This window comes from Brienomyrus brachyistius, chromosome 2 (assembly GCF_023856365.1).
Source record: "Brienomyrus brachyistius isolate T26 chromosome 2, BBRACH_0.4, whole genome shotgun sequence".
NCBI classification, from domain to species: domain Eukaryota; kingdom Metazoa; phylum Chordata; class Actinopteri; order Osteoglossiformes; family Mormyridae; genus Brienomyrus; species Brienomyrus brachyistius.
Genome location: NC_064534.1, coordinates 2,281,652 through 2,353,548, shown reverse-complemented (window position 1 = coordinate 2,353,548; position 71,897 = coordinate 2,281,652). Strand labels below are relative to the sequence as shown.

The 71,897-nt window shown below is 48.7% G+C and overlaps 2 protein-coding genes across 7 annotated transcripts; both read right to left on the bottom strand.

The window, feature by feature from the left end:
• Window positions 1–12,711: 12,711 nt before the first annotated feature.
• gapvd1 (GTPase activating protein and VPS9 domains 1) lies at window positions 12,712–50,629 on the bottom strand. 6 transcript variants are annotated; one of them, XM_049001116.1, is made up of 29 exons: window positions 50,421–50,629; window positions 42,772–42,989; window positions 37,999–38,266; window positions 36,057–36,632; window positions 35,701–35,787; window positions 34,556–34,690; window positions 34,024–34,216; window positions 32,591–32,671; window positions 31,638–31,792; window positions 31,224–31,353; window positions 30,916–31,041; window positions 29,586–29,759; window positions 27,725–27,862; window positions 26,873–27,007; window positions 26,627–26,746; window positions 26,385–26,462; window positions 25,434–25,774; window positions 25,215–25,302; window positions 22,075–22,107; window positions 20,700–20,771; window positions 20,490–20,618; window positions 20,178–20,310; window positions 19,936–20,048; window positions 19,341–19,500; window positions 18,709–18,896; window positions 17,082–17,295; window positions 16,750–16,822; window positions 15,496–15,693; window positions 12,712–14,556 (listed from the first exon to the last, which is right to left on the bottom strand). In XM_049001116.1, the coding sequence occupies exons 2-29, from the start codon at window positions 42,954–42,956 to the stop codon at window positions 14,416–14,418; spliced, it is 4,464 nt and encodes a 1,487-aa protein (XP_048857073.1). In that variant the 5' UTR covers window positions 42,957–42,989; window positions 50,421–50,629; the 3' UTR covers window positions 12,712–14,415. The 6 variants fall into 6 exon arrangements, with proteins under 6 accessions (XP_048857073.1, XP_048857074.1, XP_048857075.1 ...); XM_049001117.1 differs by having other exon boundaries at window positions 42,772–42,986; XM_049001118.1 differs by having other exon boundaries at window positions 50,462–50,629.
• Window positions 50,630–55,042: 4,413 nt separating this feature from the next.
• On the bottom strand, window positions 55,043–69,497 carry LOC125724310 (apical junction component 1 homolog). The gene is made up of 2 exons (XM_049001123.1): window positions 69,300–69,497; window positions 55,043–60,441 (listed from the first exon to the last, which is right to left on the bottom strand). Exon 2 carries the CDS (start codon window positions 60,385–60,387, stop codon window positions 57,115–57,117), a length of 3,273 nt encoding a protein of 1,090 aa, XP_048857080.1. The 5' UTR covers window positions 60,388–60,441; window positions 69,300–69,497; the 3' UTR covers window positions 55,043–57,114.
• Window positions 69,498–71,897: the final 2,400 nt, after the last annotated feature.

The window sequence follows — 71,897 nt, the reverse complement described above, 5'->3', positions numbered from 1 at the left end:
CCCTGGCCGGACCTTTTACACTAAGTACTGGTATTGATAGCACAAAAAAATAAGAGGAGTGAACAGACTATTAGGCCTGTTGGAGGCATTGGTAACACAGTTCTGCTGTCACAGTTATCATGATATCGGGGGAGGTCTTACGTTACAACCTCCCCCGAGTAAGCTCCCCCTTCCCCTGTATGGCCAGCTCTTCACACAGCTGCCTGGGATCGGCTCCATGACCGTGGCTTCATGCCAGCTAGCCTCTGGGAGAGCCGAGATTGAGTCCTGGGTCTCCCTCCCATTGCAGGCGGGGGCTGAAGCCACAGACGGAAAACAAGGCATGGGCCACATCGCCATGGCGCCATGCTGGAAATGGAATGTGGGCCACATCAATATGGTGCCACGGGGAAAAGAGTGTGGGTCACATCACCACAGGCACGTGGGAATTGTGGTGTGGGTCACATCACCATGGCACCACATTAGAAACTAAATGTGGGCCACATTGCTATGGTGCTTCATGGGAAATGGAATATCGGCCACGTTGCCATCTCCATGGTGCCATATTGGGTCACACTGCCACAGCCACATCGCCATAGCACCTTGTAGGAAACGGAGCGCGGGCCACATCGCCACAGCCACATAGGAAACGGAGTGCGGGCCACATCGCCACAGCCACATAGGAAATAGAGCGCGGGCCACATCGCCACAGCCACATAGGAAAAGGAGCGCGGGCCACATCGCCACAGCCAGATAGGAAAAGGAGCGCGGGCCACATCGCCACAGCCACATAGGAAAAGGAGTGCGGGCCACATCGCCACAGCCACATAGGAAAAGGAGTGCGGGCCACATCGCCACAGCCACATAGGAAAAGGAGTGCGGGCCACATCGCCACAGCCAGATAGGAAAAGGAGCGCGGGCCACATCGCCACAGCCAGATAGGAAATGGAGCGCGGGCCACATCGCCACAGCCACATAGGAAAAGGAGCGCGGGCCACATCGCCACAGCCACATAGGAAAAGGAGCGCGGGCCACATCGCCACAGCCACATAGGAAAAGGAGCGCGGGCCACATCGCCACAGCCAGATAGGAAAAGGAGCGCGGGCCACATCGCCACAGCCAGATAGGAAATGGAGCGCGGGCCACATCGCCACAGCCACATAGGAAAAGGAGCGCGGGCCACATCGCCACAGCCACATAGGAAAAGGAGCGCGGGCCACATCGCCACAGCCACATAGGAAAAGGAGCGCGGGCCACATCGCCACAGCCAGATAGGAAATGGAGCGCGGGCCACATCGCCACAGCCAGATAGGAAATGGAGTGTGGGCCACATCGCCACGACCAGGTGGGAGACGGAGCACGGACCACATCGCCATAGCACCAGGGAAGAGATGGAGTGCAGGACTTTCATGTCAGCATGTGGCCAGCACGTGCCGATCACGCATCTCCAGCGCATGCACTCATAAGGTGCCTCAGACGTAGCATGATGGCAATAATTAGGAACGTGGTAAATATCAAGCCAACCGGCTGCATTAATCAGAGGCTGCAGCAAATGCAGCTTGATGCTCCTCAGCTCATGCAGTTGTCCGAGGAAGCGGGACAGACCCGACACTATGGGCAGCCTTCAGAATCATGGTCGGAACAAATAAAGAGCCATCTAGAGGAACAGCAATTCATACTCAGAAGTAAGGACTTCACACATTTTATCATCTGGTATATATGTTCAATAAAATATTACAATTTTAACCGTCATTACTTTGAGCTGTCCCATGTTTTGCTGTGTGCCCTGGTCTGCCGGTATGGCAAAAAATAAAATCCAGAAAAAAATTTGTTAGCAAATACACGGTTGATATGTAAAGCAAGCGCGTCAGAGCAGCCAATGGAAGAGCAAAGCCCCGGAAATGCAGGCCGCTAATCAGCCAATCGTTACTCAGCATGTGGGTGGAGCCATCTGATTACAAAGGAACCACTCTTCTGCCTGACCAAATCACAGATGGACCCAAGTGGATGGGGCGGAGACTCCCCTGTGCACCGCCGAGTACGTCCATACACAAAGGTTCAGAAGGGTTATTGTCATTTGTACGAGTAGAATGAAAGGCCTGTGTACCTCCCTCTGGACTTATACAGAAATAACCCTCTTGACCCCAGCGTGATTCCAAAACACAACCTTTTTATCTGGAATCAAACATACTACCATTGCACCACAAGGTCGCATTGATCTTATTAAGTAAACGCTTTAAGCAAAAGCAAAGTGACGTACAAGTGAGGCAAACAGCACACTACTCAACTACGTATGAGTGTAGCTAGCTACTGCAGCACCAGAAACTAAGAATAAGTAGTGAGACTGCTGGTAAGGGGAAGGTTGTTAGTTCAAGCCTCAGAAAGAGTGTTGCTGTCACACCTTTGAAAATAGCTCTTCATCTGAAATGCTTATGCATAATATCCGGCTAAATCAGTCATTAAAAATTGTCTCTTGATGAAAGCATCAGCTAAAAATTGGTCTATATCTGCAGATTAGTATTCCGGTGACATGATCCCATTAGAGGAACACTTTATTTTACTTTTTATGTCTCTCCTGTAAGAGTGAAATGGTACAGACTGTGGGATTTGGAAATGGTTTGCTCATACTGCAGATGACATAGCCATTTTCTCCTTTGGTTTTAATCTTCTAGGAATTTGACCGTGGAACTGGTTTGATCAGGTGTAACAAGGCCGTGCTGAATTCTGGGCCAACTCTCTGGACCAAGGCATGAACTGCACTTCCGGGCCTTGAACTGCTCCCCTGCGATGAACCCCACACAACTGTGCTCTCCTGTGATGAACCCCACACAACTGTGCTCTTTCCTGTGATGAACCCCACACCACTGTGCTCTCTCCTGCGATGAACCCCACACCACTGTGCTCTCCTGCGATAAACCCCACACCACTGTGCTCTCCTGCGATGAGCCCCACACCACTGTGCTCTCCTGCGATGAACCCCACACCACTGTGCTCTCCTGTGATGAACCCCACACCACTGTGCTCTCCTGTGATGAACCCCACACAACTGTGCTCTCTCCTGCGATGAGCCCCATACCACTGTGCTCTCCTGTGATGAACCCCACACCACTGTGCTCTCCTGTGATGAACCCCACACAACTGTGCTCTTTCCTGTGATGAGCCCCACACCACTGTGCTCTCCTGTGATGAACCCCACACAACTGTGCTCTTTCCTGTGATGAGCCCCACACCACTGTGCTCTCCTGTGATGAACCCCACACCACTGTGCTCTCCTGCGATAAACCCCACACCACTGTGCTCTCCTGCGATGAGCCCCACACCACTGTGCTCTCCTGCGATGAACCCCACACCACTGTGCTCTCCTGTGATGAACCCCACACCACTGTGCTCTCCTGCGATGAGCCCCACACCACTGTGCTCTCCTGCGATGAACCCCACACCACTGTGCTCTCCTGCGATGAACCCCACACCACTGTGCTCTCCTGCGATGAGCCCCACACCACTGTGCTCTCCTGCGATGAACCCCACACCACTGTGCTCTCCTGCGATGAGCCCCACACCACTGTGCTCTCCTGCGATGAGCCCCACACCACTGTGCTCTCCTGCGATGAACCCCACACCACTGTGCTCTCTCCTGTGATGAACCCCACACCACTGTGCTCTCTCCTGCGATGAGCCCCACATCACTGTGCTCTCTCCTGCGATGAGCCCCACACCACTGTGCTCTCCTGCGATGAACCCCACACCACTGTGCTCTCTCCTGCGATGAGCCCCACACCACTGTGCTCTCTCCTGCGATGAGCCCCACACCACTGTGCTCTCCTGCGATGAACCCCACACCACTGTGCTCTCCTGTGATGAACCCCACACAACTGTGCTCTCTCCTGCGATGAACCCCACACAACTGTGCTCTCCTGCGATGAACCCCACACCACTGTGCTCTCCTGTGATGAACCCCACACAACTGTGCTCTCTCCTGCGATGAACCCCACACCACTGTGCTCTCCTGCGATGAACTCCACACCACTGTGCTCTCCTGTGATGAACCCCACACCACTGTGCCCTCTCCTGCGATGAGCCCCATACCACTGTGCTCTCCTGCGATGAACCCCATACCACTGTGCTCTCTCCTGCGATGAGCCCCACACCACTGTGCTCTCTCCTGCGATGAGCCCCACACCATTGTGCTCCCCTGCGATGAACCCCACACCATTGTGCTCCCCTGCAATGAACCCCACACCATTGTGCTCTCCTGTGACGCTTCCCTCCCCCCATATACCTGTGTACTCCCTGTTGTTGATGCTGAGGCTTTCCCGTAACAACAGCACCACAGAAACAGTGTCACAGGGGAGCTGTGTTTCATTATTAAACACGTCTTATCACCTCTGGCAAAAAGAATTTAAAAAACTCTTCACACCTCTGTCCTAATTCTCTCGTCTCCCCCAGACTCTGGGCATTTTTATTTTGATTGTAATATGTGTCTTTGACGTTTCTTCATTTCCCTTGCTCTTTAATTGCTTTTGTTTGATTTTATAGACGCCAGGGAAGCAGCTTTTCCAGTTGTTTCTCCTGTTATTAAAGATCGTCTGAGTCCAGGGCTGCCTAGTACAGGCAGAAATGGACCAGTAACAGCCGTCCTGCCGGGGACGAAAGGGGAGGGGGAGGAATGTCTGTATCACATCAAGTAAATGCGAATCTTCTCCACAGTCTCAGAACTGCTCCCTCCCCACCAGTCAGCTGCCAATCACGACCCATCCACTTCCTCAAAATCACACTCCTGAGACGTTTTACAGCTCCGTCGCTCCTGGAGGATTCCGCAGCCTGCAATATTGCGAAACAACCGCAATTATAAAGGCACGATTTGCTCTACACGGCGCTGGGAAATAGTTTAAATGTGCTTCTGTTTTACGGGGAGAGGGCTGGTGTTTAAGTCGTTCGAGTACTATGCTGAAGCATATTTTGTATAATTTACCGGCGCTTGCTCAGCAGTCGTGTTTTATGGCTGGGATCGATCCGGCGGCTGAATCAACGCACGTTAGAAGACTTACAAGAGACTGCGTCAGATACCAAAGGTGTTACGAGGGTATTTTTCCCCGTGAACGCGCGTCCCTGGGACGGTGCGCGACGCCGACGGAGAGGCGCGTCACTTAGCGGCGCGGCGGCGTGCACCTTTCATTACCGCCGTTGGATTATGTGGCGCAGATTGATGGATTCACTTGTTGCCGACCTAAAAACATTAAGCTGCTCTTCGCGTCAGCCTGGTTCTGGAGCAGATTCGACGTCTGATGTCATGGACTTTGCCTGCTGAGTCGTTCTTTGTCTTTGCCAGCCGATAATTAATTGATAAAATATCTTTGATTATTTATGTGCCCCCCTCGCGACCCAGAAGGATAAGCGGTTTGGAAAATGGATGGATATTTATTTGCCTTTCATAAAAGTACAATTGTTGCATATGAAGGATAAATAAGCATAGTCTTCAAGCCTACATGATGCAGATCTGAAAGACTGGCGGAGTAGGAGGCCTGCTGTTACTCTCGCACGCCTGTATCACGCAAATATCTCTTGCATTTTTACCAGAACAATCTCAAATAATTAACCAGAAGCCAAACCAGACAGAGTTAAAAAGGTTACCGTTATGTTGTTGTGTGTTATATAGCAAGCTGTTCGTCACTTGAAAACCTCGTTAGTGTCACTGTCTCCGTAAAAATAAAAATTACCTTTTTACATTTCATGTAAGTTATAATTTCTTATGATCAAGAGCTGTTTAATATGTAAACTTAAGGGGACATTTTACAAAGGTTGTGAAATTTAATGTAGTATTAACCTTATTCAGAGACCTGCGAGGTTATAAAACGGAATGAAAACAAACCCAGAATTACACACGAAACACACCTAATAAACCAGACAATAGCCATTCAGCTGTTAAATAAATTACTATGAATACGAGAAACCACATTTAGCAGTATATTTGGATTACAGTCTATACATTATCCGACTCACTTGTACTACTGAAAATTGCACTTATACCGTGTATCAGCAGAGTTTTGCTCCTAAAAGCGGAATAAGTGTCGGTGAAATCATAAGGAAAGAAATGGTATGACAATACCGGTAAAGTTTAAGCTTTAAAAAACGCCGCTCCCGGGATGTTGACAGAAGGCGTATTACAATAAAGCTAACATTTTCGAGAAGTTACTCATGCCAGTGAAACGGCCACTGGAGTCGTTTAAACAGGTAGTGATGGATGAAGTGCAGTGATCGGGGTTTTGTTGTACCGTAATAAATGGGTAAGAATGCGGTTAAAAAGGCGCCCTTATATGCACCGCCCTAAAGTTTATTTAACTGCATTCTGTTCGTCCAAAGCACAAAAACTTAGTCGCCTCAAAAATGAAAACGAATAACAATCTGTAAAAGAAAAACACATTAAAGGCGTGCCATTTATTTTATTCCTCAACTTATATTTATATGTTCTTTTGGTTAAAACCATAACATGCAATTATTCTGCAACCGTGTAGATTTGACTAGAGTGAGGGTTCACTGCTAATTTTACGTTCTAATTATTATTTTTCAGTATAAAGTCAAAGTTCCTTCGGATCATAATTACGCCGAGATGTCTCATTTTAAATGTTGATTTGCTTTCACCGCGCTGTACCTAGCTGCCCTTTGTCTTGTTGGAGACGGCGGGGAACGTTCCTCCCGAATGCTGCGACTGCCACCTGCAGGCCACCGACGGCAGCTATTCCTGCATCGGACGCCATTGGCAGAACTCGTGCCGTTTGTGTAATTAGGCCGCTTTTCTGCAGCTGCCCTAAGACGTGCCTCCGTGTGCGCGCAAAGCTCGTGGCTGATGACAAACGTCGATTTAAGCTTATCTAAACATCCAAGCAACAGAATAATCAAAGTCTGAAGCCTACATGTAAAACAGTCACATCCTGGTGTCATGATGAGCTGTACATATGTGTTCGGTACAAATGTTTCATTCATAAAAAAGACTCTTTCTCTTGTACCCAAAGTTCAGTAAGGTTAGTACTACAACTGCATCGCCTCCGGCTGTCCATATCTAACAATGAAGGCTTCCCCGCTCTGCACACGGTCCAGATAAAGAACTGAGCCATACTTTACTGGAGCTTTGGGGATTTGACTTTCCAAGCCAAACACTGATATGTACGGCCTAATGAAAAGGCATCGGTCTGTCGCTGTGGATATGCGGTGTGAAGTCTGGCTGGGTGGTACTTGTCGTCCCAGAACCAAACCCAAGGTCACTGAAGCTCTTAAGCTCTCTGTCCTCTGGGAGAATAGAAATGTGTAATGGTGCTGGAAAGCAATCAGCCCAGGGCCTTCTGGGGGCTATCCACTGGGGGCTATCCACTGGGAGCTACGGCATCAGGTGCAACATCACTGCTAACTGTCACTTCTGGTAGCGTGCCTGTTATTTACACATCCATGGTTGTTAAGCAAAAATATTCCTTCTGAGTGACGTGGTTTGTATTTTGGTTCGAGCACTTCGGCTCCATGTCGGGCTGAAGGTTGCTACGGTTCAACTCGATCTGAAGTGTGTGAAACTAAATGCATCCCCTTCTAAGCCCAAGAATCACTTATCGGCATCCCTGATCATATTTGGAGCTAAACACACAAACTCCATGGTGGTGAGGTTACCTTCCGGACAAGTTACTGTAAGCAGTGTTTAAGGGCAGATGGATCACAGGGCGAAGACCCAGGTAGTTCACGGGGTTAGAAATATGTAAGGGTCTGGGATCACACGTAAATGACTACATATAAAAAATAAAGGCACTGGGCAGAGAAAATGTGTGAAATAAACACTCGCTTGTTGGCTAGATAAGAGCGTCATACAGGCATCTACATCATGGCAGGTTTAGCGTTGCTAAGAGAATTTAGCTGAATGTGGTTTTTCGGTTTGACAAACCGGCAATGAAACAGACTCATGTGATTCACATTCACACATTTAAGCCTCATGACCCCTAAATAGTTTGAGTCGTTTTTCCCTTTTCTCAAAATGGAAGCTCCTGCGCATCCCCCCCCCCCCCCATTCCAAAAAAAGCCCCCTTCTCCAGTTTGAATTACTTGTCATTTTGCACACAAGACCATAGCGTAGATGCCTCATTAGAGGAAATGTGTCACCACACTGCAGCCGCTGATATCGGCACGAGATCTGGGTAAGAAGCGGTTCTCCAGAGAAGAGTGTGGAGAATCCGGAGACGTCGAGGTTCCCGTCCTCGGGTCGCTGCCTCTTTTAAAAAAACAAATCAAAAACTTTTTTCTTTATTTTTGGGAGTGATGCAAAAAATGGACTCTAATAAATTGATTAAGAGTTCCAAGGCGATTTCTCCTAAATTCCTATAAATTAGAGACATGTTAATGTCGGCCTTCTTCTTCCTTTACACACTGCGTGTTACCTATGAGCAGAGCGTTAGTACAATAGTTTATTTCACAGCGATGGCCTCCACATTTTAAAGAGTTTGACTCAAAGATTTTGGGAGGGGTTGTGCGGGGTGGGGCCGCTGTGTATGCAGGTTTTTGGGGTAACCTGTAGGTCAGCTGTTCAAACCCAGGTGTGAGGACTCTTCAGCCAAACACTCCTCTAATTAGTAATGTGAGGCAGTTGCAGTGAAAACCTGCAGACACAATGGCTGTTTCTGGGTAAGATTGTTCCCCCTTGATTTAGGAATTCAGTGGTTCATTTTTGTCATAATGTTCCCCGAGGACTCACTTTTAGAATTCAACTGATCAGTCAAATTAATACCATTTTTTAAATAATCCCAACTGTGGCCTAACATCTTTAAGTTATTTCATGCTTTATAAAGACATTATACAAAATTCTGTTAAGATATTAGCAACAATAGACATTTTTTCTGCCATTCCCCCTTTGGAATTCATAATGAAAAACACCTTGCAGTTGTCATTTAAGATTTAATAAGAAAGGTAAAACAATAGAATAATCACTGGACACACACCACACACACACTGTTCGTTACCAAATCTATTTCTGCATACTTAATTGGGTTGCTTGTTAGCGCCTTTACCGAGGAAAATCGGTTAATGTGAGTTAGTGTAACAAATTTTGGCAACGTCCACAAACGGCAGTCTATGGCAAATGATGCAGTTATCTTACCGAAGTAGAGATTCAACGAGGGGAGCCATGATAGTGATAAGCAAATTATTATAGTATTCAGGATCTGTGCTGAAGAAACGGTATAGCTTTGTAAGACATGCCCATTATACCGTAGTGGGGTTTTTACATGTTTTGTGAATTAAAAAAGTAAACATATGAATTATGTTCAAAGGATGTATATTTTACGCTACATTTGCGCTGTCCATGCAAAACATGAAATACTTATTAAATAAGTTTTAATATTTTATACAAATGGGGAATGCGGGACTGTTTACCATAGGAAGCAGAACATGTTGAGAGCATAACCCCTCTGCCCACGTTATCCACAAAGGGGAGCGCGGACGCCGCACTCTGTTCCTAAATTTTAACTGCTCGTCGTTTCCTTCTTTTTTGGATTTAAGGTTTTATAACAGTAAATGATCTGGGTCCCTGTTTAGAAATCGCGTCCTTATATTAATCAAAACAGGTCTGCATGCTGCAATTTGTCACAGTTTTGACAGGCAGTAAACTAAGATGAAATACACGCATTGCACGTCATTTACATTGCATGCTCGTTACTGATCGACGCATCCTACTTCTGGGCCGCAGCATCGGTGTGAGTGACACGCCACGTTAATTCATGTTACATTTATTTTATTTTTTAACTTAGTTTAGAATATTAATTATAAGTTAAACCGCGCCGCCTTTGTTTGCGACAAGCGTGAATTGACGTGGCAATAACGAAATAAGAGTGACGAGAAAAATATAATTTATTTGGGGGGTGGAGGGGAGCCTCCCCACCTCGGAGACAGTGGGCGCGCGGTGCACACCAGTGTGACGTCATGTGAGCGCTGTGCTGGACTTATTATCTGTGATTTCAGCGCCATCTGGGCAGCCCCCCAGGCTGTTTATATCCTCATTCAACAATCTGACATCAATGTGGAAGCCAGTCGCCCCCCGTCAGGCCCTGGCAGCTCCTGTGCCTGACCCTCCACGCAGCACGTCCAGCAAGACGGTATTTACACATGGAAGTACTTATTGCTAAGTACGAAAAGCCCGGCGAACGTCTGCTGACGGGCTGCTAAGCGAAGCGTGAGGAGTCATGGAGCATCCGGATGGGGAGCAGCATACCGGGGAGGGCTCAGGGCGCGAACGTACAGCACGGCGTTTGTCGGCGTTACTCCCATGAGGGCTGCTGATCATTTACCGGCGAGTACAATAAGTGGCCTCAGTCGCTCCCGGTAAATTCGCTAGTTTGCATAAAAGAATGAGATTTACAATAAAATAAGAACTTCTTTCAGCAATCTCTTTATAAGCCGGTACTCACGGGGAGTGCGAACACACGCGCAAGTTGCTGGAACAAATCTAAATGCAAATTAAGCCGCGGTAACGATTCCCACGCAAAGCCGGTACCCCACCGCGTGTGCATTTAGACGGCAGCTCACAGTTAAAGGATGGAGGTGCGGCCTGATATTAGACGGGAAATAACTCCGATTACAAATCAGCCGTTTGCACCCGTTTCCTGCAGTAATTAAACATCGCGTGTGGGCCATCTGTCTAAGGGACGGTCCGAGCGCGCGCATAACCTGTGCGCATGCGCAAACGTGACATGGCGGCCGGAACTCCTGCTGGGCGACGTACACCTCACTGAATCCCCGTCTGGCTGAGGTGCTTCTCCCCTGCTAGAATGCGGAGATAACTGCTGAGGTGCGCCATGGCCGACACATCAAGTTTAAAAATCCTTGTGTGTCGCAAGTATCGACCTAAGCGAAGGCAGCCCACCCACCCAGCAGTCTGTATTCATTATCGGTTGCGTGCTGCAGCTTCCAGGTGGGATTGATGATTGAAACAAACACTTCATATGATTTTACATGGATACCACTTCACTTTCAAAGTTGAATTGTCTAATTCGTTGCTTTTTCCTCTTCGCAGCACAAAAACAGTATCTCACTTATCTTTATATACGCTGCCACCCCCAAACTTCTCATGACTGGGGTCCATTTGACCTTTCTGCAGGACTTAGTCTGATACTGCCCAAAGGCTTTGCCGTGCTTCCTCTGTCTAGAGCATAAATCCCGAGTTACAATGAATAAATGCCTTTCCTCTGCTCCGCCCCCCACCCCACCTGACAAGCAATAGCCGATTGGATGTGGCCTGTGCCTGTCGCAGGATGGTGTGCAGCAGTCCAATCAGGTGTCACCTCAGGTCTAAACAGACACTTGCTGATGACACACAGGAGCTCTGGTCTCCTCCGCATTCCCCCCATCTCTTAATGAGAAGCAGGAGCTCTGTCCACAAACTGCATTTTTATTTTCTGCCCATTTCCCACGGTAACGCAGTTAGTGAATTATTAATGGATGACTTATAAACACATCTGTGCTACGCCAATATTCGGGGTGGGGGGGGAGGGTCAAAAGTAAATGCACTAAAATGCGATGAATCGCAAAAGTGTCAGAAAATGGAAATGCAGCAGATCCTTTGAATCTTTTGAATTTATTATAATGCAGTAATCAGTCTGGACAGGATGCATCCCCCCAGTGTGCGCCAGACAGAGAGCTTGGTCCATCTTGAAGCATTTCAAAATGGACCAACTAGTGGGAAAGTGACACCCTAACATTCAGCATCCTGGATAAACCTGGCAGGTTTTCACCTCACTATACGGTTCTGCTGGTCCCATTAAAACAGACCCCCCCCCCTCACCAAAACAGTTAAATCAAGGATGTTAAACGTTTCAAAAGCTTGATAGGGGACTAACAACAATAGGTAATATATATATATAGCGCCTTTCACAAACCCAAGGTGACTTCACAGGATGGATAAACACTAAACAGCATTTCTCAAATTAAACTCGGAATGTATTTGAATGTATAAATTGTTAGTGTTTTATTAGACATCCAGTATATATACAGAGGCCCACAGGCCAGGTCACACCATTCCTTTCTTAGGAAATGAAAGCAGACCGAGCTAAAACCAGAGTGCAGATCGAAGTGGACCTACTGTTCAGTCAAACCCAGAAACACAGACCTTTGCAGTTCGCATTGTGGCGTGTGATGACATCATCTTGCCACCTAAATTACAATATTACTGTCGATGTAACTACATTTTATTCTATGTTTATTCCTATATCTAAGCACCTATTCATAAAGTAACCCTAGAAATGCGGCTGGAATTCGTGTAGACAGACCCAAGGAGACGCGTCTCTGAGAGAAGCGCAGACCTGAGAAATACTCTGCATCACCGGGGACTCGGACTCCACGTCACCTTGCACATCTCAAAATCTCAGCTCTGGGGTCTCCGGAAAGCAGCAAAATAATCCCACGTCTTCACAGTAAAAATATTGGAAGCGGAGGCTTCGCTGGCCACAGCTGACGGGACTGAGAAAGGTGTGCAGGTGTGACCCCGAGCACATGAGAGTGCCGAGAACGGCAGGATAACTCCGAGCGTCCCCTGCACACACGCATGCATGCACGTTGGAGAGAAAGAAATCTCTTTTCTTAAAGGAACTGGCAGCTGAGTAGAAAGTTTTGTTCCATCTCGCTTTTATAAAGAAAAACAATAATGATAAAAGTCCTTTAAATAACCAGTGGAGGCCTGAAGTCACCACTTAAGTCAAAAGTCAGTGGATATTAGAGTTTTTGTTATATTTTAATACAATGGAGAAAAGCATTTATAGAACACAATCAGGGACATACAATACTTAGCCATTAGCAAAAGTGCACATAAACAGAACATTCCTCTATCTGCAGCCAGAACCAGGCCAGAACCCATCGCTGGACCGGGGACCCTGTGACACCTGCCATCATCAAGCACTTTCCTCTGACTGCAGGGAAGATGAGAACGTTTTTAGGAAAGTCGCTTCCCCCCAAAAAAGCCCAACAACATACATGAGTTAACAGTCCCTCTCTGACACCTGCAAGGAGGTGGAGCTTTAATCAGATCAGTGTCTGCATGCCTAGATATTTACATCCCGCATCAGCGCACGCCGTTATGGGGGCTCTCCGCGTTGGCCAGACAGAGGGGGAGGGAGAGAGAGAGAGAGAGAGAAACAGACAGAGAGGGACAGACAGAGAGAGAGACAGCCTTACACGACACGCATTGACCCATTTGTTTGAGACGAGACTCGACCGCAATGAGAGGAACAAACCCAGCGGCCGGACTTCAGCTGACCTTAAAGCGAATTCTTCTTACATTTATTAAAATGATCATCCTCATGTTTCCCCAAAAGAATTCCACCATCTAACTGCACACTTAAAACTGGAGTTGTAACACTGAAAGACAGAGTGTTTGTTACAAAAGAAAAATGGAGGCTAGTTTGCCAAAAACAGTGGGGGGCTGGGAGGCTTAAATGACCCAGGGGGATTCAAAGTGGGAGGGGTGTCTTTGGTGGCAAGGTAAACAGAAGGGTGTGGTGAGGGGGGGGGGTTGTTGACCGAGGTCCTTCAATCCAGTTGGTAAACCCCCTCCTGCTCGGTGGGGCAGTGAGCTGCTCCGTGTCCTATAACTGGCACACGCATCCCAAGGCACTGGGCACTGCTTCTAGGGTGTGAAGTGAGGGGGGGGGAGGGGAGGATCATGACACCTGACCAATCAGGGAGCTTTGGAAAATCTGGAACCTGCGAGATGTGATTGTCCCTCATAATTCACAGGATCTGGTCTCATCCTAAACCACGGCAAACCATCCCTTGTCCTCTCCATCCCGCCATCGATCTCAAGACCAGGCAGGATAAACTGGTGGAAACAGCGTCAAGCAGAGAGCCACCCAGCAAGCCAGCTGCAAGTCAGCAATACAAACAGTATGAGGTGAGCTTAACCAGTTTGCGTATTCCTAAGGCGCGACTCGCAGGAAACTGTCCAGGAATGCCGAAATAAACCCTTCAGGTAAAAGCCGGGGACACCTGGAATCTACCTGCTGGGTCCGGTAGGTCTATGACGGGCCGGAGCAGCACCCACCCCTGCAGGTACGCCCCCATGCCAGCGCACGCCCAAGAGCACACTGTCACTCTGGTCCCTTTTCCACCTGTCTGATCGGTGTCTATGTATCATTATTTCTAAGTGTTTAAATATATATAAAATTCTGAAAAGCAGAGACCCGCTGGTCAGTGTCAGAGAAATGGGCAATTAAAAAAAAAGACAGGAATTCAGTTTCTGGTTGAGAAGCCGTTTTGGTGTTTCCAGGTGATCCAAGCCTCGGCAGGCTCGGGGCGGGTCAGGTCTGCTGTCCTCTATGCTCTATGTACAGCTATACAGAGGGAGGGGGCAGGCAGGGGGACAGTCACGGAGGGAGGGGGCAGGCAGGGGGACAGTCACGGAGCTGCCCCAGCCACCCCGCCTCACTTGCGGTCGTCGATGGTCTTGATGAACTCCACAGCGGCCGTGAACTGCATCCACCAGTAGCTCTCCTCCCCACTGAGCCGGCTGGCGTAGAAGTTACTGATGTACTGGATGGTGGAGAGCAGGCAGGGTGGGTTGGCCTGGGTGGGGGGGGGGGGGGGGGGACGGACAGTGTCACACTAGGGTCACAAGGTGCAGGAATGCTAACCATTAGTTATCATTCATAAAAACGCACTCATTCATCTCACAGAGTAAAATATAACTAAGTAATGCTGTATGCACAACATCAAGCTGGGCAACTGGTTTAAAGGTACAACAGTTGGATGCAGCTAGGAACTGAACCAGCAACCTTCTGTGTGGTTCCCCGCCTTGCTACCTACTACTCTTGCTAATTGGCTCCCTGGTAGAAACAGGGTGTAGCAGGCAGGAGGCGTCAGAGTCGGTCATGAGCGGCAGGTGCCTGCAAGGAGGGCGCCGCCCTGCTGGACTCCCTTCTGCCTCCGCCTTTGATGAGCTTTCCTGGTGACTAGAGGCCGGAGGGAATCCGGATGTGGCTGGCAGAGGGTCGGTCCGTGTCCCGAGCGCACTCATGTAAGCCCCACCTTCCAGCTCACTCAGACCATGTTTACCAACACATTAGCCCGACATTAGTGTTCTTATTAGGGGTCTTAATGAGGCCATTATGTAAATATCTATGGAAAGGCAGCCCCCGCCCCCCGCTGGTACACGCCAAGGCGTTCGCTAATCTCCGTCCCATTCCGTTCCGATGGCGTGAGCAGGAACCCAAACGCTTAGAAGTCATTCTGCCTCTAATGGCAGCGAGCTCAGCTTGCGGATGCAGGAACTCTCAATCACACTGCTATACTGCCAGATAAACACCATTAGGGAGCCAGTATTAGCCAAGGAAAAGCAAACGTACATTTTATTATCTGTGGTAGATGTCATGCTGATGCCTATTATGGGCTGGAAGCCCAAGGCTCTGCGTACGTCAGACACAGTCAGCCTATCGGTGTGCGTGAGTTCCATCTGAGGAGGGAGGTGTCCCCACAAGTGTGCACGTATACGCCCGCCCCCCCCACCTTGATCAGGACAAAGACGAGCACGGGGACAAAGTCGTCGGCACCGGGCACGGCGTCCTCGTTGGCCAGGCTCAGTAGGTTCATGATGGTGGAGCACATGCGTAGGATGCACTGCACCTTGTCGCGCGGCGTCTTGTAGGCGCTGATAGTGCGGATCTCGGCCTGTGCCGAGGGCCACGGCGCCTCCTTCAGGTACACCTGTGGTAGGGGGACACAGGGCAGATGGTGTGCCGGTACATCTGGCAAAGGCACTTGCTTCTGATGTGAACAACTAGCCTCGGATTTGGATTTCAACAAAGCAACAAAGGAAAACCCACGACTATCTAAACCAACTGTACCTCTCCTACACAGAATGAAATAAAACGGGGAAGAAGGCAATACAGTACCAGAATGTCACAGGTTCTACTCCCCCCCTATTGTCAGGCGAGGCCCTTAACCCCACTTGCTTAGGAAAAAGCGTGCCGTTTGCAGGTGACCCGCAGCCCTGTTAAGAAGCCCCTACCTACCCTGAAGTGCCTCAGCATCCCTCTACTGGGGATGAACCCGAAACCAGCACAAAAATGGAGCCTGTGAGGTTCCCTGGCTTCTGGCTTGTTTATTAATTACCAGTGATGTGCCCTACTATTAATCAGACTCACATTTAATGAACTTGTGCACATAAGTAGTAAAAAAAAAAAAAAAGAAAACCTTCAGCAGCTATGATAAATCGCAGTCATCTACTTGTACACAAGCTCTGATTGCTTCACAGATCCGATATCCAGAATTAAAATCTGTCAAATTCAAAAGCGCCTGAGAATAGAGGTTCTCTTTCCGCAGCGGTGGGTCAGAGCGCTTCAAGGCCATCCCACTCCACCAATGAGCTGCGAGAGCACGAGATTACAGGGACCCGCCCTCTGACCCAGCACACTCAGCTATTGCCTGCCGTAAATCTCCAAATACAAGGCGTGTGTATTTTTCATGTCCCAGCTGAGCATTTGTTACTGCCGGTAATGGTCTGTGATTTGTAATGGTCATTATGGGGAGCCACCCAGAGACGGAGAGACACTGGGCGACTGTCACAAATTTTCAAGGGTTTAACTACATCCTTGAGGTTTCAATGCCATTCTGACTGAAAACACAGAGACACTCCTTGCAGTCAGAAAAAACTACAAGCAAAATTCCTTCTATTATGGAGCAAGAAAATAGACACAGAACTCAAAGGCAAGTGGACCCTTAGAGCAGGAAGTGGGCGGGACAGAGAGATGGAAGCGTTACCTCTGGTATCTGCAGAGCCTTGTGATTGGCTGTCACGACTTTGGAGAGCCTCTGGATGTGTTCCTGCAAGAGTCTGAAAGAGAAGCGTTGTCAGCATCAGCCTGCATGCATCAGTCACGTACTTTGCCTTAGCGTTACTGATTTATAGCCGAAATGCTGAGGCGAGGGGGGAAGCGGGCTCAATACATCCTTTAACCGGCAGGTCGATACGACCTTTGCGGACATGGCCCTCGGGCGCCGGCTAATCGGACCGCAAATAATCATCGACTCCGTAACGAGAAACAGCCCCCCCCCCCTCCATCACATAGGCCATGCGGCTGGCTCCTGCTCACTGGTCTCTCAGGATGTCCCCGTCCTGGTTGGGGTAGAAGGCCAGCTTGAATATGCGGTTCATGACGCTGCGCTCAATGGCCATCTGCGCGTCCTGCAGCTGCTCCTCACTGGCGAATTGCCAGATGGCGTCGTGGGCCATCGCGCCGTACAGGTATCGCAGGAAGTCCTCCACTGCTGCAGTCTTGTCATCGGCCGCAGTGCAGGCCTGGAACGCTGAGGAGGGGCAGAAAGCCACATACACTGATTGGCCAGGGGACACAAGCTGACTACATGGGACCCGATGGCCTCACACACGGGGACACATGCGTACGACACGGAACCTGCCGGCAATAAATATGAAGTATATACAGTACACCAAATAGAGCGAGGAAAGCCGAGGCTCATTTAGCAGAGCGAGGAAAGCCGAGGCTCATTTAGCAGAGCGAGGAAAGCCGAGGCTCATATAGCAGAGCGAGGAAAGCCGAGGCTCATTTAGCAGAGAGGAAAGCCGAGGCTCATTTAGCAGAGCGAGGAAAGCCGAGGCTCATTTAGCAGAGCGAGGAAAGCCGAGGCTCATTTAGCAGAGCGAGGAAAGCCGAGGCTCATTTAGCAGAGCGAGGAAAGCCGAGGCTCATTTAGCAGAGCGAGGAAAGCCGAGGCTCATTTAGCAGAGCGAGGAAAGCCGAGGCTCATTTAGCAGAGCGAGGAAAGCCGAGGCTCATTTAGCAGAGCGAGGAAAGCCGAGGCTCATTTAGCAGAGCGAGGAAAGCCGAGGCTCATATAGCAGAGCGAGGAAAGCCGAGGCTCATATAGCAGAGCGAGGAAAGCCGAGGCTCATATAGCAGAGCGAGGAAAGCCGAGGCTCATTTAGCAGAGCGAGGAAAGCCGAGGCTCATTTAGCAGAGCGAGGAAAGCCGAGGCTCATTTAGCAGAGCGAGGAAAGCCGAGGCTCATTTAGCAGAGCGAGGAAAGCCGAGGCTCATTTAGCAGTGCGAGGAAAGCCGAGGCTCATTTAGCAGAGCGAGGAAAGCCGAGGCTCATATAGCAGAGCGAGGAAAGCCGAGGCTCATATAGCAGAGCGAGGAAAGCCGAGGCTCATTTAGCAGAGCGAGGAAAGCCGAGGCTCATTTAGCAGAGCGAGGAAAGCCGAGGCTCATATAGCAGAGCGAGGAAAGCCGAGGCTCATTTAGCAGTGCAAGGAAAGCCGAGGCTCATTTAGCAGAGAGGAAAGCTGAGGCTCAGATGACAGGGCCAGCCAGTGTCCCGGAAGCAGTTGGGGTTAGGCGCCTTGATACTCTAGTTACTCTGCTGGCCACAGGAGTTGAACCCATGACCTTCCGAGCACAGGAACATATCATTACAATTGTATGAGCTGTGTATGAGCTGTGTGGAAGTGACAAATGGACGTGTGTAAGGAATTACCCTACTAGTATTACCACAGAGTAAGTGTAAATTACTAGGAGCTTTGGCTTGATACGTGGCCCTACCCGCACCCTTTGTTTCCCACATTCACTATAATATAAGGGCACAGAGAATAAGGAGCCTCCCAGATCACTGAGAGCAGGAGACGGGGGCACCCTGGAAGGCATGCCACCAAACCGGTTAGGAAAACAAGCCACCGCCCTGAGTCCCGGCACACGGACGTACCTCGGATGAAGTCGAGCATCTTGGCCTCCATACGCTCGAGGAGCAGCCGCACACACACAGTGGTGAAGTAGCGGTTGGCCACTTCCTTGTCCCGCAGTACCCGCTGTAACAGCCGCTCCAGATGAGCCTGTGACGTCTGCAAGCCCTGCCGGCAGCGTGTCAGGTAGGCGATGTAAGGTGCCCGCTTCCTGCATGCGTGGGGGCCAGGGTATCAGGGTTAGGATCTGTGGTGGCGCCCTCTACAGGAAGATTTCATTAGTCTGAAAGTTAACTTGACCAGTAATTAACCCACACCGCAGCATGTCGGCCATATTTGTATGTTTTACTCAAATGGCTAAACAATGGGAGTAGCAGGAATCAGGAGAAACACTGAGCACCTTCAAGACTGACACTTCCAATCAGAACAAGTCACAGGCTAACTGGAGCAGGACACTTGTGGAGTCTCCAGAAGCCTATTTAATATGGAATAGCTTTAGTAAACCAGTCAAATTAGTTTTAGCTAAGACAGTCCAACTGCAGGACACAAGGGAATTGAACTGGGAGGTACTGGTGGGAAGGTCAGCTCCACGAACACAAATAAGGCCCCTCCCAATATAAACGAGGCCCCACCCCCTCACGTGCTCCGCTTTCACCTGTAGTCGTCGGCAATGGCGGCCAGCAGCTTGCGGCAGGTGCGTGTGTCCAATCGGCTGACGCAGCGTGTGGTCTCCTGGATCTGGGCCATCTGGTTCTTATCCTGCAGGTTGATGGCTTCTGCCAGCTGGACCTTCAGGAAGCAGACGATCTCATTGTCTGGGGGGAGACAGGAAGCGGCGGTCAGAGGTGGGGGTGGGGTCTCCGTATCCTACTAGAGAGAGGTCTTGCAATTATGCCCGTCTGTCATTGGAGAGCACATGCCATCCACGGACACGCGACAGGACAATATTCCTCCTGATGTACGCGCATTAAAGGAGACATCCGGACAGGATAGGCGAGGCTTCCTGTGCTCTGCATACCAAAAATTGAATTTAGCATCACCAGCTGTAATAGGATAATGCATTAAGTCCAGTTGTTTCATGTCTGCCACTTTCAGAGCTGACTAACACTGGATTAACCCTGAAGGACTGCCTGCCATGCCACCAGCTTCTGTCCTCACGGGCAGCAACGATCCTGGTTCCTCAACTCCCTGGCTACCCGGCTCCTCATCCAAGACAGGTGGATGGCCCATGTTGGGGACCCTGCTCCTACCTTCGGGGTCAGTGTGGTCGGGTAGGCCGTTGCGCGTACTGGCCGGGGACATCATAGGGAAGACGACGGAGTCGGCGGAGCACAGGGCCAGGCGGAGCTTCTTCTTGGCATCACTGTGTGGGGGGTGGAGCGTGTGAAACAAGGACGGATGTTGTCAGGTGGCATGAGCTGTGGGGGGGGGGGGCACAGAGGGCAAGATCAGGGCAGGGGGTGGAGTGAGACCGGGGTGACCCCCCACATACCTGAAGGAGAACTTGGAGTCCTGCGGCTGGGCCGTCTGGCTGGCCGAATCTGGCAGGTCGTCCGCAGAGACATTCTGGAGGGCCTCCTCCCTGGGGGAGCCGTGAATGCTCTCACCATCCCCCCCACAGGGCTCTGACACAGAGACACATACACAGACACACCCAAAGACACACACATACAGACAGAAAGACGGTCATAGACACACAATGAGACTTATATATTTCAGACTAAACAGATGTCCCTCTTTCCTCACCCAAGGCCCCGAGATGCCATGTGAGGCTTCACTAGGGGCCAAAGGGGCCGCTGCTCACCTTGCCCGTCATAAGTGGCCCCGGCGGACGCCATGCTATCACCTGGGCTGCTGCGCTTAATGTTGCGGTACTTGTCCAAGATGTCCTCGGCCTCCTGGGCCTGGCGGCTGTGCCGAGGCAGCGGGTCATCTGCAGGAGTGGAGGGACAGGCCGTGAGCCAGGGACCTGCATCAGCGTCCCACGAGGAAGGAGGCCGAGGTTGGGACTGACCTTGTGGGGCACGCTCGGGACCCAGCTCTTCCTTCTCGTGCTTGTCCTTCTTCCGGAAAGCAGCGATAGGCGCTGGGGGCAGGCAGAGTGGGGAGGCAAGGTCAGAGGGCAGCCAATCGGAGCCCAGCGTGCTAAGCTACAGCAAGGTGAACAGAACGAGGCGGCAGAGCAATGGACATGGCACTGCGGTCCTACATGAGCAGCCATGTTCACGGGCAAGAGTGAAGCAGCCGAATCTATCGTGACACTGGGAGCACTCCTGGCACACCGGTGACGTGAAAGGGTGTCCCAAGATTTCAGAGGTTCATCTGGGGAAACCGGGAGCAGGGCTTGTGAGGCAGAGAAAGCCCCTCCCAAAACAGAACCATGAATGAGTTCCATGAATGAGGTTCTATTTCCCCATCCATTTATGAGAAAGGAGGACACACTGCTGGGAGGAGCCGGCCCTTATAGAAGGCTGTGTCACACTGGCGGCCTCTACGCCAGCTGAGGACCTGGCCCTTACTGGAGGCCGTGTCACACTGGCGGCCTCAACGCCAGCTGAGGATCTGGCCCTTACTGGAGGCCGTGTCACACTGGCGGCCTCTACGCCAGCCGAGGATCTGGCCCTTACTGGAGGCCGTGTCACACTGGAGGCCTCTACGCCAGCCGAGGATCTGGCCCTTACTGGAGGCCGTGTCACACTGGCGGCCTCAACGCCAGCTGAGGATCTGGCCCTTACTGGAGGCCGTGTCACACTGGCGGCCTCTACGCCAGCCGAGGATCTGGCCCTTACTGGAGGCCGTGTCACACTGGAGGCCTCTACGCCAGCCGAGGAGCCGGCCCTTACTGGAGGCCATGTCACACTAGCGGCCTCTACGCCAGCTGAGGATCTGGCCCTTACTGGAGGCCGTGTCACACTGGCGGCCTCTACGCCAGCCGAGGATCTGGCCCTTACTGGAGGCCATGTCACACTGGCGGCCTCTACGCCAGCTGAGGATCTGGCCCTTACTGGAGGCCGTGTCACACTGGCGGCCTCTACGCCAGCCGAGGACCTGGCTCTAACTGGAGGCTGTGTCATGCTGGCGGCCACTACAATTCAGGGTAGGTACTTCATTTACAACAACACAGCCCTTCTGCAGCCTTTGAGTTTCCTGCATCCTTCAAGCTACACCTACTTGCCATCTCACATGTCCGAGGGAAATATTCCACAGCGAATGCTGTTTTTCTCTCAGCCTCAGAGTGGCCAATCCCACCGAGGCCACCCAACATGTGAAGCAAATTAAACCAATGAGGAGAAAGCCCACTGATGAGTGAGGGAAACATGAGGTGAGGCCATGAAAGGGCGGCAGTGAGGCAAAGGTATCCCCGGGCTTCCCCAGGGGGGGGACGTTACCTGCGACTTCGCTTTCCGCAGTCCAATAGAGCACTGCGTGGGAACAGGACAGACAGTGTTGGGCTGGGAGGGACACTCCGCACTGTAGAGAGCATAGCCGGCACTGCGCGCAGGGGAGCGGCTGCTGCCCGCTACTCTGTCTCCATTCATGCTCTGGAGGGACCCAGACTGGCCAGGCATAACACCGCTTAGCTGCTCTCCTGTACACAGTAGCCTACTAAGGTTGTAACAAACCATGCTCAAAATTCAAGCACAAATAATCGCGCTCCCAAAATTAATCGCAGAGTTTGCCAACCTAATGATTAAGATGGTGTTCATTTATTTAATCTGCCTATTCGTTATTTTGGTTTTTCACAAGACATTTTAAACATCGTCTACTTTCCTATGCCAAATATGTAATGTATAAAACCAAAAGTGAACAATATGTTTGTCTGCAAGTTCCCCTTTTACTTAAAATTGAGTATTGAAGTAAGATACTATAAGAAATTAACTATTAAATAAAATTATATTTTAAACAGATTAATTCTATTTTTGGCGAGTTTTATTTAAATGTAAACTTAGATACTATCAAGCAGTTCAATCTGCATTTCTATATGAAATGTTTGTGAACCCTGTTGCTGTGTTCAGTAACTAGACGGAAACACATAATTTGGATGCCTGATGTTTATACTTTTGTTCCACAGATATTTACCAGCACTATTTTTCAGTAGCTATTATTATAACAAGTTCCCTTGTTGCACAGCTCATGTATTGTACAGCTAACTAGTTTTATGTATTCAGAATATCGCCCTCAATAGCTCAAAAACTCTAAGTAACTCTTTAAAAGGCAATTCTACCATCAAACAAATGTAACGATATGGAACGTAATTATTTGAACGTTATCCAAATCTGAAACAAATTAAATGAAGACTAATAACATTATCCGGAACTTCTTGTGTTTCAGGCTTAAGCCTACTTGATCAACTGTACGTAGATAATATGCAGGTGATGCACAACTGTTGTAAACCATGGGGTCTAAGAATAGCATTTCCAAGATGCTCTGTTAAGTCCAAAGTTTGGGAATATTTTGGGTTTTCTACAAAAGAGGAGTCCCACATTGGTAGTAACACTTGCCATACAACGATTAAATAGAGTAGAGGAACCACAAACTTTAGACTTAAACTCAAGAACTTTAATTATGTGCTGGGTTAGGGTTTGTCTCTGGCTCTAAGGGTGCTTTTCCACCATACCAAGTACCATACTATCAGTACTTTCTATTGACTTCTGGTCAAGTACCAGTACCAAAGGTTACAGTACCTAAAGTACCAAGCCAGCTGGGGAACTATTTTGGTACTTTGGTACTCTGGGATGGGACTTGCAAAAGCTTTGCTTGTCGATTGGTTATGCAAACAGCATTCTGGGCGCCCTGACGTTTTCTTCACAAGAACTGAACCTCTCTCCTTGAAGTTCTTGATCTTCTGATAAATGGTTGTTTTAGGTGTAGTCTTACTAGCAGCAATATCCTTGCCTGTGAAGCCCTTTTTATGCAAAGCATTGATGACTGCATGTGTTTCCTTGCAGGTAACCATGGTTAACAGAGGAAGAACAATGATTTCAAATACCACCCTCCTTTTAAAAGATCCAGTCTGTTATTCTAACTCAGCACGACAGAGTGATCTCCAGCCAACACTCTCACCTGTGTTACCGAGAGAATTACTGAAATGTCAGAAGGTCATTTTGTGGCAGGGCTGAAATGTAGTGGAAAGGATTTTTTGGATTTTCACGGCAAAAAAGAGGGACTTTGCAGTTAATTGCAATTCATCCGATCACTCTTCATAACATTCTGGAGCATATGCAAATTGCCATAATAAAATCTGAGGCAGCAGACTTAATATTTGTCATTCTCAAAACTTTTGACTGTACAGTGGTGGGTATGGTCCAGCTATTCCGCTAACCACTAATTACCAAAGCTAACCTATTTAACAGATTTGTGTTTTGATTACTTTGATAACTCTTAGTGGACCAATTAGCTTCAGCTAAATGTAATTCTGCTAACTGTAAGTCCACATTCATTTCTTTGCAGGTAAAGTAAATAAAGTTTAATGGCCAGAAACATTTGTAAATACTAAAATCAAGCATATTTGTTCCAGTCTGTTGTGAACATGTCCTCAACAGTCGATCTGGAATGCTGTTGGTTGACTGTGTAAGCAAGATGTGATTGGTCGATAACTTGTCATATTTAAATGTATGTGAACAAAGATGAAGTCCATTTAAACTGGGATATTCTGAACTAAGTGGAGAACTGGGGCCTGTATCACAAAGCTGGATTTCTTCCTTTGTGATTATTTCCCTTTATTTTCCGGGTTCTGATTGACATAACCATGGACCAATACAGAGCTGAGACCCTCCTTCCTAGTTCTGGGTAAATGGCGCCATGTTTGTAGTCCCCAAGCGGCTTCATTGAGGGCAAAAAGTCAACATGGGTCAGTCGCAGAATAGCACTCCTCTGACAAAATTGCATATCTTGCAAATGGAATATCATCGAAAAATGTATTCCAAAGACACTACAGAATCCAATGAGTCCTAAATATCCCCAGGTAATCACTCCAGCACTGCAGAACTAAATTGCTAAACAGGTTAGAATTTCAGCTCTCTGTGTTTTAAGAGTTTCAGAGCCAAAAAAAAACTGAAACTCAATTCATATAATAAGCTAGTGGTCATCGAAGCTAACTTTTCAGGTAGTTGTGCCCCCCACTGTTCAGTCCAACAAAATACTATTGCCTTTTTTTTTTAAATTCAGAACAAAATTCTTCACGTTGTGATGTCGTTTACCACCAGTATCCGTTTTTAAACCAGTGGAAAACCAGCACCTTGAAGTACTGTACTTTTGGTACTTTCTTGAAGTATTTAAAGTACGGTACCTGATGTAGTGGAAAAGCGCCCTAAGGAGGGACAGCATAGACTCCTAACCCTGGGCCAGTGAGTGAGTGACCTTGTGTTACGGTTCAGATCTGGCTCCTGCCCTGCTATCACGCTCAGTCCATCACCTACAGAGCACATGAGTTCTGTACAGCAATAAAACCTGTGACAAGCACTGTCACTCTACACCACGGCATGTCGGCACTCCCAGTTGTTGGCTGATCCCCCCACACCACCCTTACCTTTTGGAATGGCTGACACAAAGCGCTTTTTCCACCATGGTCGGTTCCTGTCTGACTTCTCGTCATCACTGTCTTTCCTCTCCTCCACCTGTAAGGGGTGACGTACGTGGGGTGAGGTGAGAGCTGTTAGCACAACGTCCCTTGTAAACACCAGTATGCAGCACACAGTGGTTCCAAACTAAGGGACTGTGTGCAGGGCAGTGATTGGCTGAGGCATACCTCTCCTTTCAGAGAGTCCTTGCTGGGAGAGGACGAGGGTCCTAGGGCGAAGCCAGCGGGCCCCAGCTCACGATCCTCAGGCACAGCCCGCCGGTTGAGACCCGGGTCGCTAGTGGGCCGGCGGCCAGTGCAGACGATGTCTGAGCTGCGGCTGCGAACCAGCCGGTCTGGGTACGAGTGCCGCTGGTCCTGCTGAGCCAGGCTGTGTGGGCAAAAGGGGGCACCAGTGTGGCGTGGCTCCTGACCTGGGATGCACGCCTCTGGAATGGGGGGGTCCGGCGGGGGGTGGGATGGGCGGGTGTGGTGCACCTTGGGCCGCACGATGGTGCCCGTGCAGGAGCCTGCGGGTATCAGTGGGCATCAGTGGGTTTTGGACACGATCCCCATCCTACCACCGTCAGCGCTGTGTGAGACTTAACCCTGGGGTTACAGGAGTCCTGGGGGCAGGGCTGCATCCTCTGTGAGCACATGCCTGAACCCAGCATCCTGCTCTTCAGGGACACAGGCGGCTCCCATAACAAAATCTGCCCCCTTTCGACTCATTTTCATTATAAATTTGAATAAAAGCACAAATAACAATGCAGTAATGGTGTCATAAATATTTCTCTCCCCTTGCGCACGTTTCTGCAGCAAGCATGTACACATGCACACACAGACAGACAGACAGACGCAGATACACACAGAGACACACATAGTGAGCAGAGCCCCGAGCAGCAGAGCTGTACCCTGGGGTGAAGGCAGGCCACCTGTTCACTGCCGGGAGCCGGGGGGACAGCCAGCGAGCCTGGGGTGAGGTCTCTCAGCCTGTCACCCCCTCGCTGGCACCCAGCCCCCGTTACTCACACCCACGCGGGACAAACAGTGCATTCGGCACATTTAGGGTTGTGTGTGTGTGTGTAAGAGCGTGGTTCTCGACTGAAATGCGCACTTGGCCCCAGTGCCGGAAATTACCTTCCCCGGAGGCGAGGGGGTCGAACATAGCAAGGAGGGACTCAGCCTGCAAAGGCGGGGACGTCAGATGGTGCGCCCCTGGCAGCACGGGGAGGAGAGCAGGCAGGTTAGCGGCCCGGTGACGCCCTTGTCCCTCCCCCCAGTAAATCTGTAAACTTGCCCACTTTGGCTCTTCGCTGGTAAAGCATGACGGAAGCCAGCCAGACACAGGATACCCTGACCGGCTCTGACCCTCCCCTTACCGTGAGCCGACTCCTCCCCATCCGGGCTCGTCACTGAGTCCTTGCCCCCGAAGTCGGAGCTGCACTCGGAGCGCAGGTCCTCCATCTTGTTGGGGATGTCCTCGGATGTGGCACTTATGCCTACCACGATAAAAGAAACCAGGAATAGTAGTGGAAAAGAGAAGCTGTCGAAGTCGGCCTCGCTCACAGATGGGACTGTGGGGGTTATGGAAGGAGGGGCATTCTCAGGGTTGGGGGAGGATGTACCTGAGACCACGCTGAGCCCCGGCGTGCTGGGCCGGGAGCTCACCTCCCTGACCTCGGTGTCGTCAGAGGTACTGCCCACCCCAGAGCAGCTCTCCAGCTCTTGCAGGCGCTCCTCCTGCTTCAGGTCAGGGGCCTCTGGGGGGGGGACAGTGCGCAGGTATCAGTGTTACCTAAAACCAGAGGGCATCGCCTGATGGAAGCTCTCGCCAAGCGGTCACTTCCAGTGACCTGCGAGTCCATCTGAGGCAGTTCCTGCCTTTTCCTGATTTAACATCCTTACACAAAGCAGCAAATTATACAAGAGCATACAAACGGCGCCGAGCCCGACAGTGCCGCTTCGCACTCGGGTCCCCGATAAACACTGCTCTGGAGAAAAAGCGGTTCCATGCGCGGAGCTGAACGGTGGCCCAGCCGAAACCCGCAGTGAGTGCATCCAGCATTCCACCAAACCTGGGATCTCAGCGCAGTCCACCGACCTAGGCTCACTACGGACACATGGAAAAGCGGGGCCACCTAAATATTTTGCTGGTCGGCAGATCTAAGGCTTTTGATCACTATATACTTTCGTCATTAGTCAAGGTGCTGGACCGTTGAGCCTTATGACATTTACAGAGGTACTGTCCCCAATCTGCGTGGGGCTCCAAAGGGACTCCCACACGGGGCCCGAGCGGGGGCCTGCTGGCCCGTCTTGGGCAGAGGCCACTTGGGGGTGGAGAGGGCCCCGGCCAGTTTGACTTCTCGTCTGGCTGGGGGACGGTTCTTTCTCACAGAAAACGCTGCGGCAGGTTCCCTCGGCTCGGCACGGCGCGGAGAGGTGGACCATGAAACCAGGTACTGGCCAGGAAAGCTCACCTGAGTCACTAGGTAAGACCTCCACGCTCCAGGCCTCGCTCGTCGTCTCAGAGATGGTGGATCCGTACGGGTCGAGCAGGACGGAGCCGGAGCCCGGCAGACAGAGCAGGCTGCCAAGCATACTCTCCACAGCGGCTCCTACACACAGGAAGCAGAGCTTGGGCTCACAAAGTCGACCTCGACCTGGTGACCGCGCAGCGCTTTGGCATTGTCCCGGCCCCCAGCAAGGCGACGGAGGCTAAGCCGCCAGAACGCGGCGGGCAGGAACATGGAGCAGCTGCAAGGAGGGAAACACTCAGCTCCACTTTTTTGGCAACCATTCGGGTGGGAAGGCTCCCTGCAGCAACATGGCCCCTCCCTGGCGTGGCCCCATTCCCATCCGTCGGCAAGCCCGGCAGGGGACGGGGGCCCTCGAGGGGGGCTCCGCCCCGCTGCCGCTGTTTACAGTCGTCGAGGTAGGGGCTCGCAGCGGCCGCCTTTCAGGTGGATGATTAAATGAGTGGCGCAACAAGAAGTGAAACAATTAGAATTTCTGCCTCATTATCATGGTAATCTTATCAGTGGGATAATGAGGTATTAATGGATATTTAATGTGCATCTCATAACTGAGTCCCTTGGAGAAAACACATAAGGAAATCGCTGTAAATTCACTTAATGACTGAAAAGTCCCACCACGCCACATACCAAGGCGTGAAAAATGGAGGATGCAAATGAGTGGGAACCAAGGTCAATAAGACTGCGGGGACCCAGCGAATGTCAGCCGTCCGTGACGAGGGTGGGGGTGGGGGTGGGCGCCAAGCGGGACCGACGGCTCTTTATTATCATCACCAGTGAGGGGTGACTTTCCACAAGGAGCTCAAACCGGAGACGGACTTTAGCGGACGGGAAAGCGCATGCTTTGACTGTCCCGGAATTTGCTTGCCAATGATGCCAACATGTCTAACATCTGAGCCTGCATGTTCTTCCAGAAAGCTGCACAATAAAAATGAGTTATAATGTTTTCATTCTCTAAATGTTAGAGGTACAAGGAAAAAAAGATTAAGACTGCAAGCTGAAGCTGAAAATGAACAAATATTCTAAGAACACAAAAACATGCATCTGCACCCAGACCATATGCAGAGAGAGCGGCTTTATTCATGCGTTTTACTGACGTCTCTTAGCTGTTAGTGTGTCTCTCAAAGGCTGGGCTCATTCGTAAAAGGTATTTATGTCTTTGATCTGAAGACCTGTTTTTTAATTGGACATAGAGAACATAAGATGGATCCACCTAACATGGTTAATGTTATATTCACTGTAGTGCATTATGTCATGCTCTGCCGCACACATGCATGGTACACAGGTACCATTGATGGGTTTGTCCTTGAAAAGACAAGCTGCAATGTAAAAAGCAGGCCACTGGGTGGCAGTATAATCCAATATAGAGAGCAGGCCACTGGGTGGCAGTGTAGTTCAATTCTGTTAATACGTTGGAAAATACACTGAGAAGTCTTACTAAAAATCAATGCTGCATGACCTCCCTTTTCAATATAAATAAAGTGTTACATTTGATCATCGAAACTATATTGCAGTTCCTCATGTTTGTGGTAAATCTCAATGTCATGAACTTGAAGGACTGAATGCGTCCACTGTAATTAAATCAGTCGACAGCCACAAACATCCACTCGAATATTTTAAATAATTATGGAGAATCCACTAATTCCAGCCATCTATCATACTGAGGAAGGCATGCTCATAATTTCAGGCAGCCATTAGCTCAGTGACAACTCAATCACACATCTGGACAGAGCCAATCGGTGAGTGAGCGATGCCTCCTGCAGAAAGGTTAATGGGCGTCTCGCTGGCCGGGCCGCGCTGAGCTCACCTGCAATCTCCTGCAGGCGGTCCTCGTCCATGTTGGGGTCGAAGTCACTGCCCAGCACGTCCGTGCTCCAAGTCTCGCTCACCGTCTCAGAAATGTCCCGGTCGTCAGTCAGGCCCATCATGTCGCGGATCTCAAACTTGCGCAGTTTGTCGTCCAGGTTGTCCTGAGTGGTGGCTGCAGGGCAGAGCGATTTGCGTCAGAGGGAAGCAAGTCATCCAGGAGGCTGAGGACCAAAGCGTGGCCCAGATAGGCCCGAGAAGGTGCGCACTTCCGAGTGACCCCACACAGGAACTCCTGCGGTACAGTCACCCCTCCAGATTTGCCAATTTGACACCTGAGGTTTCACTTATTCACTTAAGTTGGCCAGGAATAATCAAACGGAAACACTGAATGGGGTGTGTAAGCCAAACCTATATAAACACGGCAAATGATCTGGAGGACATAAAATCATATAATACATAAATATTACTGTTATGTATTATTTGTTCTTGCAAATGCATACTATTTCTTTAATATTAAAAGGTTTGTCTGTTTCGCCGACTAGCCTCACTCAGATTGTTAGCTAATGTTAGACATGTTTTGTCTAAACCTGTCACTGCAGGGAATATTTGCATTTTTAATACTGGACCCAAGTATTATTCATACTGGCAGTGGATCTTCCTCTCTAACCCATGCATGTGTGAATGGCTGACTGTACCCCCCCCCCCACTAAAGACTGCATACTACACCCATCAACTGAGTAACATATTAGAGCAGCTTCCCACTTCACTTTCTTTGATTGGTTAAGGGGAAACAGGGAATCTTGCAGGAAACAGAAAACTCAAAAGTTTCCAGCAGTAATTCGGAAACCCATTAGCCCAGATTAAGCCAATGACTTCAATCTTAAAGTGCAGAGCAGATAGAGGAGCAGGCAGCAGGATAATTAAAGACAGACACAAGTCACACCAAGGTATCGGAGTCAGTGACTGTGGCTATGCTGTTACACCCAAAACGAGGCAACCCACTATGAAAGGGAAAAACTTACAAACGCGCTTACAGATGCACACGGACACACAGACAAACATATGGAGAGAGACAGGCACATATACACAGACAGGCAGGCGCAGAGAGAGAGAGACAGGCGCAGAGAGAGACAGACAGGCGCAGAGAGAGAGAGACAGGCGCACACACAGAGACAGGCACATACACACAGGAAGACAGGCACAGACAGGCAGGCGCGCACACACACACACACACACACACATATATAGACAGGTATAGACAGGCAGGCAGGCAGACACACAGAGACAGACAGGCGGGCAGAGAGGCAGGCGGGCAGGCAGGCAGACACCTTGCTCATGCTCCAGCAGCTGTAGTGCTTCAGCCCCGTTGCCACCGGGAGGCCCTGCCCCCAGTTCCGACACTGACTCGCCCTCCAGGTCCAGTGACGATACCGAGTTAGAGCGGTTTGACGGCCCTGTGGATAACCCAGAAGACACGAGCCCATGAGCAGTTTGGCAGGCTCCTACTCTTAGGCATCAGAAGATCACTAGGCGTTAATCAAAACACAAGCACCGTTTTGAAGATGCTATTAAACCACTTCTTCGTGTAACAGCTATGCCAATGTGTGCCCTCTTCTGGCAGCCTGGGGAAGCGCACCTTCCGAGATGCCCTCCAGGTTGTCGCTGCAGAGGGAGAAGCGCAGCGTCTTGTCCGGCTTCCCGTGGAGCTTGGCGTCGTCAGCAGGAGCCTCGCCCTGCGCCCCATCCACCAGCTGCAGTGTGAGCACCTTGCCCGTGTGGGGGAGAGGTGGTCACCAGGCGAGCCTAACTAATCCAGGAAAACTCTAGTGCCTAAAGGAATTTGACTGTTCACAATTTTTATTTAATCAGAGAAGAGAGAGAGAATTTAAAACGATAGGCAGGGAGGGCAGCTGAGCAGGTCTGCTGTTGACAGTGTTAGTATTCACCTGTTCCTATACCTACCACAGTACATTCTGCTTCAGGGTTAGCAAACATGTTTCACTCAAACTTTTATTATTTTTTACACCCTTAGAGGCCAAAGGATCCATACCTCGTTCTCGGACATCATGCCCGGAACGGTTTGGGGGGCGGCGCCCAGTGACATTACAAGCACTTCCTCTGGCATCACTTCCTGTAGAGACTCTTGTGAGCTGGGCTCTGGCTCCCCCTCCTGGGCGATGTTGGTACGACTGCGGCTGCGGGAAGCTGCAGGGCAGCAGGTGGGAAGGTCATTAAACAGCAGTACAGGTGCCTGGTGCATTTTACCCATCCATCTCTCTCGTACCATCCTGCTCCGCTCAGACACTCGGACGGAACAGCAGACTGGAAGCTTGCCCGGAGAATCACAGGCCAAGCAGAGCTCGGACACAGGGCAGGGTGAGCAGTGGGGGAGGGGGTGGGGGTGGGCGGGGGGGAGGCGTGGCACAGGCAGCATGTACAGGTACAAGAGACGATGCAGGCCGTCAGCTGGCTAAACAGCAATCATCATGTGGCTTCGCTGCCGTTTTGGGCGGTGACTGATCTCAGATCAGGATCCCAGAGCAAAGGAATTTCACTCTGCATTACTTCCTGAACGGCTACCCGCTGAGAGGCACAGCGCCCCCAAGGGGTGATGGGAGAGAATCACAGCGACAGTGTGTGGAATGAAGTGGAGAGTGTGACCCATGTGAAAAGCAGCCTGAAGCCTTAATTCCGAAAATAAATCTTAATGTCTGAAAGTGAGTGACAGACAGACATGAAGGACTGAAGCTGGACCATGTTTCAGCTGCACACAGACGGCAGGACCTGCACTGGAGGGAAAGTCTCCCTCAACACAGGGGGGCGCTGGAGGGACAATGAGCAGGGGTGTGCATGAAGACAACATGTGTGGAGACATGAAGCAGCGTGGCTGCAAGTGGGGCAACAAAGGCGGGGTGCATGGGCAAATGACAACAGCGCCACCTGCAGGAGGCCTTCCCCCTGCACCAAGGGGGAGGGCACACGATGGGGGGGGGGGGTACCCACCAAAAGGGGTGACTAAAGGAATGTGTGCAGATAGGGCGGTGGTAGAGGAGTCCCAGGATGTGATGGCCACCAGCTGCTGTCCTGCTCATTGGCAGCAGAGGAGAGAGAGAGAGGGAGAGAGGGAGGGACAGGGGGAGGAGAGGGGAAGATGGAGGGAGAAGAGGCCGTAAGAGTGGGGAAGTGCAACATGACACCAGGACACCCGTTTTAACAGTGGGACAGGAGAGTCTTCCTGCCTTCTGTGAAGATGGGGCGAGTTCGCGGGCCGTCCCGCCTCCGCGTTAAACCTTTCGCGGGCCGTCCCGCCTCCGCGTTAAACCTTTCGCGGGCCGTCCCGCCTCCACGTTAAACCTTTCGCGGGCCGTCCCGCCTCCACGTTAAACCTTTCGCGGGCCGTCCCGCCTCCACGTTAAACCTTTCGCGGGCTTCATCACACCGGCAGCACAGGCTACGACATGCACTCACCCACTGCAGCAGGACCTCAAAAACCAGAACACTTTGGGGAGGGGTGCGTTGGGGTTTCCAGGACAGGGGGGTTACTGGTAAGTCACCGGGTCCAACCAAAGAAGGGCAGAGTGTGGCTCAGTGGGTCAGGGTGCTCGGAATCAAAGATCAGAGTGTTGCTGGTTTCAGAGTGGGTTTGCTGTGAGGTCCCCGAGTCAGACCTAAACCCCCAATCCGGCCGGAACTGGCTGCTTTCCCTCCTGCTTTCCCTCAAAAATGTACATTACTTTGTATAAAACCAGCCAACTCGCATGTATCTCCACGGAGCCACGCAGGGGCCTTCTCTGTACCTCGGACAGTCCATTCGTATCCTGTAATATAACTGGCTGTCACCGCTGTAATACTGCCCTTCCCAGATGCTGTTAATTGACACTCTAATAATCTAAGCACCTCATCTGCCTTCCTTAAGGGCTCCATTGTAATCCCATTTCAACATTTGTACTCATATGGCAATAAGCTGTGAAAGGTGCTCATTCTTCCCGAAAAATGATCAAGCCGTTAGCAACAAAAAAAAGTAGTAAAAATAAATATCAATTTAGCAGCAATTGCTGAGAGGACAGTCTGGGAGGAGAGGGCGGGACGCTGCCTCAGGACAGGACCCTGGGAGTTAAGGCTAGAGACCTAACAACCTGACAGGACGCAGAGGAGGAAGCAGAGGCCATGGGGCGGAAGGGGGGGCCCCGTGTCACAGGCACACGTGTGGGTCTTACGGGCAGGGGAGCTCAATTGCTTGAGCTTTAGCATTTCTGTGCTAATTGATCGTACTAGTGAAAGAATCCCAGCTGGCCCTGGATGGACTGTTCGGCCTGCGGGCTGCTGTAGAGTCAGCTGGGGAGATTCCAAGGGCAGTCTTCTGCGTTTTTCTTAAAGGAGCACCTACGGCGCTTTTTGTGTCTGGCTTCCCACGCGAGCGTTTCGGCGGTGGTTACCTATCTGCAGGCGGTTCTTGCGGTTGGCCGGCGTGGTGGCCGGGGACAGCTGCGGCGTGTTGGAGGGCGTCAGCTCCAGGCTGTTGCTCTTGGCCGCACGTGACTGAGGGATGTTGGCCAGCAGGGTCTCCAGAGCCAGCCGCTCCTCCTCCCGGAGTTGGTCACCCATCATCACGCTCCGTACAAAGTCCACCTGCGGGGATGAGCGAGGACACCGTCTCCATCGACTTGACGAGGATTCTAGGGGTCTAACAAAGACTCTTCACAAACAACACAACATCCATGTTTATTGTATCAGTGACCCTAGAGAATTTCCTGATGCATGGCACAAAACCAGATTCATGCCATGAGTGGAAACAGTGGCACAGAGCTGAATGCCAAGAGAGACACCCACGGAGGAGACCCAGGTACAGTACAGATCATTTTCCAGGAGAAGCCTGCAAACATGCGTGATCATTACAGTATACAGGGAATTTATACAGCCAGTGACAATCACTGAGACAACCCTACTGTGTCAGAGACCTGGTCTTACCAGTGAAAAGAGTTGGTTCTGAGTTATATAAGCCACGGTTCTGCTCAGGCCTTCCAGAAGGTTCATGGAGGACATGGGTGGCGTCTCCACAGCGCGCCCACCAATCACAACGTCGAGGAAAGCAGCAACACAGCTCTGGAAACACGAAACCAACCAATCAGATCATGTTCCGGCAATCATGGCAGCATCATTTACAGCATTATGCCTCGGGGCATTTCTCAACATCAAAGATAGTATTTGTGGTCTTGGAAAGACCAGTCTTGCTAACTTGACTCCCAAGAATGGGAGCAATGAATCATGGGATCGGTCTTCAGTGAGGATGCAACCAGCGTATTCCAGATATATGGGCTAGCAGGAGAACTACATCCAGGGATTTTTACAGTCTTCTGTACTTCTGTTCTCAAGTATTGGAAATGATCTGCGGCAATAACGGGAATTCAGAGCAGCGCTGGTGATGGGGGGGCACCATCAGGGCAGCTACAAGGATGGAGATCACAACATCATGCAGACTGGGAAGCAGAGGAACTGGAGTTCTCCAGGACCACAGCTAATCTTCATTTAATGATTTTCGATAAATACAGTTTAACTACAATGGAAAGTAAAACAGATTAATACTGGTCAATTTATGTTTAGGATTGAAATTAAATTCCATAATGCAGGTCATTTACAAGTTTACAACATAACTCGACAAATTTTCTTTTTAAAGAGCTAGTTAATTTTGGAATTTCCTCTGGTAGGCGTACTGGGTACAAAGTTAGCTTTTTTAGAAGACAAAGCTGGTTGAATTCAACTGATTTGCCGCTAAACATTCATACATCCATCTTGGCCATGCTCTCTCCGTACAGAATCGGAAAGCAGCTGAGCTGTCTCAGGTGGGTGCAAAGAGCAGCCCCTCTGAACGGAGCTGCTCCAGGACAGCTCAATAGATCAGGAGGGAATAAAAAATTAAATTGGCATTAAAATTATCTTTTAAAATGTTTTAAATAAACTGTATTGTTAGCAGAACTATGAATAAAGCCTGAAACAATTTAAATATATATACAGTAAATGAAATACATTCATTTTAAAGAATTACTGGGGGGGGGGTGGAGGAATTTGCATTGTTTTAGTGCGACTGGGCAAACGCCCGGGGGGCTTCAGCTTACTTTATCAAACTTGGACAGACCCCCCTTCCGTCGTGGGTCTCCCTCATCAGCGTCCGCCATGGCCAACTGCTGCAACAGCTGCCCCACCTATTCAAAAGGGAGGCACAACACAGGATGAATGTACATGGACAGCTGAATTAGGAAGGGAGGTGGGAGGCTGACAGTGCGCCCCCTCCCCCCCCCCCCAAATAATAAACATACATACATAAAAATAGTGAGAGGCAAAGTACACAGCACTACTGCAGGCAAGCCAGCTCATAAATGTGGGCTAACTGGCCTGCAAAAGGCACCCTGGCCCGGCCCTCACCCCCGGCCCGGCCCTCACCCCGGCCCGGCCCTCACCCCGGCGCCCTAACCTGCATGAGGTTGAAGCGGGCCACCTCGTTGATCGGTGCGTCCGAGATGATGCCGTATTGCTCGGGGTTGACGATGGCCGGGCAGATGAAGCAGGTGAGCAGCAGGTCGGTGCACATAGTGCGTACCTCGCTCACCTCCAGGCGCTCGACGCGCGACAGCGTTTTGTACATCTGCGACACAATCCAGCGCAGGCTGTGCGGGAAGCAGTATGTGTTCTGCTTAAGGTAGCCAATGAACTTGTTGACCAGCGCCACCAGCTTGGCCTCGTTGGCCTCCACGGCGGCCTGCACGCGCCGCCTGTAGCTCTCGGAGCCCTTCTCGCCGAAGAGGCGCTCCTGCTGCGCTGGCGTGAAGCGCTCCGTCAGCTTGGCCGCGTCCGTCTCCAGGTGGTCCTCGTCCTCCACCAGCAGCTGCATGATGGGCTCGTGCAGTGTGGCCGTCAGGAAGAGCTTGGCTGCGTACAAGCCTTCGGAGAAGAGGCGGAAGAGGATGCTGAAGGCGCAGGTGCCCCGGCGCAGCAGGCGGCGCGGATTCTCGCTCTCCTTCAGCTCGAACTCCACCAGGTAGCGCAGCACCTGCGGGGGTGTGGAGAGGCAGGCCCAGAACATAACCAGCTGGTTAGCCTGAGGTCACTATCGACATGCCGAGGGGGACCTGAACGGGCCAACAGAAGCGGGCCAGGGATCTCTTATTTGGAAAAGCAACAGAGAGCACACATATGGCCCCATGATCCTGTAGGACAGGGTAGCACTGAGATTTTTCTGCTCTACTCCAGCTTAAGATGGCCGGGATGGTTAGACAGGCTCTGTGCGGATCCAGGGACAATGGAGGTATAGGGCGATCCCTACCGAAGGAGGTGGTGCGTGTGAAAGTGAGAAGGCATCTCCCTCTACATATCCAGACCTATCAAGCTCTATCTGTGTGTGTGGGGGGGGGGACATGCATGCTTCTATATAATATTACCAGTAATATTACTGCTGAAAATACATGTTCCAGAAAAGTTCAACTATTATGCTGTTTGTGTATCATCATAATAAACCAACTCAGTCGGGCTTATGGCACCTTCACACACCACAACAAAGACATCCACAGATTCTCAGGAAATAAACATAACCGCCATTGCAGTTACCATTTTAAAACATTTAAAAGAAATGGTACAGTAGTGCAAGTACAAACGAAGCCTGAATATTTTTTTACACATATTCAATTTATGTATATGGTATAAGTCAATTTCCATCCATCCATTTTCTGAAACCGCTTAATCCCAACTGAGGTCATGGGGGGGGGGGACCTGAGCCTATCGCGGGAACGAAGGGTGCAGGCGGGAACCAACCATGGGCAGTTGCCAACACACCGCAGGGAACACACACACACGCACACATATACTACAGGGCCAATTTAGACTCACATTAAGTCCATCCATAACCGCTTATCCTACTGGGTCATGGGGGGGTCCGGAGCCTATCCCGGAAGCAATAGGCACGAAGCAGGGAACAACCCAGGATGGGGGGGCCAGCCCATCACAGGGCACACACACACCAGTCACTCACACAAGCACTCCTACGGCTAATTTAGCAACTCCAATTAGCCTCAGCATGTCTTTGGACTGTGGGGGGAAACCGGAGTACCCGGAGGAAACCCCACCATGACATGGGGAGAACATGCAAACTCCACACACATGACCCAGGCGGAGACTCGAACCCGGGTCCCAGAGGTGTGAGGCAACAGTGCTAACCACTGTACCACCATGCCATCCCTCACAATAAGTCAATTTTTTTTAAATAATAAACAAAAAAAAAAACACCAGATTTCATTTGTCTTTGTGTGACTATGCAGATGTCTTGGGGGAGGGGGGTGTTGATAGCAGACGACATGCGAGTCAGAAACGTTCCAGCCCATTTTATCAAACATGTGGCACGGCCTTCGCATGGTTGGGCTCACCTGCAGCAGGTAGCTCTCGTCCTCCTGCATGATGCAGTTACCGTAGAGCGAGGTGAACACCGTGTGGATGACACTCTGGGTGGGCTCCAGGCTCAGCCCCCCACCGGCCACCAGGCAGGAGGCCACCAGCCGCGGGTTCTCCCGCAGGCGGCCCAGGAACTCCCCATAGATGCTCTCTTGGAATCCCAGGGTCTTGTAGCCATCCACAAACTGCGTGTCCTCCAGCACCTTGGCATGCTGGCAGCACTCGGCTGGGGAGGCCTCCGCACTGGGGGGGATGGGGGGTTAGCGTTAGCCTTAGCAGAGTGCAAACATGCTGCGATCTGTTAAAGACGGAAGCCCTGTCCACCCTCCAGGGGTAACAGAAGTCTGGAACAAAGTGGGCGGTGCTGCAGCCTGGGCCAAATTCCCGGACTAATTCAGAGACAGCGAGCTGAGTCTGCCAAGCGGCTCAGAGGCCTGGACACACCACCATGCCAGCGAGCCCTCCCTCGTTCACATCATTTATGATGTTATATAAATAAATGATAGCAATGACGACAAACTGGTCAGCTGCTCGAATCGGTGTAAACTGAGCCAGACAGCAAAATGGCCAACTTGGCCGGCAGGGATTAACTAACCGCCCCAACAGACTCCTGTGTCTCCCTGCTTTTCCCTCAGATGTGTTTCTCTAATCTAGAAGTGGCCCAGGTGCCCTACAACCTCAACAGGTGACATAAGGAACTGGGAGACATTCTCAGCAGATATGGAGGATATAAAGGAGGGTAGGGCTGGGCAGCATGGCAACATCCATGTTGCTGTGTTACCTGCACAGTGTGCATTGCGTGTTGGACCGAGGGCACGAAAGGACGTCTAAGGTGTGATCGACTGTTTGCCATTACTGGTTTACTGGTGAGTCGAGTGGGTTTGGCTGACAAAACAGCTTTAGATAGAACATAGAACATAGAACAGCAACTGACAGAATGTGCACTGTAGCTAGTGATCTCTCTGTAAAGGCAGATCATAGCACACACCCCAATAGGACAGCAAAGGGTTTTCCCGCAGATACTGAATATACAAACACCAAAAAAGCAGCCAGAATTTTAACACATTTCCTGCAGAATCGTCACAAGAGTGACAGACACTGTAAACCAAGGTAGAAAGAAGAATCATACACAACAAAACAGTACAAAACTCTGGACGTCCATCATGAGAATGACGACAACAAATGGCCCATGACCACCATGACTCAGGTCCGGAAGGAACAGCGTGAATGAGATGAGTCCAGTCACCCTCATATGATACATTTAAGTCAAAGTGGCGCTGAGACAATACCAACTGCTGACTTGGAGAAATTTCACAGCACTGGGAGGCTTATTTAAAGCTGTACCTTCTGTGTGAGGAAACGCTCTCTTTGATCCAGTCTAAACAAGTTTCCATTTGAGGTCTGTGGTTTGTGTAGGCACCAGAGCTGACCTTGCGCAAAGGTGACGTTATGTCCCTGACAAATACAGCACCCACGCCGGCGCGGACTCATACCTCCCCACAACTCCTTCACATTTCCTGTTTAGTGCCCACCCACTGCAGCTCGTTTGGGGTCATTTCCCCCAATCTTTACTGTATGCTTTGTTTCTACAGCATGCGTTTCTCTAATCTAGAAGTGGCCCAGGTGCCCCAGGCAGGGCTTTCCCAGACCCCCCTGGCAGTAGGCTTAACAATCAGCAGACTTCCTTCACATGCTGACAGAAGCTGACCACATCTCAGGGTCATTCAGTACATGCTTTGCCTCTCTGCACTGACTACAGGCTCCATAAAACGCTCTCAAGAAAAGGCAGGATTTCGGAAACACCACCCACTTCAGAGCAGTCCGGACACTCCTGTGGCTTCACAGCGCATCACATTCTGGACAGCACCATCAGAGAAGAGGAAATCAGGATGACAGCTGTCCAAGGGTTTTTGTTTAATCGATTTACACACTGCTCTCTGTATTGATCGGTCAGGACCACAGCAACACTTAGTTTTCATGACGTCTGTCAGTGCTGCAAAACAGCCCAATATAAGTTTTTAGTCTCTAGGCCTTTGTATTGCGCCTTTAAATTTTACATATTTAAGTACACTTTTATCAGACCTTCACATACATACCTCGCTTTTCCCTCACATTCCAGCCAGGCTCATCTACATGCTGATTTAGTAGCAAGACGCATCCATTTAATTTGGCCACTTAAAACATCTCAGACCACCTGCCTTCATCAAGGCAACAGCAGTCGCTTGTAGGACCCGTCCTTCCCTCTGCAGCTTCCGCTTAGCTTTCTCCTGCAGCTATATGGCACATTAGCATAAGAACATAAGACATTTACAAAGGAGAGGAGGCCATTCAGCCCATTTCGCTGATTTTAAGGGAACCCAAGGTTTTAGCTTGCTCTACACTAACAGGAAGACTATTCCGCACTCTAACTATAAAATGTGTAAAAAAGTGCTTCTCAAATCCAGTGTAAAATGTTCTCCCACTAATTTCCACCTATGGCCACAAGATCTTGAATTTGAACGAATATTGAAGTAACTATTTGGTTGAACAGCATCCAGTTAGAATCTTATATGCCTAGATCACGTCCTCATAAGACATTCCTCTAAGACCAGAAATCATTCTCGTAGCCCTACGTTGCACCCTTTCCAAGGCAGCAATGTCCTTCTTAAAGTATGGTGACCAAACCTGCACACAATATTCTAGGTGGGGTCTTACCAAGGAATTAAATTATCGAAGCATCACCTCCCTTGACTTAAACTCCACACACCTAGGGATGTAACCCAAAAGCCTACTGGCGTTTTTTATTGCTTCCCCACACTGGCGAGAGTGGGACATGGAAGCATCAACATACACACCAAGGTCTTTCTCATAATCCACTACTTTTTTTCAGTGGAACCCATACAATATCTGTACTTTATATTTCTGCTCCCTGCATGGATTACCTTACATTTGTTTATATTAAATATCATCTGCCAGGTATCAGCCCAGTAACTAATTAAATCAAGATGCCACTGTAGCCTCTTTGCCGCTAGTTCAGTGTCTGCTACACCACCCACCTTGGTGTCATTTGCATATTTAACTAGTTTACTGTATATATTGGTTTCAATATTGTTAATATAAATTAGGAATAACATCCATCCATCGATCTTCAGAAACCGCTGAATTGCCAAATTCCAATCGGGATTCCCCAGAGCCTATCCCGGAAGCAATGGGCACGAAGCAGGGAACAACCCAGGATGGGGGGCCAGCCCATCGCAGGGCACACTCACACACCAGTCACTCAGACATGCACACCTACGGGCAGAGTAACTCCAATTAGCCTCAGCATGTCTTTGAACTGTGGGGGGAAACCAGAGTAACTGGAGAAAACTCTACAATGACATGGGGAGAACATGCAAACTCCACACACATGTAACCCAGGCGGAGACTCAAACCCAGCTCCCAGAGGTGTGAGGCAACAGTGCTAACCACTGCATCACCATGCCGCCCCCGCCCTAGAATTTATTTTGTTTTAAGCATATCTAGGCTTTGTAGCACATTTTCTGGGGGCAGTCTAGCACTTGGCTCCAATGATTCTCAGGAAAACACTTGACAGAGTGGTAGTACGTGTCTCTGCAGGTTACAACTCTGTGATAAGAAGGTTGTTGGTTCAAATCCCATGGCTGGTACAGTTATGTCACTGCTGGGCTCTTGAGCAAGGCTCTAAATCACAGCCGATATAGACGCACGCACAGACAGACACTGAGATGCATACACAGACACACAATGACACAAGTGTTAACGTCTGCCTGCCCTCAAAGTCTCCATCCTTTGGCCCTCAGGCATACCACCAGGGCCCTGCTTACTTCTTCACTGATCACTGCTAATTACTGCTGATCACTGCTGATCACCGCAGCAACCCCCAGCTTTCCACTTACTCTCATTTTATCTACAATAGGTACGAGTAGGTCCACTCTGCAGCCTCAGCATCCGGAATTTGCTTTGAGAAGCTTGGCAAAAGTCACACCTCTGCTGAGGGCCAGCAATCAGCCACCTCCAACATGCAGCAATGTACTCAACACCGAACTCCCCAGCAAGCCTTCATTAGCTACAGGGAGGTGCACCACATTAGCTATGGGCACCACATTCAGGTACGGCATTTCCAGGGTCATTAAGGGGCTTCTGAGAGCTACACACTGGGGGGGTATATTAGTATTACACAAGGAAGAAGCTAGCACCCTTACAGGAATTGACAAGACACCTCCCCAAGCAGAAACCCAAACCACTGTAACGGCAATCTGAATCACTGGCAGTGATGTGTGAAATCCCTGTGGCAGAGTAACCCCCACCCACAGGCACCATTCCCATTGTACTGACAGGACCCCCACCCCCTTACCTAAGCAACTAAGACAATCTTATTATTGGCTAACAGGAGTCCAACACCGTGACGATCCCAGGCAAGTGGCGGCTGATTCGTTGGGCCAACATTTCAACAATGTTTACACACAGATTCCTGGTGTCACTCATCTATGTTTGAGAACTGGCCAAGAAACCCTGCTGCCAGGGACTTAAAGGAAGCAAAGAGAAGTCACCACTAAGGTTCTCCAGCTGAGGCACAAAGCCTTGGTTACATCTACTGATGCTATTTATTCAGTGTTTTATTACTGAAATTTGTTTTCTTCTGCACATTATATGACTTTCCAGTCAATGGTGTTATGGACAGTAATGCCTGAAACTATAACAGACCCAGTGGAACCTTGAATTCGGTTGAAGAGGCCCAGAATAGTCACCTGGTGAGGATGAGTCGATCGAGGTTGATGCGCTGCTGTTTGGCGATCCAGGCTGCACGGTACAACTTCTCAGCAGTCTTCAGCACCTCAGCATTGAGCCGCTGGATCAGCTGCTTCTCAGAGGCCACGTACAGCCGCTCCTGCTTCAGGTGGTGGGCCAGAGTCTGGATGTCCGGCTTCACCATCTTCGCCGGATCAACCACAGAAGACAAGGACTGCTGAAGAAAACCAGACAGATGGACTTGAGCAGTGCATTCTGGAAGCTGGAGAACCAGTAAAACAGCAAAAATATCCATCCATCCATTTTCCAAACCGCTTATCCTATCGGGTCGCGGGGGGTCCGGAGCCTATCCCGGAAGCAATGGGCACGAGGCAGGGAACAACCCAGGATGGGGGGCCAGCCCATCGCAGGGCACACTCACACACCATTCACTCACACATGCACACCTATGGGCAATTTAGCGACTCCAATTAGTCTCAGCATGTTTTTGGACTGTGGGGGGAAACCGGAGTACCCGGAGGAAACCCCACGACGACATGGGGAGAACATGCAAACACATGACCCAGGCGGAGACTCGAACCCGGGTCCCAGAGGTGTGAGGCACAGTGCTAACCACTGCACCACCATGCCGCCCCTTCAGCAAAAATATCAAATGGAACAATACAATATGTTCTAGAAGTTTAAAAAAAAAAACAAATATACATTAAAGATTAACACACAACAAAAAACATCAGCAACAACTACACAGCAGCCTGCCTACAACAGACTGCCACACTGACAAGACTGCTTCCACAGCTGAGTAAGCAAATCCAATCAACTTTAAAACAAAAATCTCTCAAAGGGAGCAAACTCTCTCTTCACAGCGATGATGTTTTGGACGGGTGGCCGGTGCTGTGACCATGTGGTGCCGTCCCAATTGCCAAAGGGAATCATGGTGACGGGACAAATGTAAAAAGCAGATATATGGGAGATACACAAAGACGCAAATTGGAAGGAGGGCCAGTGTCTTCAGTGGATGGGAGGATCATTTCTCTGGCAGCCGGCTTCGAGATGGCCGGGTGGATGTGGGGGGGGGGGGGGGGGGGGGGCAGAGTGGGTCAGTGCAAAAAAAAGGCAAAACAAGCCCTGGTCGACGGCAGCTGGACCCATGCTGCACACACCCCAAAATGCCCTGCATCACAAACATGTCTGGGAGTGCCCGTTGCTATCATAAAGCATGCGAGGGAGATGCAAATCGCATTAGCCCTTCTCGCAGACACAGAAACCGAAGGGAATGCATAAAATCTGAATGATTTCCTGAAGCATTCCTTGACACAATGAACCCTTTGTACACCAGAAAAAAACAGGCAGGCTTGAAGGGATGGACAACCCATTAGGCCAGCACAGAGCGGTCATGGATAGAGGACAAGCCACAGAACTATCTGGATGCAATGGTGACTTCAGGTGGAAACAGCTTCATAAATATTACCTTTAAAATAATCTTGACAAGCGATAATCAAATTAATTCGAATTTAATTAGTACTTTACCAATGACAGCAACCTCAGACCACATTAAACTACATAGTCATTCAATGGCACACAATAATACCTCCACTGCTGATTTCTACCACCACGACTTGTCACACGAGGTTAGAGGCTTTTTTATTGAGTGGGATATCATTGTATGAAAAGCGTTCAAGCACAAAAATAACAAAACAAGATAGCAAAATGCCCAGAGTTTCAGTGCCAGGCACCGACACGGGCAGGTTTGTCAGCTGCTGCTATCTCCTGCATGATGAAGATGGAGGCGGGGAGATTCCTGTGGTCATCAAGTTTGAGTAGAGTAAGCAGAAAAATGAGCTGATGGAGCCACTCACAACGTCAGGAGCCATTTGGTAGAGAAATGTACCGAAAAACACAGAATTCAGCCCAATAAATGAGCTCGTAAATGTGACTGTGCCCTGGGGGGATAGACCTGCCACCTGCTTCTCACCTGAGGAACTGCTTGCAACCTACAACAAGAACATCTCAACTGAATAATTAAAGTGAAAAACGTCTCCCATTATTTTGTTGGTGCCAACTTAAACTGCAGAACAACTGTCAACAGCAAGCAGACTTGTGTTCAGACACTGAATCCTTGCATGAGCCATCACTCCACTCCCCGCAGGCTTCTAAGCCTGGCTTTGTCTCCGGAAAAGGGAGAAGTTGGGCGTGCCATGTTCTTGATGATTGGGTGAAGCGAAACCCTTATGCAGAAGAGAAACAGTGACGAGGCAGGTAGGGCGGTGGTGGCCAATAACAATCGCACGTCTGCAGCGCATGTGAGACACTGGGCCAGCAGCCAACAAACAAGAAAGCCAGAATGGGTTCTATTGTTAAACCTTTGCATGTACTGTATTTAGTAAAGATTTACAGTAGCAGATGGATAGAAATCATACAAGCAGAACAAACGGTCCACAGTTTAACATACGCTCACCTGCTGACGAAGATGTCCACTATCGGACACAGGGAATGTCAAACAAGAAAAAGGAACGAAAATCCGTGTCACTTTCTCCATCCTTACAACAACCCCTCCTCCACAACTGCATTATTGAGACAGGGTCATTGTGGGCCTGAAGCCTATGCTAGGAAGGACTGGGAAATGAGGCAGGACACCATAACTAATCGGCGGCAAGTTTGTTATTCTTATATTTAGGCCTTTGCACACTGCCAAGAGTGCAGTTAACAGTCTGAAATACACAGAAAATGAGTGTGAGATGGCGATGTCAGAGGAAAGTCATCCCTGGTACACAAACGGGACTTTCACAGGCTTGCCCTGTCCCACGCACATATGAACTGGACCTGCTCCACACGCAACTATGCTGTCATTTTTGTCACAGAAATGTCATGCTCAAAAAAAAAAAAAAACATGCAAACATCCAAGCAATAACCAGCAGATAAATAGGCAATTTCAAAAACACATCGCATATATAATATAAACAATGTCCACACCAACATGTAAGTCAACAAAGATCACTTGCAAAAGTTTACAGAAGCCAAAGAGGATCTAAAGATATTCCGAAACACATCCCAGCCACATGCTCCAAGGAACTGCACAGAGCGACAGGCAAGAGACGCAGCGACGCTGCCGATAACTGGATTAAAGGAGAATCCCTTTGACATCCGGAGAAAAGGAAAAAAAAAACAGTGTGTCAGCTGGGAATGCATTTGAAAGTGATAATGTAATGGTGTTTGGGTAATAATGAGCTATAAACTGAATAATTAATACAACGCTACTTCCAATTTTTTCAGGCTTCACTCATGTTATGTGCCATTTTCTTCTGGGAGAAAGAGAGCGGGTTGCTGGGATACGAAAAGGACAGTCAAAACTGGGAGCTAAAAATTCAGCTTGAAATACATGCAAAATTATGTACTTCTCAGTATTATGTTGTTAACAGCCAGGGTGGTATTAAAGACATTCTGGGAAAATTATACATTTCGAAGTTTATCTCTGGGCCCTTTATTTATTAATAGGCTTCATTTGGCAGAGAAACCCAGACCGTGCGCACAAACACTTAGCCTACACATTGGGACGAAGGTAGGACTTGCTTCTGTCTTGATGAAAAAGCAGCACACTGGCATTTTTTTAAATCCCTCAGACTCCTTTAAGAAGGTATCAAGCAACATGTCTACTCCCTCCCCAGGCCACCGTGGCATAACGCGTAACCAGCGGACCAAGAACTTGCTTTTCTCACGATCTCTGCAGTTTGCGGGGTTACTCATCCCAGCTCTAAAGACCCTGAACCCACCCACCCATCCACCCAATTAGGGCCAGCAGCATTGACTGACATTTTTAACATGAGGCCACATGAACAGCTAAAGATGCACGATATATCGGGTAACTTATCAGTATCAGCTGGTATTCCTCATCAGCATTGGTCCGATGTGTCATATTAGATAAAAATGTAATGGTTATCATATCTGTCAAAATTTCCATATCAGTGCATCACAAGTTTTAACTGGCATGTTCCCTGAAATAAATGCTGGAGCATGAACCATATTTACGGTTCCACACCTCCCACAACCACCAATCTGCTGTTAAAGATTTACTTGCACCGTGCTTATATTTACTTCTCACTCAATGATCCTGCAAATGCTGAACAATTGAAACTTTTCAAGTCTGTGTAACAATAGCGTCTGTCTAAAACTTGCAAGTAGAATGACACTGACCTCACAAAGTCTGCTATTGGAGAAAGCTTCCCATGCTGTATTCAAATCCAGAACTACACAGAGCGACAACTCTGCAGTTAGCGAATAAAAATTCTTAAACTTTTAAAATGCTGTGAGAAAAGGCACAAAAACAAATCCAAATGAGAATATTGTTCAAGAAATTTTAAAAATGGGAAATACTGGAATCTAAACAAAAGTGTCAGATTTCTGGGGGGAGGAAATGGACAGCAGTTGATTCAACTATCTCCTAATAACGAACATCCTGTTCATTGACCAGATTAAGGAGAATTCTTCTTCACATGCATGATTTCCAGGACTATTCAGTACCGCGAAGAAGAAAATACCGAGGTAAAAAGCTCATTTTCAGATGAAGGATGACCTGAATATTTCCTTATACGCTGTTTAACATTCTCTGGCCATAATTCTGCTGGGTATGTATGTGAGTGTGCCACTGAGCACCAAATGCTGATTTTCTCTGCAGAATGTACTGCTCCCTTCAGATTGTTAGCAGAACACTCACATCATAACTTAATATCTTATCAGGTAGTTTTCAGAAGTCTCAAGGCAGACTCATTCGCCAGCACAAACTATTTCTCAAAACACCTCCCAGCCCTACTGAGATGGGGTTCAAGGCACCAATCAAGGAATGGTCTTTGGAAGCAATGAAATGTCACAAACAAGTGCATTCACCTGTGTAGCAATTTAGTGTTTCTTAAACTGATCCACACGCTGCTTTTACTGGCCATCTCTAATGTCGGTGTAGACAACATATAGACTATATACCCTATATATTAATATCAATTTATATTAAAATCAGTTGTATATAAAAGAATTCATCACAAAGCCTGAAATAGCTGACACAAGCTTACTACCAGACCACAGCATACTACAGATAAAGAAGCCATACACTAATTAGGAATAGAAGACTTTGATCTCTCCACACGTCAAATTTCATAATCCCAAGACACAATCACAACTGCAAACCAAAGGTAAATAAATCTTCTTTTGTTCAAGTTTAAATATCACATCACAGCAAATTACCAATAAGCCCCAAAAGAAGCCAAACAGTCAGAAAATGATGCCAGAAAAACAATTTTTTTGCAGTGATAGCAGCCCCTCCACCCCATACATGTCCTGGAGAGAAAAATAGCTCCCTTCTCCTCTCCTCCTCCACTTCCTTCCTGTAGTATGAAACAGCAATCCACACTGTCAACGCAGTCGCAGCAAGTTTATTGCCTTGGTGGGGGGCAGAAAGGCTTTTCCCCAAATGTGAGAATGTTTGCACTGTTTGGAATAACAAACTCTGGCCAAATCATACTGTGAAGTACAGTTGTCTGAGATCAGCTAACCAAGTAAGCCCATTACAAGTCCAGTCTAATAGAACAAGTGATCTAGAAGGAAATGTTTTTGAATGTCCTCTATTTTGAAAAAAAAGAAAACAACCTAAATAAATATTTAAAGCATTTTAGACCTTAGATCCCAACATTCTGCCTTCTGTGGTTCTTTATTTCCCAAAATAGACTAACTGGTCAGCGCTTTACAACAGACAGGGAACATCAACAGAAGTACGCTAATCATATGCGCAGCACTGCCACTTGGGAAAGATACCAAAATATTACTCGATAAAATGAGAATGCATGGCATCACGCTGGGGGGCAAATGGAATATGATACCAGCTCAGTAGTACAACCAGATATGTATTTTTTCATATGACATCATAGCGCTGAAGACAAAAGATGTGCGCACACACACACACACACACACACACATACACTCAGGTTGCAAAACACAGGAAAAAGAGCAGGCCGATTGGTGCAATCAGGATGCATTCAGGAGTTCAATGCTCCTGCTCCATAGCCCAAGGACCCCTTGACCTAATGCCCTTGGCCCCACCCACCTCTCCATCTCCAAACTCATAAGGGCCAGAGCAGGGCATTGGCATGATGAGGGACACGATTGGTACCCACGCAGGACGAGCTGAGGGGCAACAGAGTGCGACCGCCAGCACAATGCTCATCTGTCCCATGCCCTCGCTTTCCCCCACAGCCTGGCCGTGTGACAGCATAGCAACACATCCGCCGCACCAGCTCCTCCTCTCTCCAGTGCAGCCAAACTGCCCCCCCCCCACATCGCAATGTGAAAACAGCATAACACCTCGCATCCTGCTCATTCTTTTACTCTCTCATCATGCCTTTCGATTATGCTCTCAAACCATCATATAAAGGAGAGCATGTCAGTACCAACAACGCCTGTGCACTAAAGGCAGCGTACCACAGAACAGGAGAGATGAATGCAAGACCCAACCGCGTCACGTGAGCCGATCCATTGCATATTACATATTCACGACCGTCCAGGGACGTGGCCACACGCGTATCATGGCCGGGACACCCGCCACCTGGAAATCGCATCCACAACGAGGCCACGTGTTGGGGACCGGACGAATATCAGCAGGGTGCGGCAGGGGGAGGGGAGGAATCACTAGGGCGGCGCGAGGGGAGAGCAGGTGGGCATGCCGACGCTTGATAGCCCTGCCCGTGCCAGGCCCGTGCAGCTGCCGGCAGAGAGTACAGAGGGGAGCGGCGGGATTTGGCAAAGCCTGCGCACGGGTGCCGGCCGCGGTACGTGACAATCCGGGCTCCAGCTGCCCTTCACCCGCAGACCCCTCCCACCCCGGCAGTGGTAATCCCCGAGAAAACCTCATTCCCCAGAAGCTGCTATGAACTTACTGTTCACCAGCCCCTTTAAGGGAGAAGGGCAACACTTTAAGTATGTCTGTGCCAAAAATTTCAGAGATGTGTGGTCAATTTGCACGACTTTTGCCAACACGGTAAAAAACGAAGTACAAATCGCTGACAACAAGGGCACCTACAATTATGTACATTTAAACACGAGTAAATGAACGTCTACATAGTATTAAACTCCCAGTCCCTTAACAATGAGAATCACTCGAAATGAGTGCAACACACCATCAGACATTCTAACACATCTCAAATACCAACTATTAGTCTGACAGTCCGCAGAGGCCAAGTAGTTAACAGAGTACACAGCAGCACGGCCGGGTAAACAGCAGCGGCCAACGCGAAGATCCCGACAGAAACAGACGCACAAGTAATCGCGTTATATTAAAATTAAATGTCAGATAACAGTGTGACTTTAAGGCTGTGAAAACTGAGCCGCCGCATACGCCGCAATTATAGCGCCAGCGGAGGTGCTCAGACCGGACAGAAATATGGGGCAGTGCTGTGGAGCACTTGGGAGAGGAGGACAACGTGCCTTAATGCCAAATAAACTAAAAGCGGAGTAGCGAAAGCCGACAAGGCACCCCGCCGAGGGGTCGGGGGCAAAGGCGTGATAAGGCAAATTGTGCGGTAACGGACATTAACGATAAAAGCTAAGGCCTAGCAGCTCGAGCGACCCCAGCGCGAGAACCGGCTGCCTAGCGTTAGCCGCACACACCTACCGTTAGCTTCCCTGACGCCGCAGAGGACACCAGCTGCTTACCGAGCACCTTTACGCACTAGTTTCCCTATAGTGCGTCCGCCTGGTCGCTCCCTTGACCGGCGCTATCTTTACGCGGCGGGCGTATTTCGTCGACGCTCGCCGCCGCTAACTCGATAGCTGGACAACCCTCCCTCGAACGAAACTACCCAGTTCCACGGCACTGACTGTCGCGGCCAACTGGCATGCGCCGCACGCATGTGCACAAGACCAGACCGGGAGCTATTATACTTGGAAGTTGTAGTTTTTCGGTCGTCCTCGACTAACGCCACAGTTATCCGAAAGAATTAACTTGGTAAGAAACCCTTTTCTTGAATCAACCATGCATGTGGATGCGTATAAATAAAGACTGGAAACAGTTTAATTACACACTTTAAATGAACATTACTTAAAATTTAACCACTATATAATAAATATAAGATAAGAGGGGGCGGCATGGTGGTGCAGTGGTTAGTTTGGGACCCGGGTTCGAGTCTTCGCCTGTGTCACATGTGTGTGGAGTTTGCAAGTTCTCCCCATGTTGTCGTGGGGTTTCCTCCGGGTACTCCGGTTTCCCCCCACAGTCCAAAAACATGCTGAGGCTAATTGGAGTTGCTAAATTGCCCGTAGGTGTGCATGTGTGAGTAAATGGTGTGTGAGTGTGCCCCCCCGTCCTAAGTTGTTCCCTGCCTCGTGCCCATTGCTTCCGGGATAGGCTCCGGACCCCCCGCGACCCAATAGGATAAGCGGTTTGGAAAATGGATGGATGGATAAGATAAGATATACTTCGTTGATCACGGGAAAATTTATATAGGGCTACAGCAGCGAGGTACATAACGGGCACAGGTACAATGAAATAATAAAAAAAAATGCTGGTAGGACGTTCAAGATCGTCTCTTAGCTGGTTTTAAAGCCTCATACTCTTGTATTTCGTGAAATACTATTTGTACAGTGGCTTATTGTGGAAAAATGGGAATTTATCCTATTAAATAAAAGTATTCTGACTCAAGTTATTCATTGACTTTAATTGTCTGGGACTTTATGGATAAAACTTTTGAAATAACTTGTTTATTATTCCGGTCAATGTTATAGCAAGTCGCATATTCTAAGCCTGGGAACTGGAGTCATTTTATTCCATTCAGGTGCTATGTATTATAGTGTTGTGCTATTTCTTGTATTTTTGTCAAAATATAATGCACCTTTGTTCAATGTCCCAAAGCTCTGTTGCAGCAGAGGTTGTCTATGAAAAAACATATTCTGGTCTACTGACTCTAATCCAGAAACACTGCCCTTCTGATTCTATAATATGGTTCTACCCATCTTATCCTACCATTCTTAACGGTGTCATTCTCTTCATTCATCCATCCATCCATTTTCCAAACCGCTTATCCTATTGGGTCGCGGGGGGTCCGGAGCCTATCCCGGAAGCAATGGGCACGAGGCAGGGAACAACCCAGGATGGGGGGCCAGCCTATCGCAGGGCACACTCACACACCATTCACTCACACATGCACACCTCTCTTCATTCATCCAACACAAAAGGCACGATCCTTACATTTCGTACTCCAAAGCGGTTTATCGTTTTACCACCAGATGGCGTCAAGGGTACACTTATTGGATTTTTCTTTCTTTCTTTCTTTCTTTCTTTCTTTCTTTCTTTCTTTCTTTCTTTCTTTCTTTCTTTCTTTCTTTCTTTCTTTCTTTCTTTTACTGGCAGACCCTTTTTATTATCTTGTTGTCATTTCGTGAAAGTTTGAAGCTCATATTCCAGTAATGCATGGGAGGCACAGATGTCAGGTACAGTAAAGCTCCAGACTTCAAGAACTTTTTGTCCCAAGTCTGGTCCTAAATATATTTAGTTCGCACTGCCTGATTTTTCTTAAATCCTTGTTATTAGTCCAGTGGTGGGGGCGGCATGGTGGTGCAGTGGTTAGCACTGTTGCCTCACACCTCTGGGACCCGGGTTCGAGTCTCCGCCTGTGTGTGGAGTTTGCATGTTCTCCCCATGTCGTCGTGGGGTTTCCTCCGGGTACTCCGGTTTCCCCCCACAGCCCAAAAACATGCTGAGGCTAATTGGACTTGCTAAATTGCCCATAGGAGTGCATGTGTGAGTGAATGGTGTGTGAGTATGCCCTGCGATGGGCTGGCCCCCCATCCTGGGTTGTTCCCTGCCTCATGCCTATTGCTTCCGGGATAGGCTCCAGACCCCCCGCAACCCAGTAGGATAAGCGGTTTGGAAAATGGATGGATGGATGGATAGTCCAGTGGTTCTCAAACTCGGTCCTTGGGACCCACTGCCCCGCTTGTTTTCCAGCTATCCCTGCCCTACACACTGCTGATTACCTGGATCAGATGTGTTCAGTCAATCAGAAGCTGAAAGACAGCTGGGACTTGTGTGTGGGGCAGGGATAGCAGGAAAACAAGCAGGGCAGTGGGGCCCGAGGACCGGGTGTGAGAACCACTGTATTAGTCTGTTTTTGTTTTTATTTGATAAACTAACAAATTGACAGACAGACAAACAAACATATTGATTGATTGAGTGATTGATTGATTATTATTAGTCTGTGACTTGAAAATCTTATTATTCTCATTAATTCCCGAATAGTGATGTATTTTGTGGCTTTATGAATGACCCTCCACTGAAACCAAAGTAAAATGTGTCCTGGAACTGGGATCTAAGTTCTATACCTGTGCTGTTGAATTACACATCTATGGGACATGGTTCAAAGAGCACCACGTGGTCTGCTTTCAGCTGGGTAGTCAAACCGGTTGCTTCATTTTCCATCTTCACTATCTCTGCAAAATTCCCTGCTGCTGGCTGGGTGCCCAAAAGAGTGGTGAGTGTTATGAAGGAATAAGCACCATTCTCCAAGTGCCTAACTTCATGTAAAGCAAGGCTAAATGTAGAGGAGGAGAAGGAGGAGGTGTGTGGAAGGAGCAGGTGGAGGTGTGTGGAAGGAGTAGGTGGGGGAGGGGAGAAGGAGGAAGTCTGTAAAAGGAGTGGGTGGAGGTGTGTGGAAGGAGCATGAGGAGGAAATGGGGGTATGTGGAATGAGGAGGGAGGTGTGTGGAAGAATTGGGTGGAGGAGGAGTAGGAGGGGTTTGTGGTTGCTGTTTTCAGCATGAGAGAATGGAGTAGCACTTCCACTGCAGGTTGTGATAACACACTCTTAACACGTAAGTAGTGCGAAGAGCACCGCCGACAATATTAATTCATATTTTACTGGAGTGATGGGAACGGGTCTATCTTCGCCTGTTTCAAGTGTTAAAATGTAAATACAAGAAAATATGTTTATAAACAGACGACATCCGTAATAAATTTGTTTGGTCCAGCAGATGGCGCTATTGTCCGGTATCTCCCGGGCTGTGGCTGCAGATGCAGGCCTGACTGCAGATGTAGGCCTGACTGCGTGTGGGAGGCGCGCCTGTCCGCCCTCCGTCGCTGTAAGCATGCTCCTGTAGTTAGGCACAGCTCATGGGAGCCGGGTATTCAAGGACAGTTCCTTCTGTGACAAGTGCATAAGTGGCTGTTGACAGTGGATGAGTGTTGGTTTATATCGGCTGTAGGTCTTCGAAGCCCATAAGCATCACCGGGGTGACGGTCACTACTCGCTTAGGGGTCTGCTGCACTCCGGCCGGCAGATTACTGCAGCGCTGAATCAGCACAGTGCTGGTGAAATGACGACATTGTGCACCTGGACGTGTGGTGTTATCCTGAGATCAATTCTTTTTTTTACCAAAACTGTATACATGTACGTGAATATATACATGGACCTAGAACGGGGGCTCGTGCCGGGTAACCTTCGGAACATTAAGACTGCAGTGAAATACGTAAAATTTAATAATTTAATGCCAACCCATCAAATGTTATCAGTAATATTTGGAATTATATCGGTGTTTTGAAAAGAAAAAACATAACTTGAATTCCCCCCACCCTGCGTTCTGATGCCTCTTGTGGTCCCTGAATATACAGTGAATATTACGAATATCGTCTTAAGCGGTCACCTGGTCATACATCCCAAACCGCACGCGTTAAAGACTCTTATATGAAAGTACCTACTTACCTTTATGCAGATGCAGCCATTCCCATCCAGTATATACTTTAAATCATGCTTAGATTACAGAACTGAACCTATACAACGTAAATTGTATATTAAAAGAGTACAGTATAGATTAGGGAAATGTTACAAAAACATAGTACGTGCAAAGTGCAGTACGGTACTGCGCATGCATTGTGCTGTACAATTCCCTAAACAATACAATATAAACCTACTAAATCACATTATGGTACACCAAGCCTAAGCGTTTTCCTTCAACCACTACTGAATCCTTTTATAATGTGACAACATGAAACACGGGTCTCTTTTAAAATATATTTTCGACCCGCGCTGGTAGAAAACCACACTAGCAAACGCCGTCAGATGCGGCTTGGCTGTACAAACGGCCGTAACAGCGGTGATATTTCAGACGCGCGCGGTATCCCAGCGGGTCAGTACGTACACATCCTTCCAACCGAACATCTCCAGTCTGCCTCTAACGATGAGAGTCGCACATCAGCTCCAGCTTTACGGCGTAAGATACGAAACAAGAAACAATAGAGAGCTGTTTGTTCAACTTCAGTGAGTTCTCTCCATTCCATTTATTAAATACACTTTATAAATAGCACACAGAAAAACAGCAGATGACAGGCTAATGACACAGTACGGTGAACGGTGTCTTCCAGTAATTATTTTCTTTCTTTCACGTTTTTTAATTATTATTTTAACTGGATATGAATCTGAAAAACATCATTCATTTCTATAATTATGCATGGTAATTACATGCATTAGTGAAATAAAATAAAATATAGTTACCTTCTCAAACAAAATATTACTTTTTCTCTTTTAAAAAAATATGAAATTATCAAGCATGTTAATTTACATTTACTGTACTTGTTGCCATTGACTGCCGAAATATAAGAGCATGCACTGATTTAAATCTCATTTAAGTCTAATCTTCAGTTCCAGTTTGTTCCAGTTTGACAGATGAGAGGTAAGGCGGTACATATATGAACCGTAATGTGTGAGCTTAAAACGTCAGACACAATAGACTGGTTTGCGCACCATTGGCTGATGAATCAGGCAATGCTGGTTATCTGTGCAAAATATGTGGGACAAAAACCATGTATCTCAATCGCTAATTAAGAAAATTCTGAGAATGCTGAGAATAGTTTTTATTTTGGGGGGGGGGGACGTCAGCCATTTAGGGCTATATTAGTTTATCCTCTCTTACATCTTTACGTCTGTCTGTGGTTGTTCATTTGCTGTAGTCCATCCTGACCACCTTGTTAATCATACTGAGAAGGGAATTACATCCAAGAAAACAAGTGAACTGAATTAAGGCACAAATAAGTAGCTTAAAGGTCTATTTTTTGTGTTTTGGCAAATCGGTAATGATGTAGGTCTGTAACTACTAATAATTCGCAGATCGTTGAGTGCATAATTCTTTTTCCGTTGCTGTTTTAGTATGTCTGATTGGTTGTGTGTATATTTAAAGAACCAGAGGCCTAAACACGTGTATAAGAAGTTCGACACAGCACAGGTACTAGATAAACCTAGTTTAGTCTTTATACCACATCTACTGTAGTTCAAGAACCACTATATTCTTTAGGATTAAAAAAAAACAAAACATATAATTCATATTTTTCACATTTATAAGATTGCATGTTACGTATGTTTATTTTTTCTTTTAACTTTTTTATTCTGTAATCTTTAATTAGCATTTATTTAGTTTCACATTAAATTGTACATTAAATTTCTATTTATACAAGAGCTTCCTACCACATGTGATATGAACACAGAAAGCTTTGCATATTGCCAGTCTTCTTTTATGATAATGTCATTGTACGTTATTTGCATGACCATCCATTTAACTGTCAGATTGCTTCCTACACACTGCTCTTGTGACTGGGTGTTCTTATCATAGTCTTGGTCTCTCCTTGATCTAATGAGATGTATTTCAGTTGAAACAATTAACAGTTTTTACTGACAGTGTATCAGATTGAAATTTTGAATTCCGCCAGTGTCTTTGCCCACTAATGGCAATCATTAATAATTTCTCGTTAAGTTACTCACGTATACTTTTGGTGCAACCCCTGCTGTATCTAAGTATATAGCTTATTTACTCCGTCCATCAAAGTAAAAACTGATTAAAGAAAATATTTTTTTTATAATTTAATAGATATTATTGTATGTTAGAAATGTATAAAATATATTCCTTCTTCTATATGTCATAGGATATGTTCAAATTGTTAATTCACTTTTCAAACAGCTCTTATGGTCAGTCAGTTTTTTTTTTTAAACCAAATATGTAAAAAAAAAAAGTTAAAGTAAAGAGTCACATAGTGTGGCTTACAAATTCCAAAGTGAAAGTGAAAGTGAAAATTAATGAGGATCAAAGCAAGAAGTCTAGCAGTACCAGTTCAAGTTAGCGAAATACCCAACAGAAAACTCGCCGTTCCTCTTCTGGTCAGTGTGATGCTGTGACTTTTACGGTGATTGTAGGGAAACATTAATAAACCTCTTCTGTATTAAAATACATATCTACAAACATTTATGCCAGCTTTACTGTGTAATAATATACATATATGTGTATATACACCTGTGACGTCATTTAAATGGCGTTAAAGGTGCAAAGGGTTAAATGATATCATCTAGTAGGTTTGGGGTTCCGACCCAGTCTAGTGTTCTTGGCTCAGAAGCTGCCATGATGATGCACATGAACTGTCTTCCAGTTCTCTTGTCTATTGGGTAAATGGTGGTAGGCGTGAACCTCTTGTTGCTCTCCACAAACTCACAGAGCTGCTGGTAGATCTTCGGATACTCATGACGCAGGAAAACCCCCCTGGCCCTGAGTTCACGCTGGATGTTAATGAAGCATATCTCCCTGGCCTTCCTGCCTTCCTCGCCTTCCTTATCAATGTCAGAGGTTCCTGGGGGTGGGGTGAGGATCAGAGTTTCCATGTCACTCTCTCTCTTGAAGGGCCTCTTCTCGGGGCTGCAAGAAGCCAGGGACACTTTGGCATACTTCCTGACAGTCGGCGCTCGTACTCTGGGTGACGGTCTGTCAGGCACTTGGTCACCAACGGCGATGGATACATTCAGAAGGAAACATTCACTGGGGTCATACTCGTTACCGGCATCCTGCAGCTCCTTACAATACTCCCCTAGATTGTCCTTGAAAGTCTCCAGCTCTCTGAGGGACAGATATGTTGGCGTCATGAGGAGGCTCTCTAGTCCATACTGTAGAAAGTTGTTGGATGACCCTGGGCTGGGGAAACCCAGAAAAAGCACACCCCTTCCGCGAGAGAGGTATCCCACTTTGGCAATGCGGGAGAAGGCTTTGTGGATCTCAGAATTCTCCCGGCAGAACTTCAGGATATGCCTGCAAACACTTCCAATGCGTCCATAAAGGCAGTTCACCTTGTGGACATCCCAGTCCTCCCTGCGGCAGTTCCGGGAGCAGTAGTAGGTGTAGCAGCTATGACACGATTTGAAGTAGAGGCAGGCATTGAACAGGGTCTCAGTCCGCCGGCACTTTCTGTTGGAGCACATCATAGTATCATCCTCATCCGTGCTCTGCTCAGGGGAACACTCCTCTGTACTCCTCTGGACTCCATCACAGCTGTCCAGGTTTTTCAGAGCATCAGGGATGATTTTGGTGGACATAGGCTGTTTATTGAGAGGACCAGGGTCTTCCTTGGAGCCTTTCTTTGTGGAGTTGGAATCATCCTCATTAATAAGCTTCTTTAGTTGGTCCAACAAATCTTCACTGGGCCTCCGGCTAGCTGGGGGCTTGTAGTCAATGACAAGGTCGGCTAACAGCTCATCAAGCTGTTCGAGGCTTTGCTGCAATGAGTAGCTGTTGTGGCTCTTGTCTTTGGTTGTGTCTGCCGAGTAGGAGGGTGGATCCTGGTATGAAACAGTCCTGGGCTTTGCTTTATCAGAGTCCAACATGTCCCAACTGGCAGAGCGTGACTGGCTTCTTTTAATTTTGCCAGGGTGGATGTCGTTGTCTGTAATGGTAATCTCAGGGGTCACGTACCAGAGTCTTCCTGTCATGCTCCTGGCTCCATCAACAGGACCCTTTTCCAAAGAGTTTTCAGACAACGACAAGGCAGCATAGCGCCTGGGTGAACTGGAGAGGTTCACCACCACAGGCTGCCGCCTGTCATCTGGGGACGCTGCACGCTTGCCCTGGTAAAGGAGGTTCTCGTAGCTTCTCCCACGGTGAACTGGCTGCTCCCTCTCAACATGTGAGTTGAGGATGTTGTCCCACGACTTCGAATAGGGTTTGGCTTCTGCTCCAAGCCTGGGCGGCTCCATGCAGGGGTTGGCATACCAGGGGGTCATTTCCGGTCTGGCTCTTGGCGGAGTGAACTGATTATGGTGGGCAGCATATCCCGAGAAACTGGACGCGTACCAATCACCGACATGAGGTTGCGACATCCGGGGCCGATGGCGACCCTCGGTGTGATACGGTCTCAGTGGGACATGATGCTCCGGAAGGTGGCTGAATGCTTCATTCGTGTAGAAAATATTTGAGGGGACAGTCTGAATGGGGTAGGCTGCAGGGTTCTCGCCATAAAACGATCTTGTCGGTGGTGTTTGAATGATGTATGGCCCTGGTTCACTTGTGGAATACGGCCTGGGATACACAGGCTCACCTGGGTACGGCCGAGCCTCTATCTCTGTGTAATAGGGCCGGATGGTAATGGGCATAGTGTGAACGATATGGGACCTTGGATCATGCATATATTGCATTTTAGGTGAGTGTCCTTGACTGGACATGCTGTAGCGATCATTCTGGTAGTAATTCCTAGTAGGAGGGGCTGAAATCGAGTACCTCCCGGGCTCGGTGTAGAATAATTTAGTTGGCACACCAGGGCTAGAGAATGCCCTCCGTTCTCTCTCAAGGTACTCCCTCTGGTCTCTGGGGGAAGGCATTCTATGAGGAATGTCAACGGGCTGAACATAATTCACTGGCATGCCATAGGAATATGGGTAAGGATGCCTGTAGTCCGCACTGTAGCATTCGCTGGGAGTTGGCGTCCTGGATGTGGACACTTGGCGTGGAACAGCCAGGCCCCTGCTCCCCGAGCTGGAGTAGCGCTGCCAGGGGATCTCAGTGCGGGGTGCAGGGGGCTGCCTCACCGCCTGCTGCAAGCCTCCCTCATCCGGCTTGATGTCCACACGGCATTTGACGTGCGGACTTGTGGCCGGCTTGCTCGGTCGGCCCCCCTCAAAGCGATCACTGGCATTTAATGGCGAGAATCGGCTGGAATCCCCTCGCTGGGGCTGGAGCTTGATGGGATGCACCTCTTGTGTCAGGACACGGCTCGTGGCATAGGACACCTCCCTGCGGGGAGACGCCTCGGGCCTCCTTGGTGGGTCCCGGCGAGCTCGCTGGACCTCCCTGCCCCTCCTGACCACAGGTGGAGACATCTCAATGGGCACCGGCGTGAAGGTGGTTTTGGCTCGGGGGGCACTTTTAGACCGAGACCTCTGCTTGGACTCTGGCTTAGTGGCCTTGCTGGTGGTGTCTGAGTTGGAGTGTTGAGGGGGCAATCTGGTGTTGAACAGGTCCGGGGAGGAGAAGCGAAGGTGTCCCTGCTGCCCCAAAGCATTCCAGGACATCTCTCCTTGGGTCTCGGACTGCCTCTCCGGCCTCCTATGGTGGTGCTCCATCCCCTGCGGCTCGCAGGGCTTGGGGTCGTCCAGCGACTCGATGAAGTCAAAGCTCCGGCAATGCCTCTTGTGGATCTTCTCCTGCTTGTCCTCCAGTGTGGTCGTCATCTGGGCATCACATTGTTTGGAAAAACAGACAGACTCCGAGTGCGTGGAGGTAGACTTCACTTTTATGTCTCGATACACGGTCGACGCTAGTATGTCAGGAGGTTCTGTGCGTGTCATCTTAAAGGGACACTGTGAATTTTACCCTTCAGGATGATTCAAAGTTGAGGTCACCTGCAAAAAACAAGACAGTTCAAACATGGCAAGCAAGTTTTGATAAAAATGCCCATCTCATTCAACTCATTCATATCGTAGGAAATGCAAGTTTGTAAATACAGCTCAGAAGGCAAATCCCTGGGGGGGGGTATTTACAACATGCTACGTTTTAAAAAACGCTGTTGTTGTCTACAAGCTTCACATGCTAACGACTGGCTCTCATTAACACTGACGTGATGGCAAACTGAATAGGCTTTTCGTTCCCATTTGCCAATCACACCTACATAAGGTTACCAGCATGCAGGGGAAAGATTCCTATGCAGCCTTTTAAGAAAGAGAGAGACAGTAAATCACCGCAGAAACAACACTGTCAAGTCCGTGATGGAAAGTAAACAAGGCTGAGGAAAGTTAAGCTATAGTTTGATATGGCCTGAGGAGAAAAATAATGGCCGCAGTTTGAGTTCTGTCTTGAACATTTAGCTTAACATGAATTCTTTACAAACACTGAGGGGTTTAGTGAGATCGCCCGCATTTCAGCACAGTAGCCATGAAGTCCAACTGTTGATGGAAACACAGAGGAATCAGCACTATGAGACCCCCCCCCCCCCCCGCCATAGCGAGGGCATCAGCACCATGAAACTACAATCACTGGAATTAGTTGCAGGATGGGGCAGCATGGTGGTGCAGTGGTTAGCACTGTTGCCTTACACCTCTGGGACCCGGGTTCAAGTCTCCGCCTGGGTCACATGTGTGTGGAGTTTGCATGTTCTCCCCATGTCATCGTGGGGTTTCCTCCGGGTACTCCGGTTTCCCCCCACAGTCCAAAAACATGCTGAGGCTAATTGGAGTTGCTAAATTGCCCGTAGGTGTGCATGTGTGAGTGGATGGTGTGTGAGTGTGCCCTGCGATGGGCTGGCCCCCCATCCTGGGTTGTTCCCTGCCTCATGCCCATTGCTTCCGGGATAGGCTCCGGACCCCCCGCGACCCAGTAGGATAAGTGGTTTGGAAGATGGATGGATGGATGGATGGATGGATAGTTGCAGGATTGAACTATGCCAAAAAGGGTAATAAGATATGAGGAGGTGTATTTAAGGGCAGTGTCACGATTCCAGAAAATACCACCGTAAAGAGCAGAGAGGCATTGTTTACTTGGGAGGATGAACAAAATGAAACACACCTTCTCGGAATGAAACACCTCCCTGATGGACTGCCGCAGCTGATGGCCACCCCCCACCCCCCCCGCCTTCCAGGGCGACTCATGAACGTCATTTTTCAGTTCATTTTATCTCACTTTGATCTGGCTCCTGTTTATAAAATCTTCTCATGTCTTAGACTGAAAAAAATAGGTTTTGCTATTTTGGCTTTATTTGAGTAAAAAACTACTCACTATAAAGTCATATCAATTACCAAGTATAGGAGGGCTGGGCTGAGGTGGCACAGTGTGACCTTATTGTGGCGTCTGATGGCTTATTAGACAAAACAAAAAACAATGGAGCCTTAAAGCTCCAGGAAACCTGCATCAGCGCAGGACATAGAGCAGCTCAATGCATAAAGGGCTTGTAACAGCACCGTGTGCTACAGACAGAAAGCTCGGGGAGCCAAGTGCAGAACACGAGGAGTTTATTGGGGACCAGGCAGACAGAAATAGACTCGGCAAGCAGGATCTCGGTCGGGGTCACAGAGCAGGATGTTCAGAAGCAGGGAGGGTCAGTCCAACACGGAGAGCTGGAGACGGGGAGGGGCAGGCACAGGGGGGAAGTCTAGAGGGAATGGGACCGGGGCAGGATCGGGAGCAAGCAGGCAGGACGGGTCAGGACTAGACAAGAGACACGGTTAGTACAGCAAGTTGTAGAAGACAACAATACTGCACCTGAGATTTTAAAGGCACAGGGAGGGGGGGGTCAACTCAGGCGCTGAAGAGCTGGCATTCTCCTGGGGGGGTGTGACGCCGCGTCCCCAGATCAACTCAGCAGAACCGGAGAAGGTCCGGCCTGGAGGCGTTTAAGTCAAACACCCTCCATGAAACAAACACGACAGGTTTACTGACGGCACACAGACGGCTGTGAGACTGACATCAGCGCCGCGGGGCCCAAGAACTAAATGTGCTTCCCAGAAAGCATGACTTGACCAAGGCTTTTGGAGCACAATGACATATTTCTATGTGCTTGACTTCTGATCTGGAAGGGGGTTAATAACACATTTAAAACATTTAGAATAAAAACTAAATACACGCAAAATCTTTGCAGAGGAAGCCTCACCCGCCCCGACAATTCCTCACATCTCATTGGCTGGTAAGATCACAGCCATCCAATGGGAGCTGCGGGCTTCTGTCCTGCCAAAAATGAATGCAGTCAGACTGGAATCATCCCATTAAGCCCCCTTCCGGAAAGCCTGTCCTTCCACAGGCGGCCTGGGTCGATGGAGCTCTCCTCATCCTTTTTGCCAAGTGTGTGACTTTCTTCTCGGGCTTGGAGGAAGATCTCGCAGCGGCAATGGGTGCCAGGAAATGCCACCTGCCTCGCTGCCTCTCTGCCTCGCTGGCTGGTCGCCCTGACAATACTGTTCTCGTTCTCCTCCTTCAGTAAAATCACCACCTAAGCACAATTATTAAGCACTTACTTATTGTTCAGTGTTATTCCACCCTTGCATCATTTTTTTAAATCTATTGCACCATCTTCCCTTTTTTACATAGTAAGCATCAGATCTTTTTGCCTCTGATGTTTTTAGTGCTCGTTACACCCATTTTCATTACATCTGTAAGTGTCCTGTATAAAGAAATGCACTGTTACGAGGGGGCAGATACTCTTATGCGACGTGCTGACCGGTCTGGCATACAGCCTTAGCAGGCCCCCACGTCGTGACATCAACCCCCATCCGCTTGCTCTGTCTCAGCATCACACATCCCACATCGATACCCCCGCCCCCACATCTTCAGGACATCTGCCCTAAGATAGCACCATTAACAGGAATACACCCCACCCCCCACCATTATATGTAATAGGCCCCATCCTTTACATTGCGTTTCGGCCCGTTCTACACATCGCTGCCCAATTCTCCCGTTTAATGGAATTTCCACTGATCCATACGTGCAGAACCAGCGTAAGATCAATACACACACGACCTTGGTTCTTTTAAAGCTTCGTCTGTCCAGAGAGCTTTATCTGTACACCAGAAGTACACAAGAAACCAGAAATTAGCATCGACGGAAATGAGGCCTTCAGGCAGTCTCTTCAGAGGCACCTCAGTGAGAAGGTTTCATTGCTTGGCAAGTAACAGAAAATTAATTTCTACCTCAGACTGCTAATGGCAGAGTCATTTCTAAAAATGCTCTATTGAAAGAGTCAGAAAGAAAGTGATTATGGGAAAAGGGATTATTGTGAAGGCGTGACGTGTCTGTCAGCGGGAGATTGTCATTAGCTGATCTGTACACACTGAATGGGGCAGGCCGGCGGAGAATGGCAGCCAAATGTTAGGTTTTAAACTTCTTGTCTCTCTTTTAACTGGTACATTTCAAACCCAAAACCTCATTCCACAGGACTCACATTATCCTCCCTGAGAAAATGCACAGCTAAGAATGTTAGAGTAGCCATTAAAAATGTAAGAAGAAAATTACTGCAATCAAGGGCTCTACTACAAAGATGCAGAATATAGCATCTGCATGTTTTAAAGCCTCTAAAACCATATAGCTCTATAAAAGCGTAATAAATAAAGAAATCTTTCACAGAATCCTTAGGGCTTGTCTCTGACCTAATCCTTCTCCTGTGACATCACTTCCTGTCCCTGCTAGTGACTGCTCTTTCAATGCTCTGTAAACCACACCCATCCCAATATTCTCTGTTACCTTCTGGAATACCTGAGTACTGAAAACCAGCCAATGCAGGACCATAGAGACCATATAATTTTCTGCAGAAATGATATTACATCACCTCCTCCGTGTCCTTTTCCTGTCCCTATGAAGTGCCACATTTAACTGCACAAAAGCGAAGGCCGGGCTACAAGTGTAGCTATTAATGGAAAAACAACAGCTTAAGGGTGAGCTCTCAAAATGATCAATGTCATTAAAATAAACCCAAGATAAATGTCTGCTAAAGGCACATACAGAGCACCTCCTGTTCAACACCGCATGAGAAGGATGAGCCAGATTTAGATTTTTACTTCTGCCTAGACGATGGGACATTTGTTTACTTTATTGCCTGACGACGAGACCACAGATCAGATGCCTTCATTGGCTCTCACCCATCTCCTGACCAGAAGAGCCATCTGGTCAGTGAGGGACTATCACCGCTCTCCACCCGTATGCTACGGTCCTGACAGACAGGAGACTCTGCCAGCCCCGCTAATTTAGATCAGCTTGGGGCCAGAACTGTCACTGTCCCCAGCCGATAGCACCTCACCACACACATGCCAGTTCGCGATGCAGCGTCAGATCCACAGGCCGCCATGACTGGGCATTTCAGCGTGACTATTGTATCTGTGTTCATGGACACTGGTGTGGCAGAGTGGGCTTGTGTAGGGAGGGAATCACCATCATCTTCATCACGAATCACTTATGAAAGGATTCATCATCAGCATTATAGGTAATCCTCCTTCACATTTAACCTAAAACCCCTGCAAATATAACATTCTGCTATACTTTTGTGGTGCCACAAAGGGTTCAGAGCGAATATTTTTCTGAAGCAGACATCAGCATTAAACAATAGTTGTTCTTTGTTTAGCCCTGGCAGCTGCCCAGAGACAAAATGAACGTTGATCTGTGGGAATCTCCCTAATGCACTGCGATCCCCAGTGAAAATCAGCTTGACGTCTGTGTCAGCCATCTTGTTTGGAGATCGGTAGCTCTTAGGCCTGATTGAATTATTGACGTCTTGTTGAGTTAAAAACTGAAGAGGCCTGATGTGCTGACAGGTAGGAGGGGCCTCTGGGGGACAGACTGGGCTGCCCCCTCGGTTTTGAGCACGTTGTGGCACTGTGGCTCGGGGGTGGGGGGGCATGGAACACGAGTCGAGGGGAGACACAGGCCGGCATCCCCCGAGGTGCCGTGGTAGTAGGGAGGTGCGTGGGGGGGGGGGATTCCGTGGAGCCTGTCGCATTCGCACACTGAGCGTGTTCCCCAAGTCGCCTCTCCGCCCCGCTTCATAGCCTCACATCCGCATATATCAGCCTCCCTAACCGCATCTTTTTACACTATGCTTTAACTGAAGAACACCCTCCCCCCAAAAAACAAAAAACCTGCACACTGTGGGCCCCAATGGACCTGATGCATCATTCAGGGTGAGTGACATAAATAGCAGCATGCCCCCCCCACCCAGGGGGCTGTCAGTAAAGCAGGGGAGGGAGAGGCCAGTCATACCACTGCCAATAGGGACAAAAACATCAGAATTAATACGGATTAGCCTCGGACACAAAGCCGGGAGACACTGGCCTGTGCAGCCGCCCCATAAATGTCACCCAAAAGGAATGAACTGGAGCTGCAGAAAATGCTCTGTACATATGCCTGTGTGACATAGTGAGAAGGGACAGGGGGCGGAATACGGCGCAGTGGGTCAGGGCACCGTGCCCGTGATCAGAAGGTCACCAGGTCAAATCCCAGCACCAGCAGAATGATCTCACTGTTGGACCTTTGAGCGAGGTCCTTAACCTGCAACAGCTCCAGGGACATGCTGACCTACTCTCTCCATTGTACATCGCTTTGGATAAATACATTTATTATCAGATCATAATTAATTTCCCTTAGTGGTTGGGTATAATGAGACATGGTAAGGATGTGCTTCTCCTTAATAAACCACCATTCCCTGACCTGCCAAAAATACCTGAATGCTCTCAGTAGTCAATCAGCATAATCACTTCTTGCTAATTCACGCGACACTGTAAGTAAGTGTATTCATATAGCAGTGTATTCATATATAATGTCTTTACACAGACACTGGTTACAAAGTGCTTTACAATATCAAGAGCAGATAAGACTGGGGACTCAAATAAAGGTGGGAGAGAGAAGAGGACAGCATGACGGATCCATGACGTCTGCGCTCTTTACAGTCCGTCACGCCTGGCCATGAGCCTGAAGTTCTGTTCTTTTGTTTCGGGCCGACTGTAAGAAGGCCGGAGCTACTGCGGAAAGACGATGTTTTACAGGCATGTGGTGAGGCACCAAAATAACCCCCCACCGGCCCTGTACCGGTCAAACGCTAAACGATATCGAAGAATCTTCCATTCGCACAAAAAACTGAAACGCAGCCTTTGGTTAGAAGGTGCTCCGCCGTACTTAACATGGACTTAGTTACGCGGTTCAGCTTCGGCAGCGGTTTCATACATGCAGCTGGATGCACTCAGGTGTTCTGGCCAATGCGCAAAGATAAAGAGCAAGACATCATAATAAACCATCCATCCATCCATCCCTCCATCCATCCATCCCTCCATCCTTTCCCGATATCTGCTAATGCACTGCAGAGTCGCATCAGCCTAGAACTCCCCCAGGAAGCACATATGACTGGGGACATACTGTAATAAAACTCTTACCGCCCAAAATACTGACGACTAGGCTATTCATCCCCACACTGGTACCACATGACTCATGCAAAGTAATGTAAAGAGTAAAGGGTCCATCAGTGAAGCCACACTGCGAACATTATGCTGCTTCAGTACAGAAAGGAGGACAGTCTGTGTCTGGAGACCCGGGGGCCACATTTGGGGGAGCTACAGTTTGACACCCAAATGAGCCGGAGGGTGCCGGTTTGTATCCCAGTTGCGTAGAAGCCTGGTGCCCCTTCAAACCAGTACGATGGACTGGGCTCTTATACTTCAGCTGAGCTAGTCAGGATCATCATTGGGTTTGCCAATATAACGAGTGAAATCAGACGCCGATCAGTAGCCAGTGGGGTGAGACTATGCCTCTGAGCAGCTTGAGAGTAAGAATCTTATTGGCTGTTCCAAGCGTTACACCTATCCCTTATTTCCAGTGATCCTATAGGCTGGTGTGGCCCAGAACTGCCCCTCAATGTTACAACTGGACAGCGCGCCTCCTTTTTCCTTTCTTAATCTGAAGGGATTCTGTTGTCCCTTGTCCTCCGTGTAGAGTAAGTAGTGAAGGTGGTCAGCTGTTCATGAGGGAAATTGAGGCTATGCAAGCTGTGGTGGGAGAGATCATCCTGCCTCGTCAATCACTGCCCTGTTTAACCCAATCATAAGCCAAAGTGGGAGGGACTACCCTGTCCTGTCAATCACTGCCTGGTTTAACCCAATCATAAGCCATGGTGGGAGGGACTACCCTCCTCTGGCAATCACTGCCCGGTTTAACCCAATCACAAGGTCAAGGCTATCTGTGTTTAGAGATAATCCCACTCATCATGGCTCTGGAAGCCTTGCCTCTCCCATCAGTGGTCTCAGCTATTGATTCTGCTCAAAGAGCTTTGAACGTGTTGTTGAGTAAACAAAATGTTATCAGTCACACTATTAATCGAACCAATAAGGTATCCAAGGGGAATATGGGATATGCGCAACAGTAATCACAGGAGACAGGCATCTAGCGTATCGCCTAATGGATACGGTGCAGGGATTTTACAAATCCTGCTCATTTCTCGCTCTTCAGCAATCTTGCACCTGCAGTTAAACTTGCATTAGAATGACTGTAGACGAGACTAACCATATCAGCCTTTCAATCAAATTGAATTTTATGAGGCATGCCATTAAAATAATATAAAAAATGCAACAGCGACTCCTGTCTGATGAAGGTGCCAAAAGACATGAGGGAAGGAGTGAGCTTCTATAATAGATACGACAGAATGGCTGCCAGGTCATCCGAAACTGAGAGAACGTAGGGGACCACCGGCCTCTGATATGTTACCGCCGCCGGACCCCCTGACCTAGGTGCTGAACAGGTGATCTCAAAATCCACAGGGTAGAAGAAACTGCGTGACCTTTGGAGAACTCGTGCTGTGCGTGCACGGTAACAGTGAGGCACGGTATGGAGCAAACAGACAGCAGCAAGCCCATGTCTGTGCATGCGTGTGAACAAGTGAGAGGGGAAATGCCAGCCTCTGCACGGGCGACCTAAAGTGAAACACACCAAACGCATTATTCACTGCTAGCTATCATCCCTTCTTTAATTGGAAATACAATTAATTTCTCCGCCATTAAAATACAGGCAAGCTATGCTGTCCGGGCATCAGAGTGGACGCCGGTGTCAAAACCGAGTCCGCCCAGGCGCTGTGCACCGGCACCGAGGCGGGAGAGAAGCCGGGTTTCCCGGGGGCGACTTCGCACACGGGGGCGACGCATTTCACAGCATCACGCCCGACTGCTCCTCACTGCAGAGCGGCGCTATAATGTGCTTTTTAACACCAATAAACAGCGTAACATTAGCGCAGCATCCGTCGGAGGGATAAGGTCAGTCTGCTGAATCTGGGTCTCCTGGACCCCACACTATTTAAAAGCCTATAACCGCAGAGGAAGAGTTTTTTGTCACGCTGCAGTGAATCAGAATGCGTCTCTCCCCCTGGATTTGACCGAAAACGCCATAGAAGCTTTAATGCGCCCACGGATCGTGCAATATTAAAGTTAACTTAATGAAAGTGGTATACAAAAGCGAATCGCATAAACCCCGCGGCTACGTAGCCTTCTGTTTTAAATGCGATGATTTACGCACCCAGGGCGCAGTTCGGTTATTAACAGCGATCGGTAACTGTTTTCCCTTGGTAGATCAGCACTGCATTGCATATGACACGATGTCAAAACAAGCAGCCCGACAGGCGGCATGCAAACATTTATCACTACGTAGGAAGTGAACGGTAGTGTGGCTGCATGTGTATTTGCATGGTGTCGCCGCGGTGCGCCCGCTCTCTCCCGTAGTAAGCTACGATTGCGCAGTGCCGGTGTCTTACCGTCCTAGTCCACGGCCGAGTGACATGACGATCGGCTCCAACTACTGGTGCGACAGACTCCGGGGCAGCAGTGATCGCGCTTGACGACTCAGTCATGTCGCCTCCATAAGTGCGCCGAACGCTGCGCCAAATGCGTATGTCGGGTTTGCGATTTGCTGCCCCCGCCCCCCCCAAAGCCACACACGCACACATACACACACCCCGTTACGGAGAGAAGGGGAAAGTGCCCCCACGGGCGCGCATGCGGTGCGTGAGGGTGTGTGACTGAGAGTGAAAGAGAGTGTGTGGGTGATACACACCTATACACGATACCGCAGACAATTGCAGGCTGCCTGTATTCGAATTACAATCAATTTTAAAGTTTTTAAAATGACCCTTTTCTTCTTTTTATGTCTGTGTAGCATTAACTGTCCTCAAGCTGACTTAGCTACTCCAGGACAGTCCATAAATCTTACATCCTCTTCCTCAGCTCGGCTTAGAAAGAACCAGATGGTTTTCACTGCAGCCCGAAGGTGGCAGCTATGTGATTATTACCCCCATCCCTAAGATATGTGACCACCCCTTCTCTACATAATTAACTAGAATGCTAAGCAGCTGACTCCTCCAGCGTGTGACTCCCCTTCTCCTTCCATTTAGAAACATTAGTGCTTACACCTCCTTGACATTCCCTTTTGCAGTAATTAATCTACTTCATGTACCTAAACTCCTTGACCACTCACAGGTAAGAGAAATCCCCGAGTCTCTGGCCGGACTGCCGCTGAGACATGGGGACCCAGGTCTTGCATTGACGGTTAGTTACAGATATTCATGTGTTAAACCTGCACAGGCATTTCTGTTTGAAGATGAAGGGGATGGACTGAGCACAGTAAGGAAAGGGACTCCGTCTGTGAGAATGGCACCAAAACCGCATCCTTCCTCTGAAACAGGGCTCCTTTCTCCCTGCAGCTAATGCATGACTTGGTGAGTAAATGTATTAATCAAAGGGAATATTTAGAGGGCTGAGGAAATATGAGATTAAGATTAAGATAAAGTATTCTTATCCAGATGTGTTGTTCCAAGGAACAAAGCCACTTCTCTTTCGAATCAATGGCAAATTTAGCATCTGGGTTTTACTTGGCCTTACTTGTGCAACCTGTTGCTTTTTATCCTTCAAAACAATAATTAAAATCTGTAAATATTGCTAAAGTGTTTTCTTTTCCCAGATCCTGCGGCATGGTGGTACAGTGGTTAGCACTGTTGCCTCACACCTCTGGGACCCGGGTTCGAGTCTCCGCCTGGGTCACATGTGTGCGGAATTTGCATGTTCTCCCCATGTCGTTGTGGGGTTTCCTCCAGATTCCCCTCACAGTCCTATATAAACTCATACCCATGTATACGTGCTGAAATACAGGTATACATACACAAATACAGGTATACAAACTCATATCCATGTATACATGCTGAAATACAGGTATACATACACAAATACAGGTATACAAACTCATATCAATGTATACATGCTGAAATGCAGGTATACATACACAAATACAGGTATACAAACTCATATCAATGTATACATGCTGAAATGTAGGTATACATACACAAATACAGGTATACAAACTCATACCCATGTATACGTGCTGAAATACAGGTAGACATACACAAATACAGGTATACAAACTCATATCCATGTATACGTGCTGAAATACAGGTATACATACACAAATACAGGTATACAAACTCATATCCATGTATACGTGCTGAAATACAGGTATACATACACAAATACAGGTATACAAACTCATACCCATGTATACGTGCTGAAATACAGGTATACATACACAAATACAGGTATACAAACTCATATCCATGTATACGTGCTGAAATACAGGTATACATACACAAATACAGGTATACAAACTCATACCCATGTATACGTGCTGAAATACAGGTATACATACACAAATACAGGTATACAAACTCATACCCATGTATACGTGCTGAAATACAGGTATACATACACAAATACAGATATACAAACTCATATGCAGGTATAGATGCTGAAATGCAGGTATGAATACATAAATACATATATACAGGTTCACAGAGGTATAAATTATCCAGTGACAGTCATAAATGCTTCCATAAAGTCTAAATCTACTTGTTGAGGTATAAATATGTTTAAATGTTCATGCCCGTATGTGTCTGTGCCTGAGTGCGCGTGTGCCTGCGTGTGCGTGTGTGCGTATGTGTGTATGGGCCTGCGTGCGTATGTGTGTATGGGCCAGCGTGCATATGTGGCTGCGTGCGTATGCGCATGCGTGCATATGGGCCTGCGTGAGTATGGGCCTGCGTGCGTATGCGGCTGCGTGCGTATGCGCCTGCGTGCATATGGGCCTGCGTGCGTATGGGCCTGCGTGCGTATGCGCCTGCTCGACAATGGTTTGCTCGTGACCCGCCAAAGCGCTTTCTATGGCACCTCTTCTCTGATTTATCTCCGATCTCTGATTTAGGTCCGGTGGGGGTGCTTCTTCTTACGACACTCTGCTCTCAGTTTTAAATAACAGCCATTAAAATCATCTATTGCCCCGAATAGCCCCTGTGAGATTGGGACATCCT

What these genes read in the sequence shown, in the direction of transcription:
- gapvd1 (XM_049001116.1), bottom strand. Translation starts at nt 42,956, where the DNA reads ATGGTGAAGCCGGACATCCAGACTCTGGCCCACCACCTGAAGCAGGAG. An exon ending in GATCGACTCATCCTCACCAG is followed by an intron (nt 38,267 to 42,771) that starts GTGACTATTCTG and finishes CATCCCCCCCAG; the next exon opens with TGCGGAGGCCTCCCCAGCCG. An exon ending in CCCGCTTCAACCTCATGCAG is followed by an intron (nt 35,788 to 36,056) that starts GTTAGGGCGCCG and finishes CCTTTTGAATAG; the next exon opens with GTGGGGCAGCTGTTGCAGCA.
- LOC125724310 (XM_049001123.1), bottom strand. Translation starts at nt 60,387, where the DNA reads ATGACACGCACAGAACCTCCTGACATACTAGCGTCGACCGTGTATCGA.